The sequence below is a fragment of the Hippopotamus amphibius genome, chromosome 9 (genome assembly GCF_030028045.1).
Source record: "Hippopotamus amphibius kiboko isolate mHipAmp2 chromosome 9, mHipAmp2.hap2, whole genome shotgun sequence".
Taxonomy (NCBI): Eukaryota; Metazoa; Chordata; class Mammalia; order Artiodactyla; family Hippopotamidae; genus Hippopotamus; species Hippopotamus amphibius.
In genome coordinates, this window is record NC_080194.1 from 93,339,612 (window position 1) to 93,411,700 (window position 72,089).

A 72,089-nucleotide genomic window follows, 5' to 3' on the forward strand; every position below is an offset into this window, starting at 1 on the left:
TGTATGCCAAAAACTGTGCCAGCCAAGGGGACAGTAGAGAAGAGACACAGTCTATATTCAAGGAGTTTGCCTTGCATTGGGGGAGAATGAATATATAATTCTAGACTCTTACAGGTGTCAGGAAGGAAGTTAACAGGGTGGCATGAGAGAGAGAGGTTGGGTGGGGGTTAGCAGAGAAGTCTTATCTGAAGAAGTGAATATAAGCTCAAATCTGCAGGATGAACAGGGGGCAGGTAAAAATGGGGAAGAGGGTGTTCCAGGTAAGGCAACAGCCCACACAAAAGCCCTGCAATAGGAAAGTTTGGCATGCCTAAAACACACACACACACACACACACACAAATAATCACCGCCACCACCAAAAGGTAGTGTGTTTGGGCAGAGAGAATGTGAGAGAGGGTGGCTGGAGATGATGGTGGGGAAGGAGGCGGGGCCAGACCACGAGGCAAAGCTTCCTAAGACAGGTTAAAGACTTTGGATTTTATTTTTATTTCCACTAGGCAGTAGGCATGTGATAGTTGCATTTAGGTGGCACAGGAAAAGACCAAAGGCTGACCATGGCATCTGGGAAAGCGGGTGGGAGTTAGCAGTGAAGAGTGGAGGGCTTCTGAAGACCCTGGTGGGACTCAAGATGGGCACTGCTTGTACAGCTCGACTCAGCCAGTGGAGGGGATGCCCAAGAGGGCACAGCAAAGAGCTCCTGGTGGAGGGGCCTTGAGGTTGACATAAGAGGCTGTCAGGGGCCACTGAGAGGGCAGCTTAACCAGAAAGGGCTAGGTGCATCTGAGTACTGGGGCCAACGGGGATGGTCCAGCTGGCCAGGCCTTAATAGCCTCTGATGGAAGAGGCCAGACTTGGGCCTTAGGCTGTGATGAGGTTGTAGATCTAGGATTCACGTCTCTATACGTGCTGTTGCCCCCAACAGTCTTGACTGGTGATTCTAACTGACAGGTGGGATGTGTGCAATACTGACACGTCATTTACCTGGGAGATGGGCTGCACAAGATGCATGTGGATAGGTGGCAGGGCCAAGTTCAAAGGCTGCTCCCATGGATGCAGCGGGGATGGAAGATAGGGGAGGAGAATGGGGTTGGGGGGTTCCCTTCAGGTTAAATGGACCTGGGTCCCCCATTCCTTCCCAGAGGGCCATCGTCTCTGGCCCTGGCTGTGAAGGTCAAAGGCCACTGGGTCAGCCTGCTTCCTGCTCCAGGTGAGTGTGGTGGGCACAGCCCTGGAGATGGACCTCCCCAAGCTGCCATCCAACATTGCATAACAACCTGGTTGACCTCGTGCCCTCTCACAGGCCATCATAGTGCCCTCTCAGGGTACCAGCGCTGGATGAGAAAAGGCACGTAAAGCACTGTGCACACGCCCGAGATATTGTAGATGCTTAGCCTAGCTGCTGTCATCCTCATTATTTATTGGGTCAAGTCTCCTCCGTTAATGTGGGTTAACTCCCTTGCCCTGAAATGAGCTCCCTGACCTCCTCCTACAACCTAATGTCTTCCCATCTTTCAAGAGCAGACAATATAGTACAGGGATGTTCGTTTTTCACTTGGTGCTGGCCCAAGTGTGTGACCTCAGCCAGGTCACTTTTGCTCCCCAAATCTGTTTTCTCATCTGTCAGTGGATGAGCTTATTCGGAATCTGAGCTTTCCAGCAGATGTGCTGTGGTACACGGGGTTGGGGGGGGGGTCAGATAGGTAACCTGTGTGTTGAGAGGGGGATGCCCTCAGCCCTCGAGATGCCTGGGTGGATCGTGACGCCTCCTGGGGGCCTGGCCGGCTCTCCTCCAGCTGGGAGTAGCCAATGCTGTGTGCTCCGGCGTGCAGAACAAATGTTACCATTTCTCTGTGTGCCGTTATGTAAAAAAAGTTAGGAAGTCCTGGAAATCAGCTCCGAAGGCTGCTGGGATAATATCGCTAATGTTCTGAGTCATCTCCAAGCTTCAAAAGTTACCTCTTCCGAGAAGTCTGCTTCTACGACATTGTTCAATGACGTATCACCATCATGGTCTTTTCAGCGTTTATGACCTGCTTTAGCCTGAAATTAATTAGTTAATTTGTACTTCTTAATGTGTGGCCTGTGGGTTGTTTCCTATAACAGCTACTGCTGCTGCTACGACTGTTCCTGCTGCCGTGACGAGCATACAGGTGCCAGACCCCTCATGGAGAGCTTTGCTGTTCACTCTCACAAGAGTGCCGTGGGGTGGGCATGCACTACTGAGCCTTGCACATGGGAAACTCGGGACTTAGATGCTTTGAAACAATTACCCAAATTGTAAGTGGCTGAGTCAGGATTTGGACGTGGCCCTGTCGATCTGATGATGCAACCCACGCTCTTAGCCAGTGAAGCTCTGCGTGGGGGGGTGGGGGGGGGTGTGTGTGTACGTCTGTGTGAGTGTGTCCTCCTCTCGATTAGGTGGCTGATGTTCTAGGAAGAGGCTTGTGTTTTCTGCATTCTTTCCATCTTCCCACAGTTCAGGACTGGGCTCAGTAGTAAGAGGTCAAGGGCGATTGCCTCACGCCAGATATTTTCGTGTGAATGGAAAGCGAGGGCCAGGACAGCCTTTCAGGACAGCCTTCCCCAGTCACAGATTAAAGGCACAATTGACCTCTAGTCATAGATCTCCTTGGAGGTGAGTGTGTGAAATCTTACAGGCCCCAGGGCACAGCAGAGCGAGCCCCACATAGCCTGACCTCTGTTGTTTTAGGGTAAGAGGTTGCCCTCAGGGAAGTCCAGAACTGACACCAGGTACCCAACCGATGAGAACTGGTCCTGAGGCCCCCAAAACGTGCCCCATAGCCCTGTCCAGGGCTCTCCACGGGAGAGAGAAACAGGAGTCAGTGATTGGCATCTGGGATCCGTGGGTCCTGGGAGCCTGGAGTGGGGTTCAGATAGTCAAGCAGTGCTCACCTGGGTGGCCCTGGTGTCCAGGCTACAGCTTACAGCGCCCTAGGACTCACTTTTTTTTTTTTTTAATTAATTAATTTATTTATTTTTATTATTTTTGGGGGGTACACCAATTTCAATCATCTGTTTTTATACACATATCCCCATATTCCCTCCCTCCCTCCCTCAGCTCCCCCCCCACCCTCCCTCAACTCCCCCCCCACCCTCCCTCGAGTCCCCCCCACCCTCCCCATCCCAGTCCTCTAAGGCATCTTCCCTCCTCGAGTTGGACTCCCTTTGTTATACAACAACTTCCCACTGGCTATCTATTTAACAGCTGGTACTATATATATGTCTGTGCTACTCTCTCGCTTTGTCTCAGCTTCCCCTTCACCCCCCGCCCCCCCCCAAACCTCGAGTTCTCCAGTCCATTCTCTGCATCTGTGTCCCTTGGGAATGTAAGTTGGTACAGCCACTATGGAAAACAATTTGGAGGTTCCTTAAAAAACTACAAATAGGACTCACTCTTGACCCTTCCTCTCTCCTTCCTTCCTGGGGCTCACTGCTTCTCTAGGCTGTGAATCGGTCCTTACCTGGCCTTCTCATTGCTGGGACTGCCAGTCAGGTCCTGTGAAGGATTTGCACTTGAACTCTTGGTGAGTTTTCCACAAGGGCCCTGGGCAGGCCCCAGCCCACTCGTCCTTCATCTGAACTCCCAAACCACACACATATATGCTGTGGGGTTTAGGGTCAGACAGACCTGAATTTAACTTCCTGCTACAACTCAGAACAAGTAACCTTGGCCAAGTTAGCTAACGTTTGTTCACAAAATATTTGCTATGTATTTAATAGTACCTGCTGTGTCTCAGGGGCTATTCTAGGCATGTGTGGTATAATGTATAGAATAGGACAGACAGGTGTGTGCCTGGGAAGGCGGTCAGGTAAGGTCTCTTTGAGTTGAAACCTGAATGATGACGAAGAGGTAATCTTGAGCTAGAGCATTCTCCTGAGACAGAGGGGACAGCCAGTGCAAAGGCCCAGGGGCACAGTAAAGGCTGACATGTTCCCCAGGTTTATAGCTTGTTTTTCCACGTAGAGCAAATTGCAGGAGACCGAGAGTGGAAGTTGGGAGACTGGTCAGGTTATTGTAAAGGTCCAGGTTGGCAAGGATGATGGGTGGGTGAGTTACACCCGCTCTCCGAACCTCACGTTCCTCACAACAGGAAGGTAACCACAGCACGCAAGAAGTGGTGACTATTAGCATTAATAAAAAGGGTAAAAATCATAAGCATGAGGGCTTACATAACTAGGCCCTCACAGGAGGGCTAAGCCTTCAATTAAGCTGAGAATTTTCCATTCGGCAGGTCCAGGGATGCTTGCAGTGAGTCAGGAGGTGGATGCCTCCTGCCCCTCCGGTCTCACCTATCCTCCTGAGGTTAGAGCTGGGGGGCGGGGTGGGGGGGGAGGCGGGGACGGGTAGGTGGCAGTGAGGGAGGAGGGAGGGCAGTGACTTCCCTGTGTTCCAAAAGCCAGCCAGCCCAGGAATGAGAAAGCCCAAGCATCCCATGCTCCATTTGTTTCTGGGAAGACCAGGGAGAAATCCTCCCCACATCCAAGAAGGCTTCCGAGTTGAGACTGGGGCTTGAGGAGAAAGGCAGGATGACGCGCTAGCAGGGGACGCATGCCAGGGTCAGAAGGCGAGGAGGCAGGCTCCTCTTATTTCTAACCTTCCATAACCCAAGGCAGCAATGTGGGGCGAGTGGAGGAACGGTGTCCCCGAGTTTGTCATCTTTGAGACGAGAGGATGAGATGGAAGAGACTGAAGCTCCCATGAGGGATTTGGTGAGACACTCACAGCCTCAAAGGTGACAGCTGAGCCCTATGGCATATTTCTGATCCAACAAGCAGGGGATTCTGTCCCACAGAAATCCTCTTCCACAAGGTTTTGGGGGCAGTGCTACCCAGAGTGCGCAGGGCTCCGATGACCTCCAGGGTGCCCCTACCTGCTCTCAGCATCTGCGATGGCTGTAGAGGGACATTTTATGAGCTCTTCAGTTCTCGGGTCCCAGGAGGATTTTGCCTTGCTCCAGACCATCTCTGATACACACATATATCTTAAAAAGGATAAGAAAGAGAGAGAAAAGCTATTTTATTTCATTGCCAAACTATCCACTTTAAATACCCTTTTTATTACAGTATCTGCATAGTAATACTAATAATAGATCTTGTTGGCAGCTCTAATGAGGCTGGAGAATATAAGGTTTCCAATAAAGTTAATTGTTGCCTTTAATATTCTCATACATTTATACATGGTAAATCTTTAAAGGAGAAAAAACACTCCATTTCTTCCCCGCTAAGCAGCTGGTTCTAGACTAGATGGAGGGGGACTGCTTTGGTGACATCGGCCGGGGGCTGGACTCTTAGACAACTTGGATTTTGACATCCCGATCCTATTTCCAATGGTAAGAGCATGAGTTTTGAGTAAGAAAGGTGTGGGTTTGAATGCTGGCTTTGTCACTTCCTACCTTTGTAGCTAGGACAACTTGCTCACCCTCCCTTGGCGTCAGTTTCTTTGTCTCTGAAATGGGAGTCGTGATAAATGCGTATAAAGCTCAGCATAGTGCCGGTATTTAGTCAAGGCTCCACATGTGTGAGCTATTTTTGTTATTTGAAACTATTAAATATGACTGTTATCAAATTCACTCACTACATCTATCACTAGCGGTGGAATAAATCAGGGTGTTACAATCATCCTATTTGAACTTCACAGCTAGCTACTATGTTTTGCTGTTAATCAATTTCTCAAGGTTACCCAGAAGTAAGTGACAGGGTGAGAAGCCGGGATTCTTGGTCCCCTGAAACATTAATTAGGCTGCCTTTGACCTCTGTGGCTCCTTCCCACACCACGTCTAGAGCTTCCTTGACCAACTTTACCTCCTGCTCACCTCTTCACCAGATCTGTGTCTATCGCCCGGGTCCTGGACCAAGCTGGTTAAAATGCCGTCTTGAAGGGAGGGCTACTTCCCCCAATCGTGGGGCAGACACTCATGACTGCTGTCCAACCTCTCCCAGTGGTCATTATTTTTCTTTGTTTTTACCTTCTCTTGAAGAAATTTCGTGATTTTTTTACAGTCACAGAACAAAGCAGAACGTATGTTTCACCATTTCTTAGATAGCCGAGTTCATGTATTTTTGACAGTGCCATCAGATTTCTGACATTTACAATGTTTTTTCCTAGGGGGGTGAGTAGCAGGAGAGGTTCACCTCCACACCCCGCCCCCATGGTCTGGGAAAGGGATAGATGAACCTGAAATGCCCCGGGTTAGGGACAGGCCTATGTGACTTGGGTTTCAACAAATGGATCTCCAACAAGGCACCCCCACCTCCCCGACCTTCCCCACCCAGCCAGGGTTCTGCTCTACACATCAACGCCTCTCCCGCTGGCAAGTGGTAAGAAATACTATGTGACAGGACGGTTTCCATGGCAACCCTCATTTCCAGTTAAACAACCGGGCCCTGATGAAAGGAGTCTCGTTTGCTTTGGTTAAAGGGTTTGTTGGGAAGGGTGCGGGGCTGGTTTCTTCCTTCTTCTCTCATTCCCTTTCTTACTCCTTACTGTTTCCTTTTTGGGGATGAGGTCGTGGCAGTGTTGGGCCAGGCTCTGCCCGGGCCCTAGAGAACAGGAGTCTAGTTCCATGCTGGACCAGAGGAGCCAGGATGCGGACTCAGTCTGAGATGAGAGCTGAGATTGCATCTCCTCTGCTGGTAGCCACGGTTTTCCTCCCAGCCCCGCCTGCCTCAGTCCCCAAGTCCCCTGCCCTCCCAGAAGTAGAACCTGTTGGGTGAAGAACTGGGCTGGGGGAGGACCCTGGGTCCCAACAGGTGGTTGGGTAATTAAGTGAGCTTTATGCACACAACACTGTTTTGCCCGATGTAATTGCAGTTTCCATATAAATAATTCACGGGAAATTATTAGAGTGAGGACATCGCCCGCCTCCTCATAATTTGCTTAACCGAAATAGGCTCTTTCATCATCTATGTTGATTTGCCTTAAGACCATGCACTCAGCATCCTTCATAGGCCTGCTCCTTCAAAAACGAGAATGCAGGATTTAATTAAGTTATGCAAATCGGGCATCCCCTGCCTGGGGAGAGGCAGGGTGTTTGCCCACACGGCTGTGGGGTGGTGCAGCGCACGGGGGCAGGGGCCATGCTGCACCCCAGGGGATGGGCAGCTGTTTGGGGAGGTGCAAGGACGCTCCCCCTGCCCAGAGAAGGAGCAGCACACCCACGGCAAGTTCAAGAGCTGGACTCCACAGAGAGGGTAGAGCAGCGCCAGAGCTGGAACTCTGGGGTCTGCCTCCTGGCGTACTAGCTGCGTAATTTGGGTGGGAAATACTTAAAATTATTACACCTCAGCTTCCTTCTCTGTAAAACGAGGATAAAAAAAGGCCCCACTCTGCTAGCACTGAGGTGAGGAGTACATGAGGGGACCTGTGTAAAATGTTTAACAGGGTCCTGGCCATAATGCTTCCTAAGCAGCCGCTGCTACTGTTGTTATTATTGCTTTCGTTGTTGTTGGGGATGTTATTAGATGTATTAGACTTTTGGCTTGTGGCTTCCACTGCTCTTGATGGAAATATCTGATTGACTCCATCCTTTCCTTCTGCTGTGGAGAGGGTTAAATTTATGACTTCACCCATACATTATTCCATGATTTCGGAAAGTAATCGTCGAACTGGAAGGGAAAATCTGACATTTTGGAGGCAGACAGATCAAGGTTCAAATCCCAGCGCTGCTGCTTACATACTGTGTGGTCTTGGGCAAGTCACTTTACCTTCATGGGCCCTTGAGTGCCTCTTGGGTAAAATGGGGGGAGCATCCTTGCCCGGCTTGGGGCTTGTGGGGATTGGAAGTAATGTGTGCAAAAAGGCACCAGGCACATGTCTGCCGCATCATTTACACTCAACAAATGGTAACAGGAATCTTCAAGGCTGGAGCCAGCTCCCTGCAGCGCGTCCAGGCAGGGCCTTTCCTCACCTCCTCACCTCCTCACTCTCCACCCTCTCTTATCCTTAGTGGTGGGCCTTCCTCTCCATCCTTTCAGTCACCCTTCCTTATCCAAAAATGTTCAAGGGTCCAGTAAACTCACTCATCCTGAGGTACTAGTGACTGATGATCTTAAAAGTTCTATGTCTCTTTAGGAGACTTTCATTTTCTCAAGGGGATAAAATGCTTGAGAATTCTTAAACTAAACGTTTGGTGCTTTAATGGAAGCATCTCATAAAACTGCAATAAAGCAGAGAGGTGCTCCTAAAATCTCACCTGGAAAGAGATGGCTTCCCTGCAGAAGAACCACTGGGTCTGGGGATCTGCCCTGATGGCTGGTGCCTCTCATCACTGTCTGTCTCTTGCTCAGATTCAAGCTCTGTCACACAGCCAGCTGCTTTATTCATTTGACAAAGATTTATTGAGCACCTACTATATGTCAGGCATTGTGGGAAGTATTGGGTTTATGTTGGTGAGCAAAGGAGCACTGCTCCTGCCCTGAGTGAACTTAAGAAGCTAGTGGGAGGCACAATTATTAAACAAATGGTGGCAATTAATGCATAATTACATACTCAATAAGGATTAGAAAGAAAAGGAACGGGGGCTATAAGAGAGAACAACAAGGGAACTGAATTTAAATGATGAGTGAGCAGAAGGAAGAGGAGCAAACTGGCTGAAGAGTGAGAGGAAGGGCATTACTGGCAGAGGAAAGTACATGTTCTAAGGCTTGGAGGCAGGAAAAAGATGGATGCCTTTGCGGAAATGAAAGGAGACACGTGGCTGGAGTGACTAAAGGAGGCATGAGGTGAAGTTTGGTGAGGTAGGTGAGCATCACAAATGGGGATCTTAGGGCAACAGGGTGCCACCTTGAGCAGGAGATGCAGAGCCTAGGGTCTTGACCAAACTCAGCGATGAGGAGACCCCCAATACCCAGGCTTTGTGTCCAGAAGAAGCCCATGCTCCACCCTAGAGGGAGAAAGAGCAAACCTGCCTGCAAGAGGAACTGGGGAGACTCGTGGATGCAACATCAGAAAAACCAGTTTGGTTCTGGCTCTGCTAATTGTTCCTTAGGAAATTCTCTGCTCTGAACCTTCGCGTCCTCACCTGTAGTGGGTGCACTGCTGCCCCCTAGAGCCACTTGCCTCCTTTCTCTGCCCTGCTCTTGGCCCTGGTGGGGTGGGGCTGGGCGACTGCTCTGCACGGACTGCATCAGTGAGACCCCTTTGCCTCCTGTGTGGCTGATCCGAGGTCCCAGCACAGAGACTGGGTCAGGAGGAGACTGAAGTGCAGGGACTTGTTAACCTCACTCCTGGCCTGCTGGGCCATGGGTCATCTGCATCCCTCTCTAAAAGGCCACCACTCATCTCCTGTTGCTCTCCTGCAGCTGCTGAATCCAGGTCTGGTCACTGCTCCCTCCCAGACCTCCTCAGCCTGGGAGGGCCAGTGGCTCCCTGCAATTGCTAGACCTGAGCTACATCATTCTTCCTTGTCAGTGTCCCTTAGCCCTGCCCACTCTTTGCTAAGACTCCCCTCTGTGGACGAGAAGGTTAATTTTACTCATGAACTGAACTGGGCCACAGGCGCCCAGATGTTTGGTCAAACGTTCCTCCGGGTGTGTCTGTGAGGGTGCTTCTGGATGAGATGAACATTGAGACACATGCTGAGTGAAGCCATGGCCCTCCCCCCAATCCATGAAGACCTGACTAGGGCAAAAATATTGCCCCTCCCCTAGTGAAGGGAAACTCATTCCTTCTGAGGGCCTTTACACTGGGACATGCGTTCTTTCCTGCCTTCAGACTGGAACCGAAACATTGGCTCTTCCTGGTTTTCCGTCTGAAACGTACACCTGGTTCTGCAGCTTGCCCACGGCAGATCTTAACCTGCACCTGCCCCGCGCACCTCCCCAGGGCCATCGGGAGGCTCTGACGAGCCGGGATCTGTGAAGGTGTTTGTAGACTGCTAAGTGCTATACAGTTGTGAGACGTGACAAATGTCGCATTTTTGTTCTCCTAAGGGTTGGGTCTTCTGTTTGTTCGCTGAGGTAGGGGTTGGGGACGTGACAGTCAGGTGTGTGAGTTCAGGTCTCAGCACATCGTCACTAACGATCTCTGGGAGCTGTCATCCAATAAACCGTTAGTGAGGGGTGAGCTTGGCCACGGCTGCCACACCAGCTCTCCCCTGCCCCTCAGCTCACAATTAGAGTAGGAGGGAGAGAAGTCAGGAGCACAACCTTGGCGGCCAGAAGGTCTGGGCCCAGATCCCAGCTCCTATGGTGTTTGGAAGCTCTTTTACCTCCTTAGGCCTCAGGTGCTCACCTGTAAAACAGATGCGAAGGCTATTACATAGTTATCTATAGCACACCACTGCCTTGTCAGATGACTTGAGATCTTGGCATAGTTCATGGTCAGTGCAAATTTTCAGGAAATGCTAGTTATTACCACTTTGTCAGTGACCAGCTGTGTGACCTTGGGCAAGTCACTTTCGTTTTCCAGGCCTCAGAAATCTCTCCTCTATGTCTGGAGTGAGTGCATGTATTAGTTTTCTGTTGTGCAATTTCCACACCTTTAGCACCTGAGAACAACAGCCACGTCCTGGGGGTCAGAAGTCCCAGCGCGGCTTAACTGGGTCTTCTGCTTGGGTCTCCCAAGGCTACAGTCATGGTGCTGGCTGGGCTGTGTTCTTATCTGGAGCTCAGGGTGCTGTTTCAAGCTCATTCATGTTGTTGGCAGAATTCAGCCCCTGCAGCAGGAAGACTGAAGAGGCTGCCCCTCTCCATAGACCATTCACAACATGCCTGAATTTTCCTCAAGGCCAGCAGGAGAATGTCCTTCTCAAGATGAGTCCAGTTCCTCTTTTAAGAGTTTTTCCAGGTTAAACCAGGCCCACCCAAGATAACCTCTCTTTTCATTAATTAAAAATCAAAACATAGGCAGAACACTCTATGACATACATCAAAGCAAGATCCTTTTGGATCCACCTCCTAGAATAATGGAAATAAAATCAAGAATAAACAAATGGGACCTACTGAAACTGAAAAGCTTTTGCACAGGGAAAGAAACCATAAACAAGACAAGAAGGCAACCCTCAGAATGGGAAAAAACAGTTGCCAACGAAACAACGGACAAAGGATTAACCTCCAAAATATACAAACAGCTCAAGCAGCTCAATACGAATAAAACAAATAAACCAATCCACAAATGGGTGGAAGACCTAAATAGATGTTTCTCCAAAGAAGACATACAGATGGCCAACAAACACGTGAAATGATGCTCAACATCACTCATCATTAGAGAAATGCAAGTCAAAGCCACAATGAGGTATCACTTCACACTGGTCAAAATGGCCATCATCAAAAAATCTAGAAACAATAAATTTTGGAGAGGGTGTGGAGAAAAGGGAACTCTCCTGCACTGTTGGTGGGAATGTAAGTTGGTAGAGCCACTGTGGAAAACAGTTTGGAGGTTCTTTAGAAACCTAAAATAGAACTACCATATGATCCAGTAATCCTACTCCTGGGCATATACCCAGAGAAAACTATAATCCAAAAAAAAACATGTACTGTAATGTTTATTGCAGCACTATTTACAATAGCCAGGACATGGAAGCAACCTAAATGCCCATCAACAAATGAATGGATAAAGAAGATGTGGCACATATATACAATGGAATATTACTCAGCCATAAAAAGGAATGAAATGGAGCTATATGTAATGAGGTGGATAGACCTAGAGTTCGTCACACAGAGTGAAGTAAGCCAGAAAGAGAAAAATAAATACTGTATGCTAACTCATATATACGGAATCTAAAAAAAAAAAAAAAAAATGTACTGATGAACCCAGTGACAGGGCAAGAATAAGGATGCAGATGCTGAGAATGGACTGGAGGACCTGGGGTTGGGGGGGCAGGGAGCGAAGGGGAAGCTGGGACAAAGTGAGAGAGTAGCATAGACATATATACACTACCAACTGTAAAATAGATAGCTAGTGGGAAGTTGCTGTATTACAAAGGGAGATCAACTCGATGATGGGTGATGCCTTAGAGGGCCGGGACAGGGAGGTTGCGAGGGAGTCATGGGAGAGAGGGGATATGGGGATATATGTATAAATACAGCTGATTCACTTTGGTGTACCTCAAAAGCTGGTACAAGAGTGTAAAGCAATTATATTCCAATAAAAAGCTTAAAAAAATCAAATGATTTTGGACCTTAATTACATCTGAAAAAAAATCCCTTCGCCTTTGCCATTTAAAGTAATATGATCAAGCGAGTGAAATCCCATCACCTTTGCCATATTATATTGTGTGAAAGCAAGTCATCAGTTCTGCCCACACTCAAGGGGAGGAGATAGACAAGGCATAGCACCAGGGGGCAGAGATCATGGGGGCTGTCCTAGAATTCTGTTGACCACAGTGAATTGTAACAATGTCCTCAACGTCTGTCTCTCTGTAGACTGAACACTCCAGGAGGGCAGGGACTGAGTGTTTGTCTTGGTTATTGCTTTGCTTCTGGTACCTAAAGCACAGTAGGAATTTGTGATGGTTAATTTTAGGTGTCAGCTGGACTGGGCCATGATGTGCCCAGGCATTTGGTCAAACATTATTCTAGGTGTGTTTGTGAGGGTGTTTCTGGTTGAGATAAACCTTTGAATCATGGACTGAGTAAAGCAGATTGTTCTCCCTAATGTAGGTGGGCCTCATCTAATCAGATGAAGACCTGAATTGAACCAAAAGGCTGTCTTTCCTATGAATTCCCTTCTCTTGCCTGACAGCTTCAGCTGAGGCATTTGTCTTCTGGCCTCACAATGGAATTTGCTCCACTGACTCTCTCGGGTCTCTAGCTTACTGACTGCGGATCTTGGGACTTCTCAGCCTCTGTAATCATGTGAGTCAATTCCTTAAAATCAATCAACCCCTCTCTCTCTCTCTCTTTCTGTATATATCACACACATGTGTATACGTATGGGTGTGTATACTCCTGGTTATGTTTCTCCAGAGAGCTCCAATACAGTGTTCGATAATATTTGCTGACTAGTGTGTGTTTTTTATCATCTCTCAGGTCCCTGCCAGCTCTCAAACTCATCAATTTAAGAAAGAGAGAGTGGAGGGGAGCAGGGGAGGGTATGAGGGAATGGGGACCAGATGTCCTGTGACTGGTCTAAGCCCAGATGTCTGTTCACCTTTACTCTCTCTGTCTCCCTCTCCATCTCCTTGCCTGGGGAATTAGGATCAGAAGGGAAGAGATAAAACAATGATCTTCCCTACTGCTCTTGTACCTCTTATGGATCCTTTTATTTTTAAGCTTTATTGAAATATAATTGACATACAATAAACTGAAAATATTTAAAGTGTACAATTTGATGAGTTTTGACATATGTATATTAAAGGTAATGAATGTATCCATCATCCCCCAAAGTTTCTTTGTGCCCCTTTGTACAATAATTTCTCTCTCCTGCACCCCCCGCCCCCTATCCCCAGGCAATCACTGATGTGCCGTCACTATAGATTCATTTGCATTTCCTAGAATTATATAAATGGAAGCATACAGTATGCACTCTTTTTTGGCCTGCTTTCTTTCACTCAGCATAATTATTTTGAGATCCATCTGTGTTGTAGTATATATTGATAGTTTATTCCTTTTCATTTCTGATAGTATTTCATTAAATGAATAAACCATAGTTTATTTGATCACAAGTTGATGGACATTTGGGTTATTTCTGATTTGGGACTATTACAAATCACACTGCTGGGAACATTAGTTAAAAGCGTTAATATGGACATACACATTCATTTCCCTTGGACAAATAAGAGAGGAATGACTAGACCATATAGTAAGTTGATGTTTAAATTTTTGAGAAGCTGCCGTGCTGTTTTCCGGATTAGTTGTGCCACTTTATATTCCCCGCAGAGGTGTGTGAGAATCCCAGTTGCCTCATTTCCTTGGCAACACTTGGTATGGTAGGCTTCTTAATTTTAGCCATTCCAAGAGAGGTATATGAGTATCTCTTTGTGGCTTTAATTTGCATTTCCCTAATGACTAATGACATTGAACATCTTTTCATATAACTTCTTTGCTATCTGTATATCTTTTTTCTAAGTCAAATCTTTTGCTCATTTTAAAATAGGGTTATGTTCTTATTATTGAATTTGAGAGTTATTTACATTTCCATACATATGATTCCTTCATCAGATATATGATTTGCTGTTTTCTCTTGTCTATGGCTTGTCTTTTCATTCTCCTAACAGCGTTTCTGAAGAGCAGTTTTTAATTTTAAGTCCAATTTACCAATTTGTTCTTTTATGCAGTTGTATCTAAGAAATCTTTGCTGAACCAAGGTCAAAAAGGTTTGCTTCTAGAATTTTTTAAGTTTTAGGTTTTACATTTGGGTCTTTGTTCCTTTTTGAGTTAATTTTTGTATATGGTGCAAGGAACAGATCAAAGTTCCTAATTTTCCTGTGGATATCCAATTGCTCTAAGTACTATTAGTTGAAAGTATTACGCTTTTTCTGATGAATTGTCTTTACAAATTTGTCAAAAATCAGTTATCTATACATGTTTGGTTTAATGTCTGCTGTATAGCAAAGTGACTCAGTTATACACATAAATGCATCCTTTTTAATATTATTTTCCATTATGGTTTATCCCAGATATTAAATATAGTTCCCTGTGCTATATAGTAGGACCTTGTTGTTTATCCATTCTAAATGTTATAGTTTGCATCTACTAACCCCAAACTCCCAGTCCATCCCTACCCCAACCGCCTCCCCCCAGCAACCACAAGTCTGTTCTCTGTGAGTCTATTTCTGTTTCATAGATAGGTTCACTTGTGCCATATTTTAGATTCCAGGTATAAGTGATATCATATTGTATTTGTCTTTCTCACTTCCATTAAAAAAATAAATAAAAATGTATATGTTTGGGTCTATTTCTGTACTCTATTCTGTTATACTGATTTTTATTCTTTTAGTTTTTACTTGAATACCATACAAACTTGATTACTGCAACTTTATAATAACTCTTGAAATCAGGTAGTGCTGATCTTCCAACTTTGTGCTTCTTTTTCAAACTTGTTTGACTATTCCAGGTCCTTTGCATTTCCATACAAATTTTAGAATCAGTTTGTCAATTTCTACTAAAAAGCATGCTGGGATGTTGATAGGGGTTACATTGATTCTATCGATGAATTTGGATAGAGTTGACATTTTAATAATAGTGACTCTTCCAACCCATGAACACAGTATATATCTCCATTTATTTAGGAGATATTTAAAATTTTCTTTTAGCAACATTTTGTGACTTTTGGTGTACTTATCTTTCACAACTTTTGCACACTTGTCCCTAAGTACAATATTTCATATATTTGATACTACTATAAATGATATTGTGCTTTCTTAATTTCTATTTTTGATTATTCATTGCTAGTTGATAAAAACAATGGATATTTGTATATTGGTTTTCTATACATCAACCTTGGTAAACTCACTTATTAGTTCTAGTAGCTTGTAATGGGTTCTGCTGAATTTTTTTTGTAGGCAATAATGTCTGTGAATAATAACAGTTTTACTTCTTTTCTAATCTTAATTCTTTTTATTTCTTTTTCTTTTCTTATGGCACTGGCTAGAACCTCCAGAACAATGTTAAATAGAAGTGGACAAGCTTGTGTTGTTCTTAAGTCTTGGTTTATTTGTGAGCCTTATTCTTTTTTATCCTTTGTCAAATTGAGGAAATTCCCTTCTGTTCCCACTAAATTGTGAATTTCTCTCTTATGTGGATATTGGATTTTGTCAAATGATTTATCTGCATGTATTGAGAATATCATATGGCTTTTCTTTTCCTTTTTTTTATTTGCTCCTATGGTGAATTACATTGATAAATTTTTAATGTTAAGCCAGCTTTGTGTACCTGGGTTAAATCCCACTTAGTCATGACTATTACCTTTTTAATATATTGTTGGATTCAACTTAAATTTTGTTTAGAATTTTATCATCTATGATATTAATCTGTAGCATTCTTTTCTTATAATATCTTTGTGTGAGTTTGGTATCTGGGTAACACTGGCCTCATAGAGTGAGTTGGGATATATTGTCTCCACTTCAGTTATGTAGAAGACCGTGTGTAGAATTGGCATTATTTTTCTGTAAATATTTTGTAGAATTCACCAATGAACCTATCTGGGCCTGAAGTTTTATTTATCAGAAGATTTTAACTTCAAATTCAATTCCTTTAATAGATATAAATCTATTCAGGTTATCCATTTCTTCTTTAGTGAGAGTTGGTAATTTGTATCTTTCAGTGTATTGATTTTTTTCTAAGATGGATGTATTGACATATAGTTGTTTATTATGTTCACTTATTGTTCATTAATATATGTGTAATCTGTACAGTTGCCGTGCCTGTCATTACTTATATTGGTAATTTGTGTCTTCTCTCCACTTTTACTGATCAGCCTGGCTAAAGGTTCATTAATTTTATTGATACTCTCAAAAAATCAACCTTTGGTTTCATTGATTTTTCTGTTTTGTTTTCTGTTTTCTATTTCATTGATTTCTACTCTAATCTTTATTAGTATCAGAACACTGCTTACTTTGGGTTTAATTTACTCTTTGTTTTCAAGCTTTCTAAGGTGGAAACTTAGGTCTTTGGTTTGATACTTGCTTTATTCCTTATTTTCTAATATAGGCATTTAGTGTTCTAAATGTCCCTCTCTGAATCTCACCACTCCAGTACTGCTTTGTGGTTTCCCACAATTTCAACTAGCTTGTGTTTCATATTTACTCAGTTGAAAATACTTTCTAATTTCCTTTCTTATTTCTTCTCTGACTCATAGATTATTTAAATATGTGTTATTTTCTTTCCAAATATTTGGGGATTTTCCAGAGATATTTCTTTTATTAATCTCTAACTTAATTCAATTAAATTGAGGAAACATATTTTGTATAACTTGACCTTTTTACATCTATTTGTGGTACAGAATATGGCCTATCTTGTGAAATGTTCTTTGTGCACTTGAAAAAATTTGCACTCTGCTGTTGCTGGGTGGCGTGTTCTATGGTGTCAATTAGGTTAATTTGTTCGATGGTGCTGTTCAAATCTTCTATCTCTTTAATAATTTTGTGTCTACTTGTTCTATCAATTATGAGAAAGGAGTTTTTTAGTGTCTGACAATAACGTGTGGATTTGCCCCCTTTCTCCTTGAAGTTCTATCAATTTTTGCTTCATGTTATTTGAAGCTCTGTTATTATAAAAACAAACAAACAAACAAAACACCAAAGCTCTGTTTTGGATTATTATGTCCTCTTGATGAATGGACTCCTTTTTCATTATGAAATAACTTAAAATATATGTAGTAATATTCTTCGAACTAAAATCTACTTTGACATTAATATAGCCACTCAAGCTTTCTTTTTTTCTTTTTTATAGCTTATTGAGATATAAGTGAAAGCATCACAAGTTTACCCATGTCAAGTGGACAATTCAATGGTTTTTAGTACATGTGTAGATTTACCATCACCACAATCTAATTTTAGTACATTTCATTAGCCAAAATAAACCTCATATACCCATTAACAGTTACCCTTATTCCCTTCTCCTCCCTTAGCCTTAAGCAACCATTTTCACTTCTTCAAATTTCCTTATTCTGGATATTTCATATAAGTAGAATTGTACAATATGTGGTCTTCACATTGTAGTTAAGTAATATTTTTATTTTGAGATAATTGTAGATTGCATGCAGTTGTAAGAAATAGTATATAGAGAGTATATGTATCATTTAACCAGTTTCCCTAACATCTTGCAAACTTTTAATACACTATCACAACCAAGAAATGTACAGTGACACAATATATAGAACATTTCTATCACCACAAGGATCCCACATGTTTGCCTTTTATAGGCATACCCACTTCCCTCCCATCCCCACTTCCTCTTTAACTTTTGGCAACCACCAATCTATTCTCCATTCCTATACTTTTGTCATTTCAAGAGTGTTATATGAATGAAATTGTGCAATATATATGGGATTTGGGGGGGATTAGATTTACTTACTCACTGTAATTCTCTGGAGGAGCATGTGGTTTGTTGGGTGTAGGAATAGATTTGTTCCTTTTTTATTGCTAAGTAGTATTCCAAGGTATGGCTGCACCACAGTTTAACCATGTATGCATTGAAAGACATCTTGGTTGTTTCTAGTTTGGGATCATTGTGAAAGTTTGCTATAAACATTTATGTACAGGTTTTCTCCCCCAGTTTTATTGAGAAATAATTGACATACATCACTGTGTAAGTTTAAGGTGTACAGCATGATGGTTTGATTTACATATATTATGAAATGATTACCACAGTAGGTTTAGTTAACATCCATCATCTCATATGGATACAGTGAAAAGGAAAAAATTCTTGTAATGAGAACTCTTTGGATCTATTCTTTTTACAACTTTCCCATGTATCATACAGCAGTGTTAACTATACTTACTATATCATACATTACATCTCTAGTACTTATTTTGTACAGGTTTTTACGTGAACATAAGTCTTCATTCCTCTGGGATAAATGCCCAGGAGTGCAATTACTAGGTTATATTGTAGCTGCAAGTTTAGTTTTTCAAGAAACTGCCAAACAGTTTGCTAGAGGGTCTATACCATTTGCTACTCCCACTAGAAATGTAAAGGTGATCCAGTTTCTCCACATCCTCACCAGGATTTGGTGTTGTTACTGTTTTTAATTTGATGTGTGTATAGTGATATTTCATTACAGTTTTAATTTGTATTTCCCTAAAAGCTAATCATGTTGGATAACTTTTTATGTGTTCTTTTTCATCTGTATATCCTCATCGGTGAAATGCCTCTCAATGTCTTTTGCCTGCTTTCTAACTGGATTTTTTTTAACTGTTGGATTTTGAGGGTTATTTATATATTCTAAATACAGTCCTTTTCTAGATATATAGCTCACAAATATTTTTTTCTCACTCTGTAGCTTGTCTTTTCAAACTTTTTACAAGGTCTTTTACAGAGTAAAAGTTTTCAACTTTAATGAAGTCTAATTCATTGATTTTTCCTTTTTCAGTCTTATTGATACTTTGGTGTTACATCTACACATTGTTTGCCTAGCCCTTGATTTTCTCCTATTTTTTTCTAAATGTTTCATAGTTTTACATTTTACATTTAAGTTTCTGCTCCATCTTGAGTTACTTTTTGTGTGAGCTGTAAGATTTATGTATAAGGTATGAGGTTTTTGATTCTTTTGTTTATTTTATGTTCTATTTTGTTGTTGTTTTAGCCTATCAGTGTCCAGTTGCTCCAGTACCATTTGTTGAAAATGCTATTTTTCCTCCATTGAATAGCTCTGTACCTTTGTCATAAATTAATTCGGCATATTTGTGTGGGTCTATTTCTGGATTCTCTATTCTGTTCCATTTAGTTTTGTGTTTATTCCTCTGCAAATACCACACAGCCTTGATTACTGTAGCTATATGGCTTGAAATCAAATAGACCAGTTCCTCCCACTTTATTTTTCTTTATCAAAATTGTTTTCGGCATCCTCATTCCTTTGTCTTTTCATTTAAATTTTAGAATAATCTCATCCATGTGTACAAAAAATTTGTCTGGGATTTTGATAGGAATTTCACTAAACCTGTATATTGATTTGGGGAGAATTAATATCTTATTCATCTTTGCTGAGTCTTTCAATCCACAAGTACCAGTGTCCCTCTATTTATTTAGATCTTATTGATTACTTTATCAACATTATGTAGTTTTCAATATACAAGCACTGTACATGTTTTGTTAGATTTACGCCTAGGTGTTTCTTGTGTTTAAAGAGTATAAATGGTATTGTATTTTAAATTTTGTTTTCTGTGTGTTCATTGCTAGTATATAAAAATATAATTGATTTCTGTATGTTTATCTTGCATCCTGCAACCTTGTTGAACTCATTTGTTTTAGAATCTTTTTTGGATTTTCCACATAAACAATAATGTCATCTACAAATAAAGACTGTCTTATTCCTTCTTTTCAAATTGTATGCATTTTATTTCCTTTTCTTACCTTATTGCACTGGCTAGAACTTTCAATACTATGTTGAATTAGAGTGCTGAGAGTGGATATCCTTCCCTTGTATCCAATCTTAGTGGAGAAAACATTTCTTTATATACCATTTAGTTGTAGGGTTTTTGTAGTTACTTTTTATCTAGTTATGGAAATTCTCCTCTATTCTTATTTCTCCAAGAATTTTTATCATGAACGGACATTGAATTTTGTCAAATATTTTTTCTGCATTAGTGGATATGATTATATAGTTTTTCTTTTTTATCCTGTTAATGTGGTGGATTACATTGATTAAATTATGAATATTGAACCAGCCTTTCATCCCGAGAATAAACCCCACTTGGTCACATTGTATAATTCTTTGTGTTGGTGAAATATGTTTGCTAATATTTTGTTAAATTATATTCTTATATTCTTGAGAAATAATGGTCTATAGTTTTCTTTTTGTATACTGTCTTTATCTAGTTTGGTATCCAAGTAATACCAGCTTCATAAAATGAATTGGAAAACGTTCTCTCCTCTTTTATTTTCTGGAAGTGATTATACAAAATTGATGTTAATTCTTTTTTATATATTTGCTAGAATTCCCCAGTGAAACAATCTGGGCCTGAAGCTTTCTTTTTTTGGAAGTTTTTAATTACATATTTATTTTCCTTAACAGTTATGGGGCTGTTCAAATGACCTATCTCATATTAGGTGAGTTGTGATAGTCTGTGTTCTGAGGTACTGGTCCACTTCATCTAAGATGCCAGATGCATGTTTGTAGAGTATTCATAGTTATCCATTTTCATACTTTTAATGTCTGCAGGGTGTATAAATGTTATCCCCTGTTTCACTCCTTATATTTGTGTCATTTGTGTCTTTTCTCTTTTTCTTTGTCAGTCTTGCTAGGGATTTGTCAATTATATTGATCTTTTCAAAGAATCAGCTTTTTGTTTTATTATTTTTTCAACTTCATTGATTTTTGCTCTTATCTTTATTATTTCCTTCTTTCTGCTTTCTTTGAGTTCAATTTACTCTCTTTTTCTAGATTCTTAAAGTAGAAATTTAAACGATTAATTTGAGACTTTTTCTCTTTTCTAATGTATGCATTTAGGGCTATGAATTTGCTTTAGCTGTGTCCCACAAAGTTTGATTTATTGTATTTTCACTTTCCCTCAGTTCTCTATACTCTTTATAGATTTCCCTTGAGACTTCTTCTTTAATCCATGGATTATTTAGAAATGTCTTGTTTTCCAAATGTGTAGAGATGTTTCTGTTATATTTCTGTTATAGATTTTGATTGATTTTGTTTGATTCCATTGTGGTTAGAGACACAGTTTGTATGACTTCAATTATTTTAAATTTGTTGAGGTTTATTTCATGTCCCAGGACATGATCTATTTGGTATATGCTCCATGGGCTCTTGAAAAGAATGTGCATTCTATTGTTATTGAGTGGAGTGTTCTATAAATGTCCATTAGATTGTTTTGTTTGATGGTGTTGTTGAGTTCTCCAATATCCTTGCTGGTTTTCTATCTAGTAGTTTTATCAGTTGCTGAGAGTAGAGTGTTGAAATCCTCAGCTATAATTGTGTTTTTTTTTGCCTCTTCTTTTAGTACTACCAGTTTGGCTTCATGTATTTTTCAGCCCTGTTTTTTTGGATCATAACATTTTAGGATTGCTATGTCTTCTTATGAGATTGACTCTTTTATCATTACATAAAGTCTCTTGCTATCTCTGGTAATTTTCCTTACTCTGAAGTCTACTCTATCTGATATTAATATAGTTATTCTCGCTTTGCATAGATTAATGCTTGCATTATATGTAACTTTTTCATCATTTTACTTTCTGCCTGCCTATATCATTATATTGAATGTGAATTTCCTGTAGACAGCATATAGTTTGGTCACTCAATCTTCTCATTTAATTAATATATTTATACCACTTACATATAATGTGATTATTGATATGTCAGGGCTTAAGTCTGTTATTCAATATTTTTGTTTTCTGTTTGGTCTCTTTTGTTTGTTTGTTTGCTTGTGTCTCTGTTTTCCTTTTCTGATTTCATCTGAGCTACTTGAACTTTTTTTTTAAACTTCATTTTGATTTATTAATAGTGTTTCCCAATATTCTGTTTCTATAGCATTTTTAGTGATTGCTCTAGGTATTATATACACATAACTTACCACAGACTATGATGTCATTATTTTACCAGTTTGAATGAAATATAGAAACCTTACCTTCCTTTACATTCGTTTACTTTCCCTTATTTGTAAGATACTTGTCTTAAAATAGTTCCTCTGCATGCATTTCGGACAAAATCAGAAAATGTTATAATTTTTGCTTCAACTGCCAACCATGACTTAGAACATTTTAGAGAAGGAAAACCTATTGAATTTACTCATATTTTTGCTTACCTTGTTCTTTCTTCCTTCCTGATATTCCAATATTTCTTTTTTTATCTTTCACTTTCTGTTTAATGAACTTCCTTTAGCCACTCTTTCAGGTTAGGTCTTCTGACAAACAACTTTCTTAGTTTTCTTTCTTTTGAGAATATCTTTATTTCCCTTTCACTACTGAAGGATAGTTTTGCTAGAAATAGGATATATACTGTTGGGCAATAGGATTCTGGATTGACAGTAATTTTCTCTTAACACTTGAACAATAACGTGCCACAACCTTCTGACCTCTATAGTTTCTGATGAGAAATATGCTGTAATTTGAATTGTTTCTCTACAACAAATAACGTGTAATTTTCCTCTGGCTGCTTTCAGGAACTTTTCTTTGTCTTTATTTTTCAGGGGTTTAATTATGATGTCTTGTCATAGATTTCTTTGAGTTTATTTTGTTTGGGATTTTCTTAGCTCTTTAAATCTATAGGTTTACATTGTTTGACAAATATGGTAAGTTTTCAGTCATTATTTCCTGAATTAATTTTTCCACCCTAAGGCCTCTTTCTTTTCTTCTGGGACTCTGACAACACAAACATTAGGTCTTTTGTTATTATCTCCCACATCCCTGAGGCTCTGCTGGCTTGCTGTTTGTTTGTTTGTTTCCCTTTTCTTTCAGTTGATAGTCTCTCAGTTGTTCAGATTGAGTCATTTCTATTGTTCTGTATCTTCCAATTTGTAGTTCTTTTTGCTCTCTCTTTTGTTCTGAGTTCACTCACTGAGATTTTATTTCAGTTTTTGTGTTTTTCTGTTCATAAATGTCCCTTTGGCTATTTTTTATATCCTCTACTCTTTTTGCTGAGGTGTTGTATATCTTTGTTGAGGCTTTTAATTTTTTTCATTTGATTCAAGCAAAATTGATTGTAAATTCTTTTTTAAATATTTGGTAGAATTTCCCAGTGAAACAATCTGGGCCTGAACCTTTCTTTTTTGGAAATTCAAGCACGTTTAGAATTGCTCATTGAAACATTTTTATCATGGTTGCTTTCAAATGTTTATCAGATAATTCTAACATCTCTGTCATTTCAGTGTTGGCATCTATTGATTATCTTTTAAATTTCAGTTTGAGATCTTCCTAGTTTGGTATGATGAGTGATTTTTGATTGAACCTTGGAAATTTTAATAATATGTTTTGAGACTCTGTTTTAACTACCTTTCTCTGACACTGCTCCATGGGGTTGAGGTGGTGGTGTTACTGCCTTGATACTGGCGGGTAGAAGTTGAGGTTCCCCATTCAGCGTCTGTTGACATGCAAAGAGAGAGACTCTTCATTACTACTGGGCCATTGTGAGAGGTCCAGATCCATAGGTGATCTCCACTGATGCCATGGTGAGAGTGGCCTCTTTACCACTTAGTGATGATGAAAGCCCTGACTAGGTTTCCTTTGACTATTCCCCAGTGGGGAGGGGAAGTGTTTCCTCATTACTGCCAGGTGGGAGTGGACGTTCAGAATCCCTATGTGGTCTCTACTGACATCAGGGGGAGGGAGGGTATTTAAGCCAGGTGCGAATGAAAGCCCTGACTTCTACTTGGTCTTCTCTGACACCACACTGGTAGGAATGTTAAGGAGATTTGTTATAGCCTCATGAGGGTGGAATCTAGATGCCCTATCAAGCTTTAGTAGTATAGGTTGGAGTGAGCCAATGCTTTTTTCCTGTGTTATTTGGCTGGGATAGAGGGATTATTGTCTAAACATTTTCTGTCTTGAGAGATGCTCCTTTCTTGGTCTTTGCCTAGAAAAAAAGCAGGCTTTTTTGTTTGATCTGTGCCCATTGGCATTTCTAGGTTGCTGGCTACTTCATATATTCTTCTGGGATCATGAGGCAAAAAGAAATCCCGGGAAGATTACCACCATATTATTTCTGGCATCTTGTGTTCCATAGCTGATCTGCCATCTTCTCTCTGCCTTTTTGAGTTGTCATGTTTTATATGCAATGTCCAGAATATTCAACTGTATTTAGTTGGAAGGACAGGGAAAAGTACATCTACTCTATACTCTCAGGAGTGTAAATCTTGTTTCCAGCTTTCTTTTGATTAGTGTTAGCATGTTATATCTTTTTCCATCCTTTTATTTTTAACCTCTTTGTATCTTTAGATTTGACATGCTATTCTTATTTATTTATTTATTTATTGGCTGCGTTGGGTCTTCGTTGCTGCACACGGGCTTTCTCTAGTTACGGAGAGTGGGGGTTACTATTCATTGCAGTGCGTGGGCTCCTCATTGCAGTGGCTTCTTTTGTTGCAGAGCACAGGCTCTAGGTGCATGGGCTTCAGTAGTTGCAGCACATGAGGTCAGTAGTTGTGTCTCAAGGCCTCTAGAGCACAGGCTCAGTAGTTGTGGCATATGGGCTTCGTTGCTCCACGGCATGTGGGATCTTCCTGGCCCAAGGCTTGAACCCGTGTCCCCTGCATTGGCAGGCAGATTCTTAACCACTGTGCCACCAAGGAAGCCCTGACACGCTATTCTTGTTGGAATTATATAGTTGGGTCTTATATTTTTTATCCAGTTGATAATGGAAGTATTTACATTTAAATTTAAAGTGATTATTGATATGCTTAGGTTTAAATCTATCATATTGCTCTTTGTTTTCTGAATATATTTTAAAATTTAATTTTGTCTTCCTTATGTCATTAACTTTAACAATTTTTTATTGATTACTTTAGGGTTTACAAAACCCTTTTCCTCATCACAGTTTGCTTTCTAGTAATATTATCCTATTTAATATACATTATAAGAATCTATCAATAGTATACTTCCATTTCTCTCCTCTCACTTTTTTGAGCATTATTGTCACACATTTTAGCTATTTTATAAATCCCTTACTAAATTGCTATTATTTTTGTTTAGTCAGTTATTTTCTAAATATATTTAAACAATAAAGAAAAAACTTACATATTTATCCATATTGTTGTCATTTCTCAACTTCTTCATTCTCTTGCACAGATCTATATTTCCATCTGGTATCATTTTCCTTCTGCTTAAAGAATATTCTTGAACATTTATTATAGTGTAGGTCAGCTGATGATGAATTATTTCAACTTTTTAAAATCTGAAAATCCTTTATATAGCCTTTGTTTTTTGAAAATATTTTTGCTGGGTACAGAATTCTAAGTTGTCCAGTTTTTTTTTATTTTATTTATTTTATTTATTTTTAGTACTTTAATGATGTTGCTCTACAGCCTTCTCACTTGCCTTGTTTCTAACAAGAAATCTACTGTCATCCTTATCTTTGTTCCGTTGTATATAACATGTCTTTTTTTCCCTAGCTGCCATTAATAATTTGATTATGATGAGGCTTGCTGTAGTTTTCTTCATGTTTCTTGTGTTGGGGGTTCATTGAGTTTCTCAAATCTGTCAATTTGCAGTTTTCATCAAATTTTGAAAATTATTGACTATTATTCAAATATTTTTTCTGCCAATTCTCCTTTGGAGACTCTAATTACATTTATATTAGGGTGTTTGAAACTGTCCTATATCTTACTGATGTTTTGTTTATTTTAAAATTGTCTTTTCTTCCTGTATTTTATTTTGGTTTGTTTATATTGCTATGTCTTCAAGTTCACTATTCTTTTATTCTGCAATATCTAATCTACCACTAATCCTATCTAGTGTATTTTTAATTTTACTTATTGGAGGTTTTATTTCTAGAAGTTCAGCTGAGCTCATTTTTTGTATCTTCCACCTCCCTGTTTAATTTCTCAACATGTGAAATACAGTTGTAATAACTGATTTAGTGTACTCATGACCTAATTCTAACATGTATGCCAGTTCTGAGTTGATTTTAATTAATTGATATAGTCACAGAGGTACTTATGGAGGCAAGAGGGTCAGAATTAGAGAAGGAGATGTGACAATGGAAGCAAAGGTCATAGTCAGAGAGAGATTTGGGGATGTTACATTGCAGGCTTGAAGATGGAGGAATGGGCCATGAGCCAAGGAATGCTAGGGATTTCTATATAAAGGAAATTAAATGAATTGTTCCCTAGAGTTTCCAGAAGGGACCCAGGCCTGCCAACACCTTGATTTTAGCTTGGTGAAGCTGGTTTGGACTTCTAACTTCTAGGACTCTAAGATAATAGATTTGTGTTGTGTTGTCACTAAATTTGTGGTCATTTGTTATGGCATAAATAGGAAATGAATATGGAGCCAAATAATAAGTGAACAAATAAATCATTAATAAATTAGAGATAGTTGTAACTGCTATAGATGAAATAAACAGAGTATGAATGATGTAGTGGTAGAGACTAATGGGTGTAGATGATGGTGTGTGGGGATGGATTTGGATTAGATGGTCAGGAAAGGTAAAAACTGAACTTCTGAAGCAATGACATTGAATTTGAGTCCTGAAGGATGAAAAGAACCAGCCATATTAAACTTCCTTCTCTTTCTCTTCCTGGACCAGCACAAGCTTCCCACCCCACTCTTGCTAAGAACACTGGAATAAGAGCAAAACATGATGACAATTTGCCTCTAACCTAGAGATTAACAGAAAAAGAGTGAGTTGAAATTGCAAGATGAAGTGTTGAGGTTACTTATGGGGGAAGACTTTATGGCTGAAACTGGTTGAGAAAAGGTCTTGTTGATCTTGGGGCACTGGCATCACTCACTTTTGAAGTTGGAAGATAGGTCAGAGGCTGTCGGTACAAACCTGTAGCTTGAGGAGAAGAGGGAGGCCTGGTGAGGGAAGTAAACTTGTCTACAGTTGTTCAGCTGGTTATCAGCAGAACAGGGCCAGGAGCCCAGGTGTTGCGCATCCTGGTTCTGTGCTGTCCTCTCCACCTCCTGACACAACACTACCAGGATTAATTTTAGATTTTTGGGTTGGGCTTCTGGAGCCAATTATCTGGCTAAGGCTCCCAAGTGGCTTGGACTTAACCAGCTCCTTGAGGAGGCAGGGAGACAGGCCCCAGCTTGCTAGACTTGTGCAGACTCTAGGAGAAGGATTAGGGCTGGTAGTGAGGCCATCTGACGCAGAGATGTTTGGTAAGAGCCTGAGTGCCAACACTACTGCCCTGTTGAAGGGTTGGGACGTTCCTGCTGGCTCCAGGCCACTGACGCTGACAGTGCTAGCACGGGCCCAGCCAAGATGGTCTGTCACTGCCTGCCTGTGGCCACTGCCTGCCCTGTGATCACAGGTCAGTCAGGGAGTGGGAATGGCCATTGAGAGGGAGAACTGGGTCAGGACTTCCAGTGCCTCCCCTGCTGCTACTGATGCCAACATAAGCCTAGTACCGTGGGAGCTGTCTTGAGAATGAAAATTCACTTCTATTAAATCTTACCCTGTACTCTACAATGTGCCAGGTCCAGCAGGTGAGAAAGGGAAAAAGGGGACAAAAGGAAGAGTGGATGTGACCATCGTCGAACCAAATTCTGGTCTGCTGGTCCACATGCAATAAAACCAATCTGCTGACATTGGATTGTGGTGAAGGAAAGTGCAGCGTTTATTGCAGGGCACGAAGGAAGGAATTCAGGACAACTAGTGCTCAAAAAGCAGCCTGAACTCCCCAGTGTGTTTCAGAAAAGCATTTTAAAAGGCCAGGTGAGGGAGGGGTGTCCCAGGATATATGATCAGCTCGTGCACAAGTCTCTGATGGGTTGATGATGAGGTAACAGGATGGTGTCACAGGGGTTAACATTATCAATCCTTAGGTGCCAGCAGGTCTGGGTGCTATGTGCTTATGGTCATCAAGTAGTTAATTTCTTCCATTTGGTGGTGGTTTTAGCATCTGTAAAACAACTCAGGAAGTGTGCATCAGATACTGTTATCTAGGTACTTCAGAGAGGAGCTAAGGCAGAGGACATAGGGGAGGGGTCTGTCCTGGGAAGGCCCTATAGGATCCTGCTTGGTTACATGATGAGAGTTTATGAGTCTGTCTGCCTTGTGGATTCTCAAAGAATGCTGATTAGGTGAATTCACTGATTCAGAATCACTGGACACTTATCTGTTGTCTCCAGACATCTGGGACTGTGCTAGGTGTGTTTCCAAACATTATCTTACTTAATGTCTGTACAGTTCCCTGCAAGATTTGTCCTTATCACCCTGATTCTACACAGGACACAACTGCAGTCTGGAAGAGTCCAGTGATTTGCTCAAGATGGTGAGATGCAGGTCCACTGGATACGTGAGTGAAGAAATGAACAGGAAACAAATACTGTGCAAGCTAGCTTCCGTGTGTGAAAGACAGATGATGGTTCTGAGGAAAGAATGATGCCTGTGGAAAGGGGTGTTGGGAAAGGCTTAGCAGGAAAGAGGGAGGACTCTGCCCCTGCTCACGCTGGGCTGATCATCACTCAGCGAGGGAAGATATACAGGAAAAATGATGGAATGAATTAAACCAATAAATACATCAGGAAAAGTGAATAGAGTCACAAACAAATTCTGGTGGAGGAGGAAAGATCCAGCTTCAGGGCTGGCTGTGCCCAGGGTTGAAAGGAGAGAACCTGGAACTTGGAGGAAGAGGGTGATGTTTACAGGGAGAGGAGGTAGCAACCTGTTCTGTCAAGGGTGGGCAGAGAAGAACAGCTGGGAGGGCACATGGTATGTAAAGCCAGACCTTGGCATGGGGTGGGTACGTCTGGGGGCCATGCTGGAAGCTACATGTCTGAAAGGAGGGCTAGTGTTGCAGGAGAATAGGGCACGAGAGGATGGTCATGTCCCAGGTCTCGGGTGAGTCCCTGGGATGGGCCACCAAGTGAGGGTCCTCGGCCTCACGCCGGAATGAATTCAAGAGTGAGCCATGGTAAAGTGAAAACAGGTTTATTTGAAAAGATACACATTGCATAGGCAGATGTGGTCCATCTCAGAAGGTGAGAGTGACCCTGAAATATGGGGTGGTTAGTTTTTGGGGGGCTGGGTAATTTCATAGGCTAATAAGTGGGAGGATTATTCCAACTATTTGGGGGAAAGGCGAGGATTTCCAGGAATTGGGCCGCCTCCTGCTTTTTGGCCTTTTATGATCAGCCTGGGAACTGTCCTGGGGCCTGTGGGTGTGTCAGTTAGCATACGCTAATATATTACAATGAGTATATAACGAGGGTCAAAGTCTACGGGAAGTCTAATCTTCTGCCATCTTGGGCTTAGCTGGTTTTAAGCAGTTTTTCTGTATCCTCAATGGCTGTGTCGTCCTTTCAGTGACTGTGCCTTGTCCCCTTCCCTCCTGTCTCAGGGTGGCAGGTAGAGGGGGCACCACTAGGCAAGGAGTCTTAAGCCGCAGGAGTCTGGGAGGAGAGTGAAGTGGTTGAAACAGCCTAGGGGAGGCTCCAGGCCCGGCCCCAGGCCTAGTCAGGCTGCCTGGGCCCAGGGTTTGAGATCCCCCTCCCTGCCGGGAGTTGTCTTTCAGAAGCACCAAAATCTTTCTCAAGCATCTTTAATGGCTCCCGACTCCCAAAGGCTGTGGTCCTCCTTCCGTAATCTGGCATTTGCTGCTGTCCAGGCTCTGGGCCCAGCACACCTTTGGAGCGTCGCCTTCTGCTTTTACCCACCTACATGCTGTGCTACAGGTGTGCCAGTCTTTATCTGCTCCCAGAATAAGCAGAGGCCTCTTGCACGGAACCACTGCGTGGCCCACCCTTTGCCTACCACCCTCACCCCATGGCCCTTCTCCCTCCTTCTGTCTTTTCAAATCCAGCTTCAGCCTTTGAGACCTATCTCAAGGGCCACCCCTCCTGGCAGCCTACCCGGTCTTCCCTAGTTTAGGAGAGCCTCTGTCTCCCTTGGATTCCTGTAGAATCTGCTGTCCAAGCATCTCCCGTCACACTAGGTACATCATCCTTGGGTTGTCCATTGTGCTGCTGTGGGGAGATGGTTCCTGGACTCATAAGATCTGACCTGTGTGACTTTTAATGTATTAATAAGCCTTTTTTTGTTCTATGGATTCCTTTTTTGTAAAATAAATGCAGGTGATTATCCTGTTAGAATTCTATCGTGAGGATTGAAACAACCTAATGCATGGGATAAGGTTAACAAACAGTTGGTGCTTGATAAACGGTAATAGGATTCATGGCTTTCTCTTGCCACTAATGCCTCCTCAGCATGGGGGTTCAGATACTTTAAGGGGCCAGCCCCTGTGTGCTGATGCCATGAGGACCTGGGAGCCCAGCCGGGGCCCGGATGAGGCAGGGAGGCGGTCACTAGGTGAACCCTGAGTGTCGGCCCCGGCCTGTGCCCCTCAGTCCCTTGTCCCTGCTTTTCCTGCCTGGATGGCAGGTGCAGACACAGGTTCTAGGCTCACTGCCGAGCGCTGAAGCGCTGAGCTTCATTGCCAGTGATGATTGCTAAACTCCTGTGTTCCTTGTCCCTGGGAATCTGTCCGCTGTCTTTCTGAGATTCTTAAACAGGTTCCCAAATCCCACCCCCAGGGAATCACTCTTTTTTGTTGGTCACAAAGCCCTGCTTTCCTAATGAGCTGCCAAGGAGCTGTCAGTTACGAATGTAAATGGAGAGGCCGGAAACCATTCCTGGCCCAGAAAGGAACCGAAGGAGCAGCTTCCCTTCAGCCTCTTGCGCTGGCCCCTGCCCTGCCCTGCCCTGGGAAAGCTGGCCCAGGAGCAGCACACGGAGGCCGGCCCACCCAGGCCCAATGCCGACAGCACCTCAGGGCTTCCTTCCTCCCACAAGACCCCTTCTGCTGTGGGGGTTGCTCCTCAGAATCAGGTTACAACTGGAGAGCATAGTCCATGTACATTATATGTACTTTGTGAAATCGTGTGTGAGATTGTTCACACACACATACTAAAACATACATTAGCAGCCATTGAACATATATGGTAGGCATATTTCCTTCTTCTAAAAACACTATTAGTAAACTTTTCTTTTATGCGGCCATAGGTATGTCTCCCACAAAAATCTAGGGCAATAGTTGTTGAATAAACTTTCAATTATTGAAGTAAAAAAAAAGAAAAGGAATATATGAGTCCATTGGGCTGGTTGAGAGGAGGGTGGGAGGTAGCCCTGAAGCGACTTATCTTCTGGGCCCCCAATTCCTAGCACCCTCTCTCTCAGCCAAGCCCCCTTTTCTGGTTCCCAAAGGCCATTTGTTTTTGCCTTCTAAAAACCAAAAAATATTTCAGTAAACTATTTGACCAGGGCACCATATGAAGTAAAGATTAGGAGTGTGGGTTTTGTATCATCCTGCCAGGGTTCAAATACTGTCTCCCCATCTATTTTGTTAAAGCAGCATAGCCTCTCAGAGCTGCAGTCTCCTTGTCTGTTATATCCAGACAGCTTTAGCACCCTAGGATAGGGACTGGCCAGAATGAAATGATGTAATACATGGAAGGGTTTGATGGTCTAGCACACAGTAAGCCCTCAGTCCCTGTCACAGTGACTCTGTCTGTCACCTCAAAGTGAGCAAAGGCGCTGCCTAGCTCAACCCTCACAAAGACCCTGTGAAGGAAGCCTATGGCCACCATTGTGCCTGTGAAGAAACCAGAGCTCTGAGACATTAGCCCAAAGCAGCTAAACAGAGGTGAGAGTCAAATCTTTGGCATGGAAGTCTGGAATTCCTGTTCTCTCCATTATTAGAGCTTGTGTTACCTCTCCCAAAGGATGTACATTTTAATGATGGCCAGAGGTTCCATGCACAGACCATGAGTAGCTAATTGTCAGATCTTAAGATCCCACCTATGGGGATGGGCGGAAGTGGGCAGTAGGAGGTAGTGAGCTGGGGAAAGGAGAGGGTGAAAGAATAGCAGGGAGGGAAAGAAACATCTGGCTGCTTCTGAAATCCTGACACACAGGCATAAACTCTTCTTGTTTTAAACTGACTTAGAAGGATGAAATCTCAACCAGGAAAAGAGGGGGCTGAGGAGGTGGGTTTTGAGGACTGCAGGGTTCTAGGTAAAGAACTGTTGCACTTGGGTTGTTGGAATTTGGAGACGCTTTCAGTGATCACAGGTCTAGGAAGAAGCTCAAGAGGCAGCTTCAATCTGGAGTAGGTGTCTACTGAGGAAGGCTGAAGGACCTGCCAGAAGGCTGAAGGGTGATTCGGTCAGAATCTTTATCTGGCCAAATGCAAGAGGAAATGGGTTTAAATAATTGCAAAGGGAATCTTGTTAGACTGGGCACTGAGAAGCTGTGGGCTAGCCCCGGCTTCAGGCAAAGCTGGATTCAGGGGCTCAAATGATGTCATCAAAGTCTCATTTCATCTCCATCTCTCAGATCTGCACTCCATTCTCACCCCAGGATGCCTCCCAGCGGGACCAGGATAAAATTATCCCTGCTCCCCGTGGTAGCAGGAGAGCACCCCGACATGTATCAGTGAAGGTTTGGTCAGAAAACCAGAAGCCACTTTAGGTATATGGAAGAGCAATGCATTCAATACAGAAAGTGAAACTTACGCAAGCATTGGAAGGACTGGGGAGCAAAGGTCAGGAAGGCAGCTGCTACCCTCCAGGAGACTTGGAATGCAGGAATATCAGGGAAGCTGCCACTCCTGGTCTCAGGGCTGTTAGCACCCAAATGAGTGATTTTTTTTTACTTATTTTATTTTTGGCTGCATTGGGTCTTCATTGCTACGCACGGGCTTTCTCTAGTTGTGGCGAGCGGGGACTACTCTTCATTGTGGTGTGTGAGCTTCTCACTGTGGTGGCTTCTCTTGTTGTGGAGCATGAGCTCTAGGCACAAGGGCTTCAGTAGTTGTGGCACATGGGCTCAGTGGTTGTGGCTCACAGGCTCTAGAGCGCAGGATCAGTTGTTGTGGCGCACAGGCTTAGTTGCTCCTTGGCATGTGGGATCTTCCCGGCCCAGGGATTCTTAACCACTGCGCCACCAGGGAAGCCCCCAGATGAGTGGTTCATAAAGGGATGCCTGCAAGCCTGCAAAACTCCATGGGGCTAGAGAAAAGTGTAGCTGCTTCTTCTCTTTCACTTTCCACATCCTGTACATGTGACTCTCGCTGGTGAACGCTTACAGAGACCAGGCTGGGGAGGGAGTCTGGGAAAGAGAATCTCCTGGCTTTCTGTTCTATGTACCAGCAAAATGCTGAGAAGGGCAGAGACAATACTGAGTATCAACAAATAGCCCCTCTCTCCATAATTCTTTTGCTAAAGGTTGATTGTGTTTTGTCAGCTCTGGTTGGATGAAATGAATATCCCGAGCAAGGCACCTGGCCTGGATCTGCCATGTTCTAAAGATCTACCTGAGTCACAAGACCCCTGAAGTTGGGTGTGGAGTCAATTCCTCCCAAAGCACATGGAATGAGAGTACAGAAGAGTGTCTCTTGAAAGAAAATATGAAGTATTTTTAGAAAGAAGAGGGAATTGATACTCAGAAAAACATTCATTGCAATTTCTGTCTTGGACAAACATTGCAAAAATGGGCTTTGAAGCCGACTGGCTACTGGTTCAAACACCTGTATGATTTGGGCAAACGTCTTAAACGTCTTGGAGCTTTATTTTCCTCCTAAGAGTACCAAGATGATGCTATCTAGTTAACGGGGTTGGTATAAGATTCATGCCTGAATAAATGTCTCTGCTACTACCTGCTACAGAATAGATGCACAAAAATGTTAGCCTGTTTTCCTTCTCCCTTACCCTTCCATTTATTTGTTTATAGATTTGATAAATATTAATTGGGTGTCTCCCATGTATATATCAGCACCATGCTGAATGCTGGGGATCAAAGATGAATATGACAGTTTCTGATCTTCACTAGCTCACAGTCTGGGGGATAAGACAGTCATAAACAAATACCAAAAAGAGTGTGTGGAGTGGTATAAGTCTTTATATCACAGGGTCTCTCTCTTCTAATCTATACATGCAACGTGATGCATATTAAATGACATTTCACTACATACTTAATACCACCATTGCATGCAATTAGGGCTACTCTGGGAAAGCCAGGGTTTTCAGTTGCTATCATTCTCTACCTGCTATCATTGCTCTGCCCCCTCCCTGTCCCCACTGTGGAGCAAAGCTGTGCACAGGAAGCCAACTAGATGGCCTGGTTCATCACTGCCCCCTCTTCTCTCTTCCCCACAATGACATAGCTTGGCCTCTGCCCCACAAATAAGAAAGGAAGGTCCAGGGTTTCCTGCAAATCAGACAACCACCCCAGAGTAATACCCAGTCCCCCATCTCACTTAGTTCCCCCTACCCTGGTTTGGGCTGTGCTTCTGGGGGCTGGTGGGACATGGAGTCAGGGAGGTTGGTGGTCTTGGTACTTCCCTGCAAGAGGCTTTTCCCAGCCCGTGATGGGCGTCTTCCAGTGTTTTATACAATTTAGCTCATGAGGGGTTAAACTTCCAAGGAAAAGGTTACCGGGGGGCCCTGGCTGGCCTATCTCTTACTTAACAATGGCAAAGATTCTTCTCTGCAGTAACCTTTGATCTAATTGCACACCTGGCATCATTCAGCGAGACTCAATTCTTACAGAGTAGGGAAATGACAAGAGACTGAAGGACCGCGAAAGTTCAGCCCTTGGCTTTATGGCTTTTTGCCTCAAATGCCACCCAGGCCCCTGCTGTAGGAGCATGCTACCATAGCTCCAAAGTCTAAATGCCCGGATAGTGGGGGTGCCAGGGGTCAGAGCTGTGGCAAGGAGGGAAGAAGGATGGGAGAGAGCAGGCGGGCCCCCTGAGGACAGTCCCAATGCCCAGCTGCCACAAAGGTGGATTGAGAAGGGCATTGGAACCCAAGCAGCGAGCAGGCTGTGTCCAGGTGTTGGGGATGCCTTCACCCGAGGGGTTGACTCTGCACAGATAGGAGACGGTGAGGAGCCTGGGGCAGGTCCACATAAGAAGGAGCAAAATGGAGAGTGGGATGGAACGCGCCTGGCTGCCTCCTGAGTATTAAGTCTGAAAATAGCAAGGCAGGCAGATGGCGGGGTCTTTATCGCATCGTCCTGGGAAACAGGCTGAGCTGAGAGACATCCCGGGGGGAGCAGAGAACAAGTCCCTATATTCGGCGGCTTGTTCTGTGGTGCGGGGCCTGCCCCTGCCTCTGCTCAGGCCCTCCCAGCTCCTGCACCAACTTCTCTGCCTCCACTCTGTCTCTCATTGCTGTCACTGTAACCTTTGTAAAACATAATCAGAACCATGTCACCTTCCCTAGATCCTTCAACAAGCCTCAAAAGCCTGTGAAATAAGTTCAGACTCTTTGGTTTGGCTTTTAAGCTTATCTAGGAATTGGGCTCAACCTACCTTTCAAGTCTCAGCCCTTGTAACATCCCTCTGCACATCTGGAGCCCCACCCACCTCACTCCACCATTGCCAAGTGGGCCAAGCGCTGTCACGCCATCCTCTCTGGCTGATGTAGTCTTCCCTGTATCTGATTGTCTTCTCTTCTTCACCCATCCACTTCTGTCCAGGTTCCAAGCGCCAGGTGAAGCCATCCCTGATGTCAGCTGAGGATTGCTGACTCTTAGAATCTCCTGATTTTAACTTCAACTGGAGACACAGCCACACCTATGAGGCTGTAAGCTGTTGGAGGTCAAGAACCATGTGAAAGTCATTTGATACCATGCCTGTGCCCAGCTCAGTGCCAGGCTTGTAGCAAGTCCCCAGGGGCTGGTGACTCAATGGACCCTCATTGGAGGTGAGTGACAATGAACCACAGATGCTCCTTCAGGAAGGGCAGGGTGCTAGAGAAGCAGTGGGGAGCTGCATGTCTCTTTTCTTTCACTGTCATTATTCACATGGCAGGCTGAGCTCAGCAGCCCTGCCACCGAGGAATAGAGAGCTGGAGACCTCGGGGCCTATTCCAAATGGGTCCAGCTATTCCTGTGAACTTTTTGTGTAATAAAGAGTGTCCCCTGACTGGCCCTCTGACCTTTCCCCAGACCTCCTGAAGGCTCAGTTATTGCCCCACACTTAGCACAAGAGCTCCTTCCTTAGAGAAAGAAGAAAAAAGCAAACAAGAAGGATGGTAATAATAGCTTCCACTTAATGGGCATTTTCGTGAGCCAGGCACTCAGCTCAGCACTTTGGCTAACTCTCCCATGTACACATACAGCACTACGGTGACTTAGCAATGAGAAGAATATGAGGCTCAGAATGCTTAAGTCACTTGCCTAGGACCACACAGCTACTAAGTGGCCGAGTTAGAATCTGGACCCAGATCTCTCTGACCCCAGAGTCCACATTCTCACCAACTACATTTTACAGTCTCTGGTGGGGCAGTGTCCCTGTAGCCCTGCTTGCTCCTCAGGAGAACTTGGTCACCTAGAGGTTGGTTCCAGGGCTATGGATGTGCAGTTAGTTGGTTTATGAGGGCTGCTCTCACCCCTTGGGGGTGATTGTGTGTGTGTGTGTGTGTGTGTGTGTGTGTGTGTGTGTGTGATAGAGAGAGGGAGAGAGGGAGGATTTATTCTACTGATTATGCCACACGTTCTGTTGGGGGCAGCCTGTGTGACAGAAACATGGCATGCCAATAAAGAGTGTCTTTGTGGCACCACTGACTACAGGGGCTGGAGTGTCTCGGGCTGGAGATAAAGTCAGAAGAGATGGATTAGACCCTGTCTGGCTCTTGGGCAGCAGAGAAAGGAGGCAGACAGCAAGGGGCTCAGCTCAGCCCCTTTGTCCATGGGAGGTGGGACGGGCTGGGTGCGGGGCTGGCCTGCCACGGTGGCAGTGTCTGTCCCCTTGGGAGGGGGCTGCTCGTCACGTGTGTGGATGCCTACACGTGCATGTGTGAGGCTCTGTTTGCCTCTTTCTTAGAAGACGCTAATGCGATACAAAGCACATTCTAATCACCGCATCTAAGTACAAAAAAAAAGAGTAAATCACCAAACAAAATTAGTTTTCAGAGTCTTAATTATCACCAGAAAGAGTAATTAATAAGCGAAACAGGAAATGACCCTGCTGAGTCCCTTAGACCTCAAAATATGTGCTTTGCTTCTCAGCACCACTTGGGTGGGGAGTGGGGGAGCCCAGAAGGGGCCGTGCAGGGCCAAGGCTCGCAGAGGCCCAGTGGGCATTGCAGATTTCCTAAGGCGCCACACATTCTCTGGAGTTTGCATGCCTTTCAAACTTGGTTTGCAGAGTTTCTAGGTCATTCCTTCCAGCCTTCTTTCTTTCCCAGGCCTTGAGGCTAGCGTAAGGCAGCAGAATTAGAATAAATAGACAGACCACCCTTCCCTTTTCTCTCCCCCAGCGTGACAGGCTCTGGGCCAGAAACTCTCAAACCAATTGATGATAACAAGCTCAAGTTCAATGCCATTGGCTATCTGGTGACACCTTCCTGGCTTTTCTTGTCTCAACTCTTCGGCTTGTATTTCTTTCTTTATTTATTCATTTTAATAGTAGCATCATATAAATAAAACACCATTACAAAAATGTCGCAGAAAGTTCAAAACTATTCATTATCCATTTCATACAGATTAAAATTGCCATCAAGGCTGTTTGGATTTGACTTGCGTTCCTTTCCTTCTAATGAGCCGGATAGAGAAGGCAAGAGATGCTAATTCATCCTTACATCTCTATCATATCTCGGCTTTTACTATATAAAGCATCAAGGTCGCATTCTGGGGAAATGTCTTTTTACCAAAGGTGCTATAATAATAATGAAGAAGCAATTTGTTTCAGCAAACTGCCTGCAGTAATGAGGCTTAATTATAACCATGTTATTAATACCGCTGCTTAAGGTAATTCACTTCTGAGCGGGGTGCAGAACAGTAAACTATAATTTAAACAAGAATCGAGACCTAATTTAAATCATCGGATCTACTGCGGAAAAAGGCAAACAGAACGACTGTAATCCGCACGTGATTTAGTGCTTCCCCTTGGTGCCAGTTTCGGGAGACCTAGGTGACTGTCAGAGGGCCAGGGAGCGGGGGACTGGGGTCTGGGTCTTGGTCCTCCTGCTTTCTTCCAGGAGGCTGTGTAAGTGACCCAGCTGAATGGACCTGCATCCAGGTACCTGCTGCCTCTAGACCCCCTTCTCTATGTAGGCAGGGGAGGCTGAGAGCCAGGAGGAAGGTCTTCACCATCTCAAGGTCATTGCCCATGTGCTCCTGAACTCACCTTAGTTCTCTCCCACTAATTTGTTATGAAATGTGGAGTTTTGTGCTGGAAGGGACCTTGTCGTCCTATTCTCACCCTCTGCAGAAGACCATACCCAAGCCCAGAAAGAACAATTGTCTATGTGTCCTCGCCCAAGAACACAGTCAGTTGCCAGGTATGAACCGAGATCATCTGCCTCCTGGACCAGTGCTTTTACTACAATATCAGCGTCACCTGGTGGTCTCTGTGCCCTTATGCTGGTCTCACACGGTGCCCAAGACATCCAACCCAGTGATTCCCAGACCTGGTGGCTCATCAGAATCTTCTGAGATGCTAGTTAGAACATACAAGTTTGTGAGTCTTACCTCATCACCTAGATTCTGGTTTTGGTAGTCTGGTTTCTGGGCAGGGAACCCATCACATATTTACCAAGAACCTGGGTTGTTCTGATGCAGGTGGACTGAGAGAGCACCAGGGCATTGAAATGAGGTGTGTGTGTGGGTGGGTGGGTGTGGGGGTGGGTGTGTGTGTGTGTTTTCTTGATTACCTCTTCCGGGTTACATTTATTCATTCATCTATGCAGCATTTATAGGGCACCAATTATGTGCAAGCCACAGTTTAAGCACAACAGCTCTTCCTAGTCAACGCGGCTTTAATCCCTGCTGCTGTATTTTCAATGAGTTGTCCTCCTCTTAATGCAGAGCTGTATTCCATGTTATTTTCAATGAAAACAAACAGGAAATTGAGAATAGACTTAAGCATGTGGTAAATGTTATAAAAGACCACGTCTAACCCCCTGTTTCATACCAGTGCTCTGTGGATATTAGGTATTACCAAGGTAAAGAGCTGTTCTTTCTTAGAGTCTTTACTAATGCTAGCTAACTGAGTAAGACTTAAGAATTCCTGGTGGCCAAGGCTTAGTTAATGAGGCAGTTAGGACGGCTCCATTGCTGGGAGTTTACAAAGGCGGGAGAGATTTCTGGAGTCAGAACAATGAAGACACGATTTCCAGCCCCGACTCCCATCATAAAGCACCCAGGGGGTGGTCTTTGACGGACACCAATTCCTGCCTGTCCATCCGCCATCCAGCTATTGGGTCAGCCAATCTCTTCCTTGTCCTAACCGGATTCAGGGGGTGGTAGGGTAGGGAGGGAACCCAGTGGCCTGGAACCCAGAGCTCACCAGGGGAGACTCGCATACCTTCTTAGACGGAGGTCTGCCTGCAGAGGGTGCAATCCCTCATACTCTTCCCCCGCCCCTCCTCCAAGTCCCATGCACAGAGGCAGGTCCAAAGCAAAGCTAAAGGTGCAACAAACTGGAATCAAATCCAGAACTCTTTTCTGAGGGAATGCCCCCAGCAACCTTGCTCCTAAATTCTGGAGAACTTTTCCAAAAAGTTCACTGTTTTGTGAAGTGGGAAATGGGAAGGTGAAAGGGATTTCAAATGGCTCAAAAGATGATAGAAAGGCTCTTTTATCGAAGGGAGATGAAAGCCTACTTTGTCCTAAATTTGGCCGAACCCACTTAGGTCTGCCTCAGTTTACCTGCTACATCACCCCCGCACATTCCATTTCTGCCTCCTCTCAAGAAGCCTGCCTTTCCTTCCCTCTGCTTCCTGCGGTTTCTGTTTCTCTCTTACCTTTGTTCTTTTCCAAAAAGAACTGTCCCTTCCGGGTTTCCTCACTGGTACAGCAGCTCTGCAAAGCCAAATGACAGCAAATGATGTCTCCAGCTGGTGGTAATGATTGGACTCAGGCTGAACTGCAATAGCAGGGCTCAGAGCTGTGGACAGAACCCAGGCTGTACCGGGAGGGATGCTGCCTCTCCTCTCTGTCTCTTTGTCTCTCTCTGTCTCTTTCACACACGCACCGCATCCCACAATTTATATGCACACACAGATGCATGCACATATAATGCACATGTGCAAATTCACATACATACAGCATAAACACACACACACACAGGAATGCTGGTTTGCGTGTGTGAAGATATATACTCATGTAGATACAAACAACCATGCAGCAACAACCTTCCCTTTCCCTGTAATTAACCCCTCCTTCCTTCCCAAAGTGCTGGATTCACCCCACCAGTTATGGGGGCAGGTATCTGGGGAAGTAGTCCATTTCAATCCTGGAGACACCGTGAACCCGTCCAGATAAAAAATGTCTGGAGCCAAGCTGACAGCAGTAGAGGTGGGGGAGGAGAAGGAAGTTGTGACGTCTGGAGCATTTCCCTTAGAGGGGGAAATAAAACCCCTCCACCACAGTTCCATTTCTCGGCAACCTCCCGCAGGCTGTTTCATCTCATATTGTGTGAGCTCAGAGGGGGTGTCCAATTTGAGGAACAATAACTATAAAGTCATTTGCGGTGCCCTGCTGCGGCTCAGTGTCCGCCTGACCTGACTACACACTGCACTGGCTCCGAGGAGCTGCCCCTCACCGTGGGCCTTGCCTACAGCTCCCCACCCCTCCCCCGCCGCGGGTGCCCCCAGCCCCCAGCCCCATGTCCCTGGAGTCTGGACTCACGTCCCTCAGAGCAGACCCTCCGGCCATGGCTTTGGGATTTCAGTGGAAGACTAGGGTGGGCTCATGTTACACAGGGAACTGAGAGGTCTAGGTGACAAGCAGTGACCCCAGAGAACATTTGGGAGTGGTGGGACCCCCTGGGGTGGATGCAGGAAGGTACCTAGAAAAATCCCTCTCCTCCGTGAGTGTGGTACATAGTTTGCATCTGAAGGCTGAACGCCCTACAAAAACCTGTGACTTTTAGCCAGGAGCCTCAGGGCTGCCTTTTAAAAACCTGGATATCGAAACCCCCTTTCTAAACTAACGCTACATAGGTGTCACCTTCACAGGTCAGGTGGCCCAGCACCTGTGGCCTTAAGAGAGAATTCACCCCTCCTCAGGCAAGAGTTTCTAGGAGGGCCTCTGCTTCTGGAAAGTACCACTTAGCCTTTCTCCGTCACTATTCTGATGACAAAAGTCTCTTTCATCTTATACTTTTCACAGCACTGTCACATGCATTAGCCCATTAATTGATGCATTCATTGTACGCATGTATTGAAACACGAGGCATTCAAATTGATTTAGAACAAGGCAGGATCTAGATAAATACATACTCAAGTATTGAGTATCCACAAGGTGCAAGTTGCTCTGATGAGCACTGTGAGGAGTGAGAAGAATTTTCCAGAGACAACAGAGGGCAGCCTTCAAAGTGCATCCCCCTCTGTGAGTCAGATGGCAAATGTATTACGTTGATTTTGCAGATGTGTAAACTGAGGGCCAGCAAGGTTCACTCACTTGCTTCCGGTCATGAAATTAGTTAGAGGCAGATCCAGAAAGCACCTCCTGATTCCAGTTGGATGTGCCTTCCCATTCCATGTTCTGAAATGTTACTTTCCAGAAAGTTCTTCCTGTATCAGATCTCCCTTTTCTTTCTTGTCCTCTCTGGAATAAGCAGTCTTGGAGAAATGGTCACATTGCGGTTCTTTCTGGCCCACATATATATTGGTTCAGGGACAAGAAGAAAAAAGATGTCTTCTCTGTTTCCATAGGTCAGCAAGACGGAGTGGTTTTGTGCTTTCACACGCAGCCCCTCCAAGGCCTTTCCTTTTCCCCAGCAGAGCCCTGGGTGGGTGAGGCTGCGGCCGTGTGTAGTATCTACCTTACGCAGCACTCAGGAATGTCTTCCTCCAGCTCAGCCTTTCTTCACAGACTGAGAAGACAAAGGAGGACCCCCCTCTGCCTTCCAGCCAGGAAGCCTGAAGCTGGGAGAGGTTAAAGGGCCTGCCAGAGGCCACACAAGGTGGTAGCAGAAGGTTGGCCATACTTGAGCTTGGGGTCTTCTTGCCTGTCACTGTTCTAAGGAGAGACGTGTGTGTGTGTGTGCGCGCGCGCGCGCGTGTGTGTTTGAGGGGCATGTGAAGCAGGTTCAAGGTTGAAGGGGGAAGCCATGGAGCTGTTTTCTCACTGCACTTATCTTGTCAAAATCCCGGAGGCTTTTCAAACCCCAGGCCCCTCTCCAGTGAGGTCAGAGTGTCAACATGCGAGCAGCTGCAATGGCCACAGAAATGCTAACGGCACTGCCCAGACCACTCAGCGGGGCGCTGGCCTCCAGTGCCAAGGCCTGCTGACCTGTGCCCATAGGGGAGCCTCTCTCTCAAGAGAGCTTCTCAGGGGCGGGCAGGGCAGCTCTGGAGCCACACTTGTCACTTGCTTGCTTGGGCCGTAGGGACAGAACGGCCTGGCCTTCTGTCTTTCTGGAGCAGGGGGCAAGTTCTTAGCTGCAAACAGGAAGAACTGGCTCTGGGTGGAGTAAACCAAAAGGGGATTTGGGGGGCAGGATGTCAGGGGCTCACTAAATCTTTGGAAGCCAGCCTGACTAGGCTGAGGAATGACCAGCCACTAGGGTGGTCCTGGAGAGTAAGATGGGGTCACAACAATTGGTTTCAAGCAGGGGATGTCTGGCCCGCACATTACACTACTGTTGATTGGCCTGTCACGGCCTTAGCCAGCCATATTGTATGGCTATTGCCACTGTATGACCCTTCTTCCCTGTGCCCTCCATCTCTAGGGCCCAGGGTCCTGGGGCGCCACTGTCTTTCCTTATCCACCCAGAATCAGGCCCAGGTGGAAGCAGGTGGCTGATTGGGCCCAGGCTACATCCCAAGGGAGGGCAGCTGTAGAGCCCATGTCTGGCTCTTTGTAGTGGGAGATGGGACAGGGAAAAGGAACACGTGAGTCCATCTGAGAGATACTGGGGATCTGGAGAATTAATTGGAGGAATGAAACTCAAAGAGGCTTAACAATGCTATTTATTTATTTATTGGCTACATTGTGTCTTCACTGCTGTGCACAGTCTTTCTCTAGTTGCGGCCAGCGGGGGCTACTCTTCATTGCAGTGCACAGGCTTCTCATTGCGGTGGCTTTTCTTATTGCAGAGCACGGGCTTTAGGTGCACGGGCTTCAGTAGTTGTGGCACATGGACTCAGTAGCTGTGGCTTTCGGGCTGAGATGCTCCATGGCACTTGGGATCTTCCCATGTCCCCTGTGTTGGCAGGCAGATTCTTAACGAGTGAGCCACCAAGGAAGCCCCAATACCACTTTTTAAATAACTAAAAGGTTTTTTTTTTTTCCTTTCTTCCTTTCAGAGGATGATGGACAGATGGCAAATGGAGGATGAAATGGCTTAAATCCCTGCAGGAGAGTGTGGATTAGATGTGTGAAGGGGTTTCCTGGTAGCAAGGGCGCTTCTGGGCCCTGGGGTAGAAGACAGTAGGGTGGTGGGTGAAGCATAAAGCAGATCCCTCAGGCCTACTCTTTCCCTCCTGCCCCACCCTACCCCTTGGAGGCGTGTTTGCTCCCTTGAAGGGTATAAGGCAGCATCCTTTCCCAGAGGTACATGGAGGGGTGTAGTGATGGAGGGCAGGCGGGCAGCAGTTGAAGGATGGGCTTCTTTATTTCTGGGATAATGTGAGAAGACTCTATTGGGACCTTCACCTTTAGCTCCAAGAAAATGAGAGTAGGAGGAAGCTCCCAGTCTGGAAAGGCAGCGTTCTCTAAGTCAGAAAGGGGAAGTGCCACGCAACCTAGGGGATCCCAAGGGCACCCACTCCACAGTGCTTCAAGCCATCTAGGAAAGAGGCGTGCCCCAGAGCCCCGCCTTTCCCCAGAATACGCACGCTTGGAGTCCTGTCCCTTTAAAGCACTCCCCACCTGATGCCACAGCCCTCTTGAAAATGGGGCCAGCCCAGCAGCTCTCAAAGGAGCCGGCACAGTAAATGATGAGCATCTCCCCTGAACTCATCTTCCCGAGCCTGGTGTTTAAAGTGAATTGAAACGAATATCTGATAAATGAATAAACCTGTAAATGGAACCGAAAACCTTATGAACCTGAAGGAGAAATAGGAGTCCCAGGTCTGTTAAGTCTAAATTGAATAAATCTGATCAACTCCCCGACAATTTCTGCCAACGCTCTTGAAGAAGAAGGAGAAGAGGAGTGAGCAGAGATGGGGCAGAGACGGGTGAAAGAGTGAGTAGGGGAGGGCGAGGCAGGAGTTGGTTCAGTAATTAAGCTATCACCGTGAGCCTGCAGAGGAGGCCCAGGTGGCCCCCAGCTTCACTCAGTTGGACTGGATAAATAGATGACATTAGGAGACTCTTGCAAGGCTGGCTGCTCCTGTGTGTCTGCCCCAGAGGACACCTCTGGAGAACAATTAGACATTTGTACAAAGCGGGCAAAGTGAGCTCAGCTGTGGGGGATGGGAGTCCTTGGTGCACGGGAGTCGGTTGGGTAGCAGGTATGGGAGGTTGGGAAGTCACATTCAGAATGAGCTCAGTGAAGAGTGTTGGAGCCAAAGAACTCCTTCCTTAGTCTCCATTGAGCTCGGCCACTATCTAACTATTGTGTTGTGCTAGTTACTTTCTGTAGTGATTTAAAAACATGGCCACAAAGTTCCTTAGCACACACTCCAAAGAAGGTGGTGGTGGTGGTGGTTGGGGGCTGGGGGGCTTTATGCTCTCCCTTCTTGAATAGGAGGGTTTGTGACTGCTCAGACCAATACAGAATGGTGGCACGGATGCTATGTGACATTTAAGGCTGGGTCATAAAAGGTCACACACCTTCTGACGCATTTTCTCGGAATATTCTCTTTGGGAGAAGCCAGCCGTTAATGTAGGAAACTCAATTACCCTGAGGCTGCCATGCTGGAGAGGTGTTCCAGCCACCGTGCAGCTGAACGGCTAGCTGCCAGCCAACACTGAATGCTGGCCGTGAGAATGAGTCCTCTTATCCATGCAGCTTAGTCAAGCCTTCAGATGCCTGCAAGCCCAGCCCGCATCTGGCTGCAAGGGCCAAGGAGAGTAAACTTCCCCCACCCCTAAACCCTTCCCAGACTCCTGACCGACAAAATGATGAGCACCAGCAAATACTTTTATAAGCTGCTAATTTCTAGAGTAATTTGTTAATAAAAAAACATTTCCCCTCTTGGATCTCGATTTTCTTCTTTAAAAGGATGGGTTAGACCCGACAATTTTCAAATATTTATTTTGAAAATTGTAAGTAGTAGGTGAACATGATATTTTCAAAAAGAGTTCAAATAGCACAAAGGGATAAAACCAGAAATGAAACAATCTCCTTCCCTACTCTTCTTCCCAGCATTGGGAGATAACTACCTTCAACAAATTATAGACCCTTCCAGAAATGTTTTACATGATCACAACATATGTAATTATATCTTTGAAAATTACACATAGAATTATATTATACATTTTTTGATAATTTGCTTTGATCATGTACTAATGCAGATTGAAGATATTTCTGTATCAATGTACATAAACCTACCTCATTCTTTTCATGGCTGCATAGTATTCCATGGCGTGGCTGTATCGAAATGTACTTCCTCATCCCTACTGATGGATCTTGAGGTTGTTTTAGGTCGGTTGGTTGGTTGGTGGTTTGTTGGTTCGCTTTTGTAATATTGCAGCGAACATTCTTGTATACTTATTTGTGCCTTCTTATACAAGTGATTTGCAGGTTACATTCGTAGAAGTAGAATTCCTGGGTCCAATGATAAAAGCATTTAACATTTTGATAGTTATTGCCAGAGCTGACTTTCAAAGAGATGCCACAAATTTATATCCCTGTCAGTGAGAGGGCTAGTTTCTTGCCACCCTCATAACCTTTTGAGTTTTGTCAATGTGCTAAGAAGACAGTGTTTTATTTTTAACTTTTCATGCTTAATTATGAAGCTGAACATTTTTATGTGTGCTGATGATTTTTATTTACTTTTTTTCACTTTAAACAGCTTATTTCTATGCTTTGTCAATTCTACAGTTTTATTTATCTTTTTAAACACCTGATTTGTAAGCGCTTTCTTGCATGAACTTTTTGCTGTTATCAATTACAAATGTTTTTCCTATTAAAATTGTTAATTGTCTTTGACCTTAATAAAGATAATTTTGTGTATAGACAATTTTATGTTTTATGACATTAAATTTATCAATCTTTTTTAAAAATAGCTTTTGAGTTTTGTCATGCTTTCAAAGGTCTTCCCCACTCCTGGATCACAAAATAAAATAATAATATTACTTACACATATTTTCTTTCAGTTATATTTTCATTAAAATTATTGATTTGGGTTTTATTTTTGGTATAAGGAGTGAGATGGGGATTCAGTTTTACTTTTACAAATCGTTAGACTTGTGCTGTCCAATCACATGTGTGATTTAAAATTTTCTATTAGCCACATTAAAATAAGTAAAAAGAAACAGGTGGAAGTAATTATAATAGTAGATATTATTTAACCCACCATATCCAAAATATAATTTCAACATGTAACTGATATAAAAATTATAAATGAGCTATTTTACATTTCTTTTGCATACTGAGTCTTCAAAATCCACTGGAGATTTTGGACTGGCCATATTTCCAGTGCACACAGTCACATGTGGCTAGTGGCTACTGTATTGGACAGCACAGGGTTAAATGGTAACTCCAATGACATTTATCATCCTGCCCCTCCCCCCACATTGGTTTGAAATGCTACCTCTAACATAGGCTAAGTGATTGTTTTGTATTTAGGCCTATTTCTGGTCTCTATTCTTTCCCACTGAACTGTCTCTCCCTTTGCACACAAATAATGGGCTATTTTAATTATAATAGTGTTAAAATATTTTCAGTACCTCATAAAGGAGTTCTCATTCTTTTTGTTTAGTTTTTGTGGCTCTTCTAGTTTTGTTCTTTCTCTAGATAGACATTAATACCTAATATTAGATATCACCTAATACTGTAATATACATACTATACAGTATTGTGGATGCTATCCCTGCCCTACTATATATACTATATACTATAGTATATGGTACGGTAATATCGATACTAATATTAGATACTATTATCTAATGAGATCTATTAGATGTACATTAGTATCTAATACTGTATAATCTTGAATAGCAAACAAGGTATGTTATTGGTATTGGCTGGGGTCACAATGGATTCCAGGGCAAGAAAGTGGATTTCTAAGGGCCCTTCTGCCCTACATGTCGATGGCCCGTCCTGGCTATGTAAAAGAAAGAAGAGCTGGTGACGCACATCCTGTGTGCTTAGTGTGGTGGCTCATTTATGCTATGAGGGACCTGTGTCCCCACCAACCGTGTGACCTCCTGGTGGGTGGAGGAGCCTGCGTGTATGGTGTCAGATCTATGTGGAGTACATGTTCCGTGGCAACAGTTCAGAAAGGCCAGCGTGCTGGAATTGCCGGGGAGGCTGGCTGGGGGAGGCCCTGTGCTTGCTCCTCGGGGACTGTTGTCTTGGAAAGTAAATAAGTGGAGAGTTGGGGAGAAGAAAGGAGGATGAGGGATGAGATGAGGGGAGACATGGGTGGGGGAGAAAAAGCAGGGAGGAGAGAGAGAGGGGAGGGTAAAGGAAAGAAAAGGGGAAGGAGAGAGAAGAGGGGAGAGAAGAAGGTAGAGGGGTGCAGAAGGTGTTTAATAGGACAGGAGGACGTGAAAGAGACTGGAGAGGAGTGGGAGCACTGCTGGAAGGGGAGCTCCAAAGGCCCAAGGCCACCTGACAGGGTGGGTGGGGGCGGGGGCTGGAGCCCCTGGGCCTTCTCATCAGCAGCACCTCTCGCCCAGGCAGCCCCGTGGCCATGGCGGAGAGGAGTCTCTAAAGAGTAGGAAGGAGGGCTCTCATCTAAGGAAGTTGGTGTGTCCCTGGGGACAGGATTAGGGTGTCTGGGGCAACTCGGGGACAGGCCTGATTGCCAGAATCCACTATGCCTGGGGAGTTGGACCAGGAGCCCAGAGCAAAGCCTGACAAGTCCCAGCTTTCAATAATGACCTTGGTTGGGGTATGGAGCGTCTTTTTTACCCTTGAGATTGGACTGCCCTGCATGAGAGAAAGACAAGGACATGGGAGAGATGGCGCTGCTCTCACACTGAAGAGGAAGAGATGGGGGCTCGTCACAGGCACTCAGTCCCTTGATGCTACTCAATGTGGCTGTCTTGTGACTTAAAGGCAATGGAATGCCTTCAGGCTCCTTTCAACAGAAGGGGAATGGCCACCCTCACATAACCCGCTGGATGTGGGGGTCACCTCTCCCACTGTGATCCTCACCCCAAACCGGAAGTATGGAGGGACAGATGGGTCCCTTGCATGTTGCACGCAGGGTCTGAAGCACGGAGTCCTAATCCCACTGGTGCGGGGCCACCCACCAGGCCAGTGGTGGGGCCAAAACCAGAAAGCTGCCCATACACATCCTGGCTGAACGCCCTTGCCAGCAACTTTCTTGTTCCCCTCCATCTGGAGAAGGAGAAAACAGACTGTCAGGCACTGACTCTGAGCCACTGGATTTTCAAGAAGTCACAGGGTCACACTGAGATGGAAACAAAAGGGAAAACAACCCATCCTCGCAGCTTCCAGAAGATGCACAGCCTGTCTCCACAGACTGCTTGCTCCTCATCGCAACCGCGACAAAATGCTATTTTCTTTTCAGCGGTGTGCACAGGTGCCAATCCAAATGAATATTATTCACACACTTCTGTCCAAACACTGTGAAGTCTTCAAAGGTTGATTAAACCCCTGACATTGTTGCTTTGTTTCTTCTGCACTCCCCGCCAGGTGAAGACCTCCCTGCTATGACCTCACCCTCCTACTCCTCTGTCCTTCTCCCCGTACCTCCTATCCCACAGGAATCCAAGTGTCCCAGGAGGGGATGGCATCTGGTCTCCTTGGGAGGGGGGATGGCAGGGAGCCTGGCTTGGCTTTAGTTTGCAGAGGACACAGGGAGCAGGGTACAGCCAGGGCACCTTGTGTGTGATGGGGGCTGGTGGTGGGGGGCACTTAAGGGTGGGGAAAGGGACAGATTTGACTTTGATCACCCAGCAAAAATCCATTTCCTGCTAGTAATGACTGGCTGGTGCATATTGGAAATCACAGCCTCCCTGCTCGACTCTCCCCATGTCATTAGTCCCCAGTGGAGCGATGTCTCATTGGAAATCACACCTGGTGAAATGAGGTGTGACGTGCAGCTCTCCAGACCTGCCTTTGCTTTGCAGCCTGACAGGGGTGACTCAGAGGTGCCCAGTCCTGCCCAGGGTTCTCTGGATAACCCAAGAGATCCAGTGTTGCTGGATCATTCCTCAGGCTTCCTAAGTCTTACCTATCATCAGAGGTGGGGTGTGTACAAAATCTTCAAGCATCTCTACCACCTGCAGAGCTTCACAGAGTGCCTGGTACCCAGGAAAGCCCCATGAATAAGTCAGATCAGGAGAGTGACAACCTGAAAGATCAAGGGGTCTTCCAAAGGTCACAGAGTCCAAGTAGTTCTTGTTTGCGCCAGCATCCATTTCCCTTCCTTTTGGTAACAGAATCCCAAGTGCCCTTAGAAGAACCCCACTTTTCCTACCCGAGTTGAGAGCTTTGGATGGACGCCTCTCCATACCCTTCATCCTGGGCATGTGACCAAATAATGGCCAATCAACATTTGACTGTACTAATTGGTCCAAGGATTACTACGGAAACCCAAGTGCAATGGTGGGATTACTGATTGGGAAAGAGGCATTCTTTTTACCTGGTGCTGTAAATTGATTAAGATGAGACTGGGGCCACTCTTGACTATCTTGATACCACATGGAGTGACCACATTAGTGGCTAATAAAGGGTAAAGTATAGTGGTAAGTGTATATGTTTCCACTATATATACAATCACCTGGTTTACAACAAATGCTTCCCTACAATTCACTGAGGGGTAAAGGATGTACTTTTTAATAAATGGTGCCGGGTTAATTGTATATTCATATGGAAAAAAAGGAACCTTGACCTCTACCTTATGCCATTCAGAACAAATTAATGCATGAAGGATCATAGGTCTAAATATGAAAGCTAAAACAATCAAGTTTCTGTAGAAAAACAAAGGAGAATATATTCATACCTTTGAGAGAGGCAGAATTTTCTTCAGCAGGACATACACACCCCCCCACACAAAACTAAACATAAAATAAATGTTAAATTGGACTTTATTAAGATTAAGAACCTCCATTCATAAAAAGATACTATTAAGAGAGAGAAAAAGCAAGACAAAGACTGGGACAAAATATTTGCAACTCGTATATCAGAGAAAGAGCTACAATTTTCAGAATATATAAAGAACTCCTATAAACCAGTAAGCAAACAACAGACAATCCAATTAAAAAATGCTAGTGGGGGTGTAAATTGAGATAACTGCTCCAGAAAACCATTTTGAAGTATCTATTAAGACTAAACATACAAGTGCTCTATTTTCCGGCAACTCTCCTTCTGAGTATATATACCCAACAGAAATGAGTGCTCTGTTTGCCAAAAGATGTGTACAAAAAATGCTCATAGCAGCTTTATTCATAGTGGCCAAAACTAGAAACAATCTATGTGTTTATCAACAATAATTTGTGTTATATTCATATAGTAAAATACTGCACAATGATGAAAAAGAATAGACTCTTGTTACACAAAAGGAGCACAAATTCCACAGTCATAATCTTGATGAGGCACAGCCAGCCACACAAGAATACCCACTGAATGATTGGGTTTATACAAAAGCAATATGGGAAAGACTAGACTGCAGTGATAGAAGTCTAGCACTGTAGCTACCCTTAAGAAGTTATTGATCACAGTAGAGCAAAAGAGAGACTTTTGGGGTCCTGGAAACTCTGTATCTTGACCTGGGTGGTAATTTTGCCTGTAGAAATTTACTGATGTGTACACTTAAGATCTGTGTGTAAGCTCTACCTTAATTTCCAAAAAAGAATAGTGAAGAGAAGGGACAGACTGAATCTTGTAATTTCATCTGAGCACCTGGATCCAGCCATTCCTGAAGATGACCACACCTGCACCTCTTAGGAGCCAATTAATTCCCTTTTTTTTTTTTTTTTTTGGCTTAAGTCAGTATGTGCTGGGTTTTCTTTCCCTTGCTACTACTACAATTGTCCTCGTAACTACCATCCCTTGTGTCCAGGCCAGAATATTCCTCCTTCAGCCTTAGCTGATGGGGGAAGTCCTACAGTCAATGGGTGTCCAGTTAAGCAAGTTCCTGAATCTGTTTCTGGCTCTATTAGAGCACGCCATTGGGCAGGACTTCAACATCTTTGTGCCTCAGTTTTCTCATTTGTAAAATGAAGCTGATAATAATACCTACGCCATATAATAAGACATGTCCCTATATGAGTCTCACAATCTTTTATTCCTTCTGGTCCTCTTTTGATTAGTGTATGACTATGATTGCCATGGGGACAAGGGTTGTTTTGCTTTCTATCATACCTTTAGTGTCAGGGCCACCTCTTGAGTGTGTAAAGTACTGAGAAAAAAATTTTTTTGGTGGGGCCTGTGTCTATATAATCAGTTTAAGTCACATGAGGTCAGTGTGTCAGCACCATTCTGGTGGGTCAATCTCATGGGACTCCAAAGAAACACTGCTATGGCTACAGAGAGTGACCTGCTCACCAATCCACACTCCTGGAGGAGATTCCATAGGTGACTGGCCTCAGAGCATCTGGTCAACCCTGTGTATATATGTGTATGGGAGTTGGGGGAGAGGAGATGGGGTAGAGAGTCAGGGGATGCCCTGAGGGGAGAAACCTGGTCAGCATTGCCAGCTCCAGTAGGTACCAGGACCAGAGAGAGACTTAGAAAATTCACAGAAAGATGCTCCAAAGCATGGAGCCTGGAGGTACAGGCCTTTTTTTGCCAAGGTCTTAGGTCAGGACTGCGCAATATAGCATCTGGCCATTCAGCGGTCCTCAATTCACGCTTGTTTCAATAAATGAGTGAATGAAAGGCTTCATGAGGTTATATAACACATGGTAAGTGATCAGTGACGTAGGCTGGTTTTATTCTTATTCTTGAGAGGCAGGAACCCTACTTGCTCTCATGCCCCGCAAAACAAAGGAGTCAGGTGACGGGGTCTTGTGACTGCAGATCAAGTGGGTCAGCTTCTCACAGGGTCAGGCTTGGGAACAGTCCCATTGTGGTCCTGTCATGGAGGACAGAGTCCCAAGGAGAAACAAAGGGGCCTGGAAATCAGGCCAGGGAGAAAAATACCCTTTTAGGTTATTTAGCGTTTGTTAATTGGTCACCTCGTGAACAGCCCATCTGCAGCCTGATTCTAGGAAGTGAGCGGGTAAAAGGGAGGGGGCCTCCCTGGCCAAGACTGGCCTCCCAGACTCAATAATAAGGACGGAGCAATTACCGGGACTTCCAGAGCCAGTTCCCGTTAGGAGCGCGCCAGGCCTGGCTTTGTCCTACTGAGGAGGAAAAGGTCAGCGTGCTCCATGGGAGGAGAAAAAAGAGCCCTTCACAGTGAAACAGCCTGCCCGAGGGATGGAGACAAAGAAAAGGAGGGCTCGGCCAAGGTGAAAAACTACAGAAAGAATGACATTTGGAAGTTCCTTGGAATGAGGGGAGGACGATAATGAAATAAAAATTACAAGGGAGAAGGAACTAGTGAGCAAACCAGGAGAGACCAAGGGGGAGCATTCTGGGGACTCATAGCTTTGCCAGGATCAGCTGACCAGACAGCCTCTCAGGGGGCCGCCCGTGTACCCTGAAATGGTCACCAGCCCATTCTCAGCCTCAGTTTCCCCATCTGTAGATGGAGGGGCTTTATAGATTTGATGCCCATCTGATTCTGTGCTTGTGCAGGTGTGGGAAGGGAGGAAGGGAGGGCTGGAAAGGTGTTATTAGGAATGCTAATTTCTGCCATCCCCTCTGACACGATCTGGGGCATTAATAGAGCTGCTTCCTGAACATTCCTCCGTATGTCCCACCTCTTGCGCTAAAGTGGAGCCTTGTGACTACATCTGGCTGATGAGTTGTGAAAGGCTCACGGGGTCATTTTGAAGTTGAAGCAAAGAAGAGCCCATGAATGGTCCTCCAATTGTCTCCTCCCTGACACCACAAATTCCAAAGCCTGGGTCCCTGAGTGACTAAGTGGAGTAGAGGCCCCCACGGACCCACACGGGTTGGGTTTCATGAATGAGAGATAAACCTCTGTTGTTTTACCACGTAAACATAACTTGGGATTGTTTACCACGTAAAAATAGCCTAGTCTGTTCTGACCCATGCACAGGCTAAGTTTAGACCCTCAGGATTGTATAATTGCAGCAGCTTCCTGAAAGGGCAATTCTGTCCCCAGGGTCATCCTTTCTGGCTCAGCTGCCTCAGTGCTACTGATATACTGATCTGATATGTCGGTCCTTATTCACATACCCTCGGTGGTTTCCGCCGATGGGGGAAAAGTACACTCCTTACAATTCTGCATAAAGGCCTTTCAAGTTCGTATTTAAGACCTGCACTGAGAGTCATTTAGTTGGGAGTGAAAGAGAAAGAGAAACAGAGGTGAGGGTAGCAAGTCACTGTTTGCAGAGGCCCAGAGCCTGAGGTGTAGACCTGACAACCAGGGGTCCGGGGCTGGTCTGTGTGCCTTAAACAGGCATGGTCTCTATGGGGTCTGGCTGTCTATGCAGTTACCAAGAGTCCCTCTGCTTTCTTGTCATCTACACATACTTGTCCAAAAAAACCCCATCCACTGAGATGAGAGGATGTCTCTCTCCTCTGTCTGGAACCAGATGAGCTGGAAGAAACAAATTTCACAGCCATGTGAGACCTGCTTGTGGATCAGCCCTCTGGGCCTGAGCCCTGTGTGATGGGGAGATGGTCTCTCCTCACCGAGAAGTGGGTATCTCTCTTTCACAGTACAGAGGGTAGTCTGCTCTCCCAGGACTAGGCCTGCAGGGATTAAAGGGAACTCATAAAACCAGCGAGCTCCCTGCATAAATGTGGCAGAATATCATGGGCTTGGAATTCCTGCCTGGGTGGAATGGTGCCCTCCGCTAGCCCAGCCCAGGAAGCCCAGGAACGGGATCAGGCTCCCATAGACTCACCCACAACAATAGATACAGGGTCCATCCCCATATCCACCGCTGCAGAGTCCACGGGGGCACGGGGACACTGTTCTCCTGACTCTTCCTCTGTCTTTGTTTCACGAACATGTGTCCTTGTGCCCCAAGAATCCTTTCCAAGGGTCTATGAGTGGGTATGAGTGGCCATGGGGCACGGAGGGAGTTTTTGTGTTAAAACAGGAGCACGAAGTCCCCAGAAGGTAAGGTGAGGATGCCAGCCTACCTTCTCTCCCCTCCCCCAGCCCTGATGTCCTCATCCCCAGAATTCCTCCCTCTCCTTCTCTTCTGACCAGCCCAATCTGTTCCTAGGCTCTGAGCACAGCTTCAGGATCCTTTCCTTTTTTTTTTTTTTGCCTTGCTCTCCTCCACCCTTGTCACCCGCAGCAGTGGGTATTCATTATTTAAACAACCCATGCCTCTGAAGTCTTATTTATCCAACATCTTTCCACAGCATATGTCAAAATTTACAGTAAGTGCATTCATCCCATAATAAACATTTGGCTTTGCTGGTCTACCGGCGGCAGGGCTAATTAGGGAGAGCGATTCCCTTGTTATCTGAAGGGAGGTCAGATATAGCAATTAGCATCCTTGCATAGCTTTCATAATTGTGACTTTAAGGCTAGGCCCTTTGGTGCCAGGTGGGGAAGAGAAGTTGGCAGGGAGGAAAGGGGAGGCTTCCCCAGCAAGTTCTGGAAAACCAAAGCCGAGCTTTGAAAAGCAGCCTGACTAGCCGGTTTCCTGGGCTCCCATGTTTCTGCCTGAAGTTGGAGCTCCCTGCATGCCTCTCTCCTCCCAAGCAGGGCCCAGATCTGAGAATATTCTCTCTCTCACCCACATCCATCTACCCAGCTCTGTCTGTGGGCATTCAAGAGACCATTTCCACTGGAAAATCTTGTTGTTGCTTCAAACTGAAAGCATACGAACCAAATGGACACAGCTAGCAGTCAGCACTTTAGGGTCTGAGAGAAGCTTAAAGGTCATCTGCTTCATCTCTCGCCCCCTCCCCTCCATTGTCTCCATGGAGCCTCTGCCCAGCAGTGGTTCAGCCTCGGTGGGGCATTTCCGGCCTCCCTTCTGGGGGGAGGAGAGAACTGAGTGCCCCAGCCTGGGTGGGGGTTCTCTAGGAGTGAGACTGAGCCATGGGCATGGCTGGGATGCCGCACGTGCCGTCCCTGGACAATGCAAACTTGGAGGCAAAGAGGTCCGAAGAGGCAGATGCAAGGGAACATGTGGAGAGCCAGACCCAGATCTGAGGCGCGAGTGATGAGAGGGAGCAGGCAGGAGCAATGGGAGCCAAGAGAACTGTGGCTCAGGGGTCCCCGTGACCATGCTCAGGTTCAACAGTTCACTAGGAAAACTCCCAGAACCCAGCCAGACTGTTATACTCATGGTTAGAGTTTATTACAGCAAAAGGATACAGATTACAGTCAGCGACAGGGAAAGGTGCACAGGCAGGGCCCAGGAGAGTTCCAGGCGTGGGCTTACATAGGTCCTCCCACGGTGGGTGACTCCCACAGTGGAGTTACCTGGAGGGCGCTTACTTGCCTGGGCAACCGTGTGTGGCAACACACACAGAGTCTTGCCAGCCAGCGGAGCGTGCCTGAGCCCTGGTGTCTGGTTTGTACTGGGGACAGTCATGTAGGCGTGGAGCACAGCTGCATGATGGACCTTGGTCTCCAGCCACCCCAGGGGTCACACTGATGCTGAGTGGCCCAAAACCTCCCAGTAAAGAAAGACACTCCTATCAGGCAGGTATTTCAAGGGCTTAGAGGTTACCGTCCATGGGCTGGACAAGGGCCAAATGTTTCTTAGGGCAAAGTTAGTCCTTGCCCACCTGGAAAGATATCCAAGGAGGAGGCTGAGGAAGTGTTAGGAGAGCAGGTGTCTCTAGATGGCATGAAGGTCTAGACCTGTCTGGGAGGAAACCACCTCCTCTCCACCCCTCTTTTCATCATAGAAAACGCCAGCATGTGAGCCCAGAGAAAGCTCAGAGTGACCTCTCTGCCTGGGGATAGGCTGGTATCCAAAGAGGAAGTCTGAGGGAGGAGGCTGATTATGGTTTGAAAGCAACACAGCTATCTTGGGGAGGAGTAATGGGGTAAGGGCTTGGAGCTGGTCAGATGTGCATCCTCAGGGAATGGAATTTTGCTGTTTTAAAGGCAATAAGTGCACTGAGGTTCCAGAATCAGGAGAATCTGTGTTTTAAAGCCCGTGTCTGCCCCCTCCCAGCTGTGTTGCTTGGGTAAGTTACGTAACCGCTTTGAGACTTGGCTCTCTCACGTATCACGTGAGGATGGCACCCATGTCACCTGTCTGGGGTGAGGCTTGCACGAGATGAACATGAGATCACTGGTAACTATCTTTATCCTGACCGTCGTTACCTCCTGATGAAGCAGAGTTCATCTTTAGAAGCTCTTGGCCTCTATAAAGTTCTTTTTTACATTGAGATGAAAACTGTGTGTTTGTTTGTTTGTTTTAAAAACAAGTTCCTTGTTACCTGGCCTCACTCTTTGTCTTCCATTTCTTGCAGTGGCCTCACCATCTCTTTCAGGACCATCAACTATTTATTCATTTATTCCTTCACTTGTTCATTCAATACATGTTTATTGATATTTGTCTGTTGATACTGATATTGCACTAAAGATCATGGAAAAATAAGGCATTCCTCACCCTCAAAGGGCTTATGTTTAAGTGAGATAGCAAATAAACAGTTTAAATGTTTTGTTTAGCAAATGTACTGAGTACTTGAGTATAATAGAAGCAGGGATCTGTTTTATGTACTCTGTCACCTCTCAAATGCACTTTCTTACTTACCTTTATCCCCCTCTTGAGATAACTTACAAATTCTCGCTCTTTTTTTTCCTATGCATGTTGCTATGGGTTCAAGGATTGTAAATAAATTTAATCTTAGGTTGGAATTCACAGTGACTGCTTGTGACATCCTTGAGGGCTGTGATGAGAAGGATTCTAAGGCTGCCTCTTGGCCAGTGAGACTGGATAAGATCATCAATCTAAAGAGAATTTGGAAGTGCTGGTTACTGTAATAGTTGACCTTCTAGCATGTTCCAGGCTCAGACCAGACTGTCACACTCTATCTACCTGCATGCCCCTTCATGCCACGCCCCTTCTCTGACCTATCAGGAACACCCCGGCTCAATCCATACCTGTGAGTCACAGTGGTCTCTCTCTTCTCAGAGTCATGCCCATAGCATGACTCACTGTCTCATGTCTGGTGGGGTGTCTTCACATTGGGTTGTATAGTCCTTGAGCAGGACTTTTATATCTTTGTCCATCTCTACCCCAGGCCAGTGCCGGTCTGGGCTCATGGTGGATGCTGACTGACTGATAGACAGACAGCCATTCCAGGGGATTATGAAGGGCTCCAGCAAATCTTTTGGGTTAGAAATGCCCTTGCCGTGTTGCCTCTAGATAAGGCACTTGCCCAAAACTCTACAAAGAAACAAATGTCATGTTGACTTGCCTACTGCTTGCAACCCTGCTGCTTTTGCTTGGTCATTCCTTGCAGTTAACACCTCTTTGCTTCTTTCTTCTGTGCAACCCAAGGAAAAATTTCTAAGTGGACCTGGGAGTACGCCCAGCCTGGCTGGAGCCAGAGGGATTGCAGTAGAATTAAGCTGTGGACGTGCACTCTGTTAAAACTCCCTTCAAAATGATGAAAGCTCAGAAAGGAGTGTCACTGAAGGGAGGGGGGTTTGGGGGCCTCTGGCAGGGAGAAAGGAACTCTGTGGAGAAGCTAATGGCAGAGAATTTGAAAGCTATGATCATTCTACAAATCTGACCTTCTACAATCCGAGCATTGGAGGACTGGAAATTTTCCTGGGACAGGGAAATTTGAAGCCTGAGGAAGATTCCATGAGAAGCTGATCTTGATGAGAGGGGCGGTGATGACCCACTCCAGAGGAAAGCTGGAAGTGATAAAGATGTCTAGGGGGCCCTAGCTGTTAAAATATGGAAATAGGGTGCTCAGATACAGTGAATCCAAAATTCTGGGGGGTCAGCATTCAGGAAGTGTTCAATGAGCAGGGTTCAAGGATGCACAAGGGAAGTTCTGCTGAAGAGGCATCTATACATCACTCATTTCTTCAACAGGCTCTGAACAGCCACTAGGTGCCCACGATGAGGTCAGACACCAGGCACACAAAGAGAAATAGGACACAGTCCTTGTTGTGGAGGCTGGAGGACCCATCTGGGCCTCTGAAACATAGCAAACAAGGCCGAGAGAAAAAGCAATGAGCTTGGAGAGGTCAGCTGGAGGCAGACAACAAAATGCCTTGAACATGATGGAGAATTTAGTCATTATCCAGTGGGAAATGGGGCCGCCCTGAGGGCATTTAAGCCAGGGAAGGACGTATGTTTAGAAAGGCTGTGATGGCAGCAGCATGGAGGGTGGCTTGCAAGAGAACAAGCTGAAGTCAGGAAAGCCAATGCGGAGAGGAGAGGAATTCGAAGGACTTCGGAGTCAGACTGGGTTTGAGGAATACATGGAAAACTCTCCTTCACAAGGAACCTGGGCACTGAACAAAACCACTCAGTTTGCGGATGGTATAGAAGCAAGATGAACTAGCCAAGATGTAAGTTATTATATACAGAATGGATAAACAACAAGGTCTTACTGTATGGCATAGAGAACTATATTCAATATCTTATGATAAACCATAATAGAAAAGAATATTTAAAAAAAGAATACACACACACACACACATAAAGATAAACTAGCCAAGAAGGCTGTGACCAGAAATACCTGCTTAAAGGAGGAGCAAATTCACTCACCTACTGGAAAATTCACTTTTAGGTGGTACCGGTACAGGCTCTGGGGTCAGATAAACATATAACTTGACATTTCAGTTGTGCAAATTTGATATGTAACTCAGTTTCTTTGTCTTTAATATGAGCTCAAATTGTACCCACCTCATGGTGATTTGGGGGGTGAAAGGAAGCAATATACCTGTAGCACTTGGCATAATGCCCAGAATGGAGCAAGTTCTCAATAGGTGTTATCCATCCTGTGTATTATTAGGGATTGAATGACAACTAACACGTACTGTCATGGAGTATCCTCTTCCTCAAAAGACTGAAGACGTAAAAGGGGAGTTTAGAGAGTAACAGGTGGGCTGCAGCCACACCTTCTCCAATGAGGTCTGAGTCACAGTGGCGCTTGCACTGTGAACTTTCAAATGTTTAAAGATTTTTCAGATGAGATTAGAATTGATATTAATGAATATAACTTTCCAAAATTGTGTAATGAAAGGTATTGACATTGGTAAGAGCTGCATAACTCAGGGAACCTATATTTCCAAAGGATCAACGCATGATGTAAAAGTTCTGTTCAAAGTGTTAGACCGATGGATTTTCACATAACAGAGAATGAAAAGGTTTTCTATTCTAAACTACAACGAACATTTAAGGAAGTACCATTTGTTGAGTTTTGATATAATTCTAAGGATATCCACAGTTATCAGAAAAGGCTAACAAAATATTCCTCCCTTTCCTAATTACATATCTGTGTGAGGCCATATTTTCTTCATATACTTCTACAAGACAATATATCACAGCAGGATGTATTAGAAGCAGATAAGAGAATCCAGCTGATTTCGAATTTGCCAGACATTAAAGAGACTTATGAAAGTGTAAAGCAATGCCACTGGTCTCATTAATTTTGTTTTGGAAAATGTTTTAAGATAAAATACATTATTTATATTAACATGTAATGAATTTACTGTTGTTACATTTAAATGAATTAATAAATACTTTTAAATTTTCTCAGTTTTAACTTCTAGTATAGTAAATATCGATAGATATAACCTACATTAAAAAAAAAGCTCTTCTGAGGGCTTCAGTGATTTTCAAGATTACAAAGAGGTCCTAAGATCAAAAATCTGCTGCTCTAGATTAACTTTCCTTCCAAATGTGACGTTCGTGGTCTTGAAAGTGAATTGCAGGTAAGATCTTGTGGAGACTTCCTTAGTGGCACAGTGGTTAAGAATCCGCCTGCCAGTGCAGGGGACGTGGGTTCAATCTCTGGTCTGGGAAGATCCCACATGCCGCAGAGCAACTAAGCCCATGTGCCACAACTACTGAGCCCGCATGCCTAAAGCCTGTGCTCCACAAGAAGAGAAGCCAATGTACTGAGAAGGCCGTGCACTGCAAGGAAGAGTAGGCCCCACTCACTGCAACTAGAGAAAGTCCATGTGCAGCAACAAAGACCCAATGCAGCCATAAATAAATAAATAAATGAATAAATAAATAATAAATAAAACAAAATAAATAAAATGTTAAAAAAAAATCTTGTGGCATATCAGCCATGAGGATACCTCTGTGACAGGGGTTTAAAAATTCATGAATGTTTGCATTCAGATCCCTAGACAGGCTTCAGAAAAAAGCAGAGAAACATCTCGTGTCATTTCTTACAACACAGCCCAGCCCAGCAAAATTCCCTGGAATCTTGCCTCTGTTAATGTTTTCACGTGCCTGTGCCTTTGCTAAATGCTACCACTTGCAATGGAGAAGTCCATGTTGTACTAAAGAAGTCTGACCCAAGAGAGAGTTTTAGATGACTCTGTATGAAAGGGTTTTGGTAGGAGTAGAGGAGCCATTCTAATGACACCCCATGCGAGCGTCAGGGCAAACTCCTGCTCTGGTACATATTTCCACTCTCATCACTCTGGGCTTCCCATCTATTGAGCAGAGCCTGATGATGACAAGCTGTAATCCCTTGTGTTTTACAAGGTCTTGCTTTCACCTTCCCCCAACTGAATGTAATATCTATGTACTTTGCCTGATTTCTTCTTGCTAGACTGTAGGGAGGATGCAAGAGATACCCTTGGAGCCAGAGTAATGAATGAAGACCTGGTTACTCAGCACTTTCAAGCCGGGGCTCACCACCTGCATTGCCAGGAGCTCCTGAGAAGAGTGGAAAAGTATGAGAACAAATTCTCTGAATTGGAGCTAAATTATGGAAACAGGCTGTCTCATCTCTGCTGGTTATATCAAGGTCAAGACATTGACCTTGGGAGGGGTCCTTGTGAAGTCTGTAAAACTTGTTTGAAACACACCATGTTGAGCACTGTTGGAGCTGTACACAGTCTTGCTCCCATCATGGTGCAGACCTTATGACATCATTGAAATCTCCTACGATTCTGCAGGCTCGATGGTTTGGGGTCTTCCCTGCCTTAGGTCTAGAGCTACAATGAAAGAGAGGTATAGAGAAGGGTACCCAAGAATCTGCAAGGGGTCCCACTCAAATTATGAGGAGGGAGCCGCTTCCTGCACCCATCTATCACCCAAATCACAGACACCCTCCAGCGAGACTTGGTGGGCAATTTCCCAGAGAGTAGTCCCATCCTGCACCTTCCGTCTCAGGCCCTAAGTTGCCTGTGAGCTCTGCCAGGGGAGGCTTCGGGTTGGCCAGCTCAGCAGAGAGAAGGACAGAAGGGGAAGACACCTCAGTCACCTCTGAGATAAAAAGAACAAAATAAGAGTGACGGAAAGAAAGAGAGGAGAAAATCAAAGACTAATCCTAAAAATTCTCCTTTAATCTTAGAGCTTCCAGACCTAGTTTCCCTTTCATCTAGGACTCGGAAGTTATCTAGTTATTTTATGGGTAGTGAAACCATAAGGCGAAGAGAGGGTGGGGGTGGGGGTGGGGGCGGAGATTAAATTAATGAGCAGGTAAGCAGGTTTATTATTTTGTCTAATCCTTCTTTCCTTCCTGCTAATTTCTCTGAGCCAATTTGGGAGGCAGAGCCTATCATGTTAACTCAGAGACAGACTATTGTATCCATGTTCTTTCTGAAGCCATTTATCTGAAGGATATTAAAGATCCAATTTACATAGACATTATGGCTTTGTGAGGAGGATGTGTGCATGTGTGCACACGAGAGAGAGAGAGAGTGAGGGAGAGAGAGAGGAAAGGAGCTAGGGTACCCATCCAAGGAGGCTGTGTTTGTGTCTTGCTCAATCTGCATTGAGTATCATATCCCATGAGGCTCTCAAAGAAATCTGCAATCACTCACCAAGTTAGTTTAAGAAGACATTAGACCTCAACAGAAATCAGTCTCCAGGCAATGGTGGTGATGTTTATTAAACTGTGAATCAGTCCCCAGGATCCTGTATTTCCTTATCATCTCTACAAGGTCACAATGGAGGAAATAGGACCCTCTTTAGTTTGATATCTGCCCGGTTGGACGCCTGGTTGTGTTGCCCCAGCCCTTGCGTGTCCCTGTGTGATGACGAACAGGGTAGAATAGATGTTGGGATGAAGAGGTCAGACTCCCAGTTTAACCCTTAGCTTCCAGGCGAACCCAATCCAGAGCACAGAGTCCTTGGTTCTGCACCAGGGACATGAGTGACCTGGGACAACATGTATCATTTTGGGACAGGGGGCACTTCATTTTATTCACTCATGAAATATAGATAAAAAACACCTATCCTGCCCAAGACCCTGGTTTGTTATGAAAATGAAATGGAGAGAAATACCTAACAGTACTCTAAACAGAATTTGGCAGGGAAGAGAGGATAACACACCCAGCTACAGCCATTTGTTGCGAAGATTCTTTCAGCACCAGCCAATTTCCCTTTGCTTTGATGTTGGGTTTACCCCAGACCCTTGTGATGGATAACTTGGCCTCCTGAGTAGACCTGTTCACCAGCCCATGCTGATGCCAGTGGTCCTGCAGGGAAGGCTGCCATTGTGAATGAGTGCCGGCATTCACCTCCAATTCTTTGGTTCCTTTGCTGGTTCTTTCATTCATTTGGCTGACATTCACAGATGAACTGGTGCAATGGTTCATGGCCTTGGCTCCACTTCAGATCTTTTGGGGAGTTATAAAAAATAAAAACAACTCCCAGATTCCTTCCCAGACCAATTAATTCAGAGGTCCTGGGAGTGGCTCCCAGACATCAATAGTTTTATAAAGCATCCCAGGTTGCTCTAAGGAGTGGCCAGAGCTGAAATCATTGACCTGGTGTATGCCGGGCATCGTGCTTGCCCTTAGTTCAATGTAAAACATCCCCCTTGCATCAGATCACTCCTAGGAGAGGTATGGGGATTATATTCCTGATTTTGCAAAGTTGAGGATCAGGATGAGACCCAAACTTCTTAATGACACCATGAGATGATCTTCCCACCTACCCCTCAGTCATGAGCCCAGGCTATTGGCCTTACTGCTTCAGAATAATGGGCCCATCCCAAATCTTGGGTACCACTAAGCTTACGCTGGCCTCCCACTGTGGCCTATTCCCTGGCCTGAGCATCTCCTAGGTCCCTCTGTCTGCAGCAAGGATGATGGAGTTGCTTTGCTGAAGCTCAGCCTGTTCTTCACCTAGGCTCTGGGCCAGGTCTTTCCAGAATTCATGAGGAGACCATCATCTCAGGAGTCATCTGCCTCATATTTCTTTCCTCCAGGAGCTTCCAGAAGACTACCTCTGTTCTTCCTTCCTGAAGCCTGGACTTATTTTGCACCGGCAGCTAAGGTTATAGTTTGTTTCTGAAATAATGTAGCTCATTTGAAAAGAAAACAAGATGCCTATGCTCTTACCAATGACTCTAGGTCAGGCGATGCACTCTCCCCACTTTGGGTTTTATGATTCGGCCAGGTGACACCTCCTTCAGGCAGGAAGCTTTCAGGGTCACTTCCCCACACCATGTCTTTGTCCTCCATACCTCAGTTAGGTTCGCTTCACTGCTCTCCGTCCCCAGCAACCCACACCTTCATGCTTAGCCTGTCCCTATCACAAGTCAAGGAGGTGGTACCAGTTTCGGGCAGGCACGTGGCTCACCACTGGGATAGAAGTCAGGCTTCCTGATCAATTGTCTCTTCCTTTGGTCTCTCTTCAGAGCTGGCGGCTGCAATTGGATAGGATTGTGATGTTTTATCATTCAAGTCTGTTAAGAATCTATTTCTTTCTGCGTTCAAAACTTTATTCCCATCTTCTCAGGGACTTAAAATACTGTCCTTGAACCGAGACAGGACCCTGGCGCATAAAACACACTCGCAGCTTCAAAGCTCTGCGTGTGTTGCCGCAGAAGGTCCCAGGGGAGCATCAGTAAGAGACGTGTGTTTGCTCTAGTACAAAGAGAAGCCTTGCTTCTTGATGGAGTTGATCTGAGGGGTGGGGGTGATGGAGGGGTTTGTTGTTTGTCTCCAAAAGAGAAGAGGATTAGGGGAGGAGAGGTTTAAACTCCAGGAGGAGCTGCTGGCCTCAGCAGCCTCCTTCCCAAGGAGAATCCTGGTCTGCTCCTAGAGCAGAAGCGAGGAAGCTACCAAGACTCCACAATGCCAACTGTTTCTCCCTTGAATAATCATAAAGACACCAGCATCCATGCAGTACTTTTCTATGCACTCCCTCATTTGCTGGTCACACTAGCCCTGTGGGTAGGTAATGCTGTTATTACGATTGTCAGATGAAGAGATGGAGACTCCCAGAGGACAAATGGCATGCCTGAGATTGCCCAGCTAATATTGGACCTTTGCCCTTTCTTTTGTTGAAGGTGGCAAGTAGCTTTCAATACCTGACTGACTGATAGCTGTTGCTTAGAAAGTAAGCTGAGTTGAGAAGGATTTTTGAGATTGCATCTGGGCTCAGTGGGAAAGGATGCTGTGGTTGATGTGGAAGGTAAACTTATATTTTAGCATCCAAACTGGGACACTTTTGAGAGTGAAAGGGATTATGGTAATAACTCTGACTGAACACAAAGTATAAATTGGACTGCTCCCGGTTAAGCAGGATACGTGGTCACCTAATTAAGTAATCGTGTGTGATCTGAGTATCCGGGTGGGGGTAGCGAGTGCGGGTTACCAGTTTGCAATGAACATGTCAGCTCTGACTTATTTCTATGATTCTCATGAGGACTTTTCTTCTCATTCCCACACCCAATGGGCAAGTTCAGTCTTTCGTGTCCCGCCAAAAGTTGAGGGGGGCTGTCAGATCAGAGGTCATCTATTAAGACTGCAATCCAGACCATAGTATGTCTTGTCATCTGTGCTCCCAAATCCTCAATCCTCTCGTCTCCTGGAGGGAGAATAACCAACCAATGAATGCAAGGGAAGGGGACCCTCACAAGTTGAATACTTCTCTTTTTTGACACCAACATTAATATTATCTGACGATCCTTCCCCATCACCCAGCTCGAGGATGGCCACAAAATATCTCAAATCCCACTCTGTACTTATCTGACAAGTATCCGTTCACTGCTGGAATTTGCTTCCAAACCGTCATAACCTCTTGCTTTGACTGTTTGAACATTCTCCTACCTTGTCTCTCTGCCTCCACTCCTGCCCCTCCACTTCATGATCCCCTCTGCTAGCAGATAGGTATTTCTAAAAATTCAAATCTAACTATACCACTTCCTAAAAATCTTCGTTGGTTTTCCACATTTGTTGTGGACTGAATGTGCACCCCCAGAATTCACCTGTTGAAGCCCCAATCCCAGTGTGATGGGGTTTGGAAGTAGGCCTTTTAGGAGGCAATTAGGTTTAGATGAGATTGTGAGGGTGGGACCCCCATGGTGGGATTAGTGCCTTTATAAAGAGACACCAGAGAGCTTGTTCTCATTCTCTTCCTGCCCATGCTGAGAACAGACCATGTGAGGACCCAGTGATAGTGACCACCTGCCTGCCAGGAAGAGAAGGCTTGCCAGAACCTGGCCATTCCAGCACCTTCATTTTGGACTTCCAGCCTCCAGAACTATGAGAAATAAATTTCTGTTGTTTAAGCCACCCAGTCTTTGATGATGTTTTGTTATGGCAGCCCAAGCAGAGTCAGGCAGCATCTAAAGCAACTAGGTTCACTTTTACAGCCTTCCATAATCACCTTCCCTTACCTCCCCATATGGACTCTGGCATTGCTAGATTACTCAACATTTTCTGATTGTATACACGGCACCTATTATCATGCTTCTGTACTTTTTCAGGAATCTCTTTTCTCATATCCTTTTATGCCTGGTCAGTGCTCTCTAAACTCTTAAAGCCCCAACTCCTATCAAACCTTCCCCATCCCTCAGCCCCAGACAGAAGTGATATCTCCTTTAATTTTGCAGTGTGACACCATAATAGTGTGCGTACTGGCTTATGGCTTTCCCTTCCCACTAGATGTGAGTTCAAAGGAGTAGGAATTGCATAATAGTGTTCATTTTTTTAAAAACAAATTTATTTATTTATTTATTGTCTGTGTTGGGTTTTTGTTGCTGTGGGCGGGCTTTCTCTAGCTGTGGTGAGCGGGGGCTACTCTTTGTTGTGGTACTCGGGCTTCTCATTGTGGTTGCTTCTCTTGTTGCAGAGCATGGGCTCTAGGTATACGGGCTTCAGTAGTTGTGGCATGTGGGCTCAATAGTTGTGGCACATGGGCTTAGTTGCTCTGTGGCATGTGGGATCTTCCCAGACCAGGGATCAAACCCATGTCCCCTGCATTGGCAAGCAGATTCTTAACCACTGTGCCACCAGGGAAGTCCGCATAGTGTTCATTTTGAACATGATGTCTGGCATACCAGGTGCTTAAATAACATTTGAGAAATTAATAAATACATACAAAACAATGAGTGAAAAAATGAATGAATGGATGATACCAACCCCTGGATAGAGCTTCTCTCTACAAAAAAGTTCAGGCAATCGAGTAGATATACTCTGGCTTCCAGGGAGTTCCCTCAATACAAGAACCAGGGAGGAGGAGGATGACAAGGAAATTAGCCATGGAGGCTGAATAGATCTGCAGGTTTACCTGCTGCTCTCTGGGGACTCGCTCTGGGTAGAGGTCAGAGGCCGACACCGAGGAGCAGTGGGCCTGGGTAATCAGGGTGGGGGTCCATTGCACGGTCCACCTAACTTGCTAAGAAAGCTCTGCTGAGAAGTACAAAGTGCAGGAACAGAGAGTGGAGAAGGAGCTGGGCACACAAGCTCCTCTCTTACCTTCATATACCCCATTCTCTACCCTCAGCTTTCTCTTCTGCCCCAAAGCTATGAGTGACCTTCCTTGCCTGCTCTTAGCAGCATTTGTCCCTGTCCCTCCGCTTCTTCTGTGATCCTGGCCTTGCCCTCTGGAACACCTCCAGGAGCCTGCCCTCCCTGGTCTTCCTCTTCAGCCTCCTTCTTGGGAATGTCAGGCTCAGAAATTCTCCCACTGTTCCCTACCAGCAATGCCCCCAGTGATGCTGCAGATGGGCAGGGTGAAGGTGGGGCGGGGGGAGAAATGTGGCCTGGACCTGAGCCTGAAATAGGGAGTTCAATGGGCATCAGCCCCCGCGAGCTGCCCCAGCCTCACTCAGAAACCCCACTTAGTCCTCAGGCCCTCATGCTGCAGGGGGTTCTGGCTGTGCCTTTCCCTGGCCTCGTCGCTGACCCCTGGCTACAGCAAAGCTGTTTCCCTGCATCTCTCCTCTTTGCCCCAGTGCGTTTTGGCAGCCCAATTAGTGCCTGGCGGAGAGTTTCTTGAGTCTGAGCAATCCGCCCACCCAACCTTTCACCTCCCGATTTTGCTTTCCTGCCCTTGTAGGGAGATGTTTGACAAGCTCTCTTCCATTTCATCTTCAAGCAACTGACGTGCTCAGAAGCTCCGCTGCTGTCTTCCAAATGAAAAGCAGGTTAATTAAGGCATATTTTCCAGCTTGTTTTTAAAAGAGAAAACAAAAGAGAGAGAACAGGTATCCTACTTAATGGCTCTTAATTGTTTCTTTCCTCCAAAGTCTTCAGTGTAAAACAGCCTAATTGAGGGCTTCCTAAACTGGCATTGAAGAAGGGAGTGGGGCTATGCCTGGCCCCTCCACCTAACTCCCACTCTCTGTCAATGTCCAGCTTACGTGCTATCTCATCATTGAAGCCTCCCCTCTCTCCTGGACCAGGTTAGGTGACTATAGTGAATGCTGTGCTGTGCAGTGCAGCTCAGGACCTTCTGAAGAACTGAAGGAGCCATGCTGCTAGCTGTTGGGAGGGTTGTCAGCTGACAGCTTTTACCTGTTAACCCTCCTTAAGAATTGCCGCTACTGAAGAGAGTCATCTTGAGCAAAGTCATGGCCTTCTTGTGGGGCAGCCCACACCCGGTGATGGGCCCATGGTAAGGTGTCAAGCCCTGGGCCCTGCTTCATCTTGGTTCAGCTCTGAGGTGCCATTTTAGCCTCAGTTCCCTGTGGTGTTGCTGTAGCCTTTAAAAAGGCTGCATTTCAGCCCAGCTCCTGTCTCTGCCCAGTCTTGCTACCTTCCCTCTCCCAGAGGGGTTGATCCCGTGAATGCTTCATAATAATCTTCTTGCCCACGAATCTCCATCTCAGGGTCTGATTGCTGGGCAACTTGACCTATGACAGCGAATCTCGTCTGTGTTACTGTAGTATCCTCTCTAGCCATCATCATCAGTGTGCAGTAGTATGTCGGGTACCAAAGAGGCATGTTAGGAAGGACATAATGCAATGAGGCCATTTATATTTTTTCATCTAGCAGAGATAAGTTGGTTTGATTCTTTTCAGATTTCTCATGCTCTATTAATTCCTACAAAACACTGTCTACCACCTACCTACCCACCTACCTACTTACCTACCATCTATCACCTATGTTTCTTCCTTCCTTCCTTCCTTCCTTCCTTCATTCCTTCCTTCCTTCCTTCCTCTATCATCTATCTATCTATCTATCTATCTATCTATCTATCATCTATCTATCTATCTATCTATCTATCTATCTATCTATCTAATCTATCATCTATCATCCATCATCTATCTCGCTACAGTAGATGCTCTTGGTACTCCTGTCTCCCAGCTACTGTAAATGTTCACAGCTGCCTCCTTTCTGGAGAATTTCCCTTGGCCAAACAGGAGCTATTCCACTCCGGAGGCTACGCACCCATCTTCCCTTCCCCAGTCTGACCTCAGGTAATAACTGAATGGCACAGGGTAAAAAGACAGCCTTCTTGCCTCAAGGTGGGACAAACTCTGTTGTAGAATCTGCACTGCAGACCTTCCCATGAGATCAAACTGATGCTAGTTTTCAGTCAAGGGCATCTTCCTACTTAGCTTTTGTCCCTCACCCTGTTTTGCTTTTCTCAATCCCCCTCTCCTGAGAATACCGCCCCAATAAATCAATGAAAGTCCTCATCTAAGGTTTCACTTTTTGGAGAGCCTGACCTAAGACATTTTGTCTCAAGAGTGGTCCTAAAAAAGCATGCAAGCAAATAAACAAACAAAAAGCATGCATTAAGCATGGGATTCTGGAATTGGATTGCAATGGAGCCCCCATTGCTGGTGGTAGATGGAGTGTTGATAGTCCCTGGGAGGCTGCAGCACAGTGAGTGCTAAGATTTTTCCCAAGGTGAACTGGGAAGGAGATGCACTAGCTGGTTCAGTATCTTGGGAATTTGAAAAATGTATTAGTCTGTTTGGGCTGCTGCAGACTGGGTGGCTTACACAACAGAAACTCATCCCTCGGGGCTTCCTAGGTGGCACAGTGATTAAGAATCTGCCTGCCAATGCAGGGGACATGGGTTCAGTCTTTGGTCTGGGAAGATCCCATATACCTCGGAGCAACTAAGCCTGTGTGCCATAACTATTGAGCCTGTGCTTTAGAGTCCATGAGCCACAACTATTGAGCCTGTGTGCCACAACAAGAGAAGCCATGGCAATGAGGAGCCTGTGCACCGCAATGAAGAGTAGACCCTGCTCGCCGCAACTAGAGACAGCCCATGTGCAGCAACGAATACCCAACACAGTCATAAATCAATCAGTCAATCAATAAATTAATTAAAAAACAAAATTCATCTCTCATAATGTTGTAATCTGGAAGTCTACATTCAAGATGTTGGCAGATTTGGTTTCTCCTGAGGCTGTTCTCCTTGGCTTGCAGATGGCCACCTTCTTGTGTCTTCACATGGCCTTTTTTCTGTGCACACATGTCTCCAGTGTCTCTCTGTCTTCTTATAAAGAAGCAAATCCTATTGCATTAGGGCCCCACCCTTATGACCTCGCTTAACCTCAATTACTTCTTTCAAAGGCCCTGTCTCTAAATACAGTCATGTTCGGGGTTAGGGTTTCAACATACGACTTTTGGGAAGTTGCAAGTCAATCCATCACAGAAAGAATGGGGGAAATAACAATTAGAAAGACTGGGATTGGGTGACTTTTCTAAGCACCATTGATGTGCTGAAGAGAGAAAATGGTAGGCTCAAATCTGTTCACAATTTAAAGCAAAGTTGGAGCATTTAAAGAGAACTTTCATACCGATAGCCAGAAGCAGATAGAGCTAAAACCAGGCAGGCATAGGCCTTAATTTGTAGGAGTGGCAGAACTTCAAAGAAAACTGAATTCCCATCCAAGGTGAGTCATGTATGCTGAAAGCAGAGCCTTGATAGGGAAGGTGTGGGACCATGATACTTGGAGTGGGAATATCTGGATCGATGTACTGATCCCCCAGAGTTCCCCGAATCATTTGGGGCTGCACAAATGGCCTACTCTCCCTTGTCAAAAGACAGAGGCTCCCAGTTGCTTGAAGGTGATGCAGAGACTTCAAATGAGGCCTTAAGGAAGGACAACACTTGCCCTCCTCAGATCTCCCCACCTCCCCTTCTTGTCATCAGAGCCGGAGACTGGGGTCAATCTCAGCAGAGCCAGACTGGGGAAGAGCTGGGCCTGGCTAAGGGATTAGAGGATTATATCCAGAGCTACAGGACCTGGCTGCAATATAGTGGCAGGAAACAGGAGTGGACGCAGAAGGGCCTGGATTGGGGAGGGGGCCAGAATATACAGCTGGATAGGGAGGGTTTTCCAATACAAGGCACTCTCCCGTGACACGGGATATAAAGCCCTGGCTCAGGCCCTGAGTTTCTATTTTAATGCACTGCTAAGATGGCTCTTGAAAGCTTGGCTAAAGTGATGGACCACATTAAACAAAACAGAGTTGCCAGAATTGTCATGTTGGACTGGGTAGGGAGAGATCAAAAGGCTCAGAGAAGAGGGGGCGTGCTAGAGTGGGTCTGCTATATAATGTGGAAAAGCAGCGAACTAACCATGCTGCTCAGCTGGATGACACTCTGATTACCAAGGTGATAAGGGGCACTGACATCCCCAGAGGGCTCAACGTTAGGACTGATGGAGACCCCATTACACAGCAGGCTCCCTAGTAGAAATGGGGATGTTCCAGAATAGCAGGGGCCTGGTGGTAGCACCTAGTTGTCAGAGGCAAGGTTGGTATGATTACTGTAATGGTCACCAAGGTTGGGATGGCAGCCAGGAAAGCCTGGCCTGCAGGGATTTCTGGAAATGTTACATAGATCATGGTGTTCCCAGAGGCATAATAGATGGACAGCCAGCAAGAATACTACTCAATATATATACTAGAAAGATATCAAGGATCGATGAGCATAAGGCCAAGTTCGGCTTCTCCAATAGAAGGCCATGATCCCTTGTCTAGCTTCCAGATGTGACCGGTTCTCAAACCCAGAACTCATTGACTAAAGGAGAGGCCAAGTTCTCATAAAGAGGGGCCTTGCACCACTATGATGTGTATATAGTAGCATACTGTATACACTACTGATTCCCCAAGTTTTCCCCCCAAATGCCTACAGTCATTTACTTGCATAACCAGGCACAGGGAAAGGGAACACTCAGAGCCTCGTAAGATCTGTCAAAGACAAGGTCTGAGTTGACACTGACGCCTGGGGACACAAAGCAGTTATGATACCCCCGTGAGGTTAGAGGGGGCCAGGTAATAAATGGGGTTCTGGCCCCAAAGTGTCTCAAAATTACTGAAATATAATTGGAATGGACATAGTTAGCAGAAGGTACACCCTTTACTTGGTTCTTTGACCTATAATGTAAGAAC

The 72,089-nt window shown here is 44.8% G+C and overlaps 1 long non-coding RNA gene across 1 annotated transcript; it reads left to right on the plus strand.

Moving 5' to 3' along the window:
• The first annotated feature begins 8,630 nt into the window (after window positions 1–8,630).
• LOC130829143 (uncharacterized) lies at window positions 8,631–45,481 on the plus strand. The gene is made up of 3 exons (XR_009047462.1): window positions 8,631–8,759; window positions 35,716–35,942; window positions 43,497–45,481. It is a non-coding gene; the product is annotated as an uncharacterized LOC130829143 (long non-coding RNA).
• Window positions 45,482–72,089: the final 26,608 nt, after the last annotated feature.